This window comes from Phlebotomus papatasi, chromosome 2 (genome assembly GCF_024763615.1).
Source record: "Phlebotomus papatasi isolate M1 chromosome 2, Ppap_2.1, whole genome shotgun sequence".
Classification (NCBI taxonomy): Eukaryota; Metazoa; Arthropoda; class Insecta; order Diptera; family Psychodidae; genus Phlebotomus; species Phlebotomus papatasi.
Genome location: NC_077223.1, coordinates 30,594,994 through 30,667,082, shown reverse-complemented (window position 1 = coordinate 30,667,082; position 72,089 = coordinate 30,594,994). Strand labels below are relative to the sequence as shown.

The following is a 72,089-nucleotide window of genomic DNA, read 5'->3' as shown; positions in this document are numbered from 1 at the left end:
GTAAAACGAAAATGCGATAAACGGTGAGCAAAAAAATCTGTACAAGAAATTAATCGTACAGTTTTTTTTGCTCACCGTTTATCGCATTTTCGTTTTATTTCTTCAATTTTCTTGTGTAATTTTCACCTAGTGCCACCGAGTATGAGATAAGGTAATACGGTAATGGAAAATTTGCGTAAAAATTGCAATGAAAATGCGTAAATTAACAAAATATGGTAAAGCTACGGTGAGCATTTTACTGTCAATGTGATTGTGCCCTTAATCTTTACATTTTACTGCTCGAACTCAAAAAGAGAGCAGTTATATAATCGTATTTTTTTTCTTCAATTTGTCACTGTTCCGTAGCTTAAACGGTAGGAGAAATCGACTTACAGTCTTCGATGACTTCAATAAAAAAAAAGAAAATCTCTCGACGTTTTTTTACTCCTCCCCAGCTCCCTCTAACCTTTCCACAAACCATGTTTTTTGGCTTTTCTCAAAATTGGCCCAAACTATTTCAATGATTTTCGGATACGTTTTAGAGGTAGCCCAAGCGAACATTTCGCCCAAACATACCTATGACCGGAAAATTCGCCATTTTGAATTATTGAAAGTCAAAGGTCAACCACTTTGGAAGGCTGATTTTTCAACCTATTTGGTTAAATTTGAATTTATTGTAAATGTATTGTAATTTCTAACCGATCTGCATCGGTCTTCATCGGTAATGAACCGGTTAAGTACCGATTTTTGAATAATTTTACAATACCTATTATTAACATTCCGTAAAAACGATGTTTTTTTTCGGTTTTTCTCAAAATTGTCCCAAGCTTTTTCAATGATTTCCGGATATGTTTTAGAAGTAGTCCAGGCGAACATTTCGCCCAAACATACCTATGACCGGAAAATTCGCTATTTTGAATTATTGAAGGTCAAATGTCAACCACTTTGGAAGGGTAATTTTTCACCCCATTTAGTTAAATTTGAAGTTTTTGGAGAGGCATTAAAATTTCGAACCCCGCCGCATCGGTCTTCATCGGTTATGAGTCGATTAAGTACCGATTTTTTGATTTTCAAATGCTTTTGTGACTTATGAATCGATTTGATCTCTATTACATCAGTAATACCAAAAGATCATGCAAAAAAACTAATTCACGGTGAGCTCTATCTCGTGAGTTTGAGCATTCCGCAAAGCTGGGACGCTTTGCCATATCTTTTTCTGACAATAATCAGAAAAATCCAAATGTGAGTTATGCTGAGATCGTGAAATTGACCGAGAAGTGTTCCGCTCCACTGTCCGGAAGATTATACTTCGGTTCAAGGAAGTCAAAACTGTTGCTTAGAAGCCAGGAGGAAGTGACCAAAAGCCTGGAATTCAGCACAAGAAGAAGGAAAAGAAAGTGCTTGAGCTTTTCGAGAAGCAACTTAATCTTTTCGTGCGAAATGTTGGCAAAAACATGGGAATACATTGGAGCTGGGTCCATAAAATGAAGAGGAGGAATGGTTTGATAACCTACAAAGTTCAGGCTGCTCCTCATCGGACCGACAAACACTGTCAAAATGTGAAAATGAAAATAAAACAAGTCAGATTTTTAGCACCGAAAACTGAAAGAAAGGCCTTTATTTCCTTCCGGCAAAAAAAATTACAGAGAGTGATGTTATTCGTAAAAATAGGGGATAGTTTGAGGTGCAGGGGGATGTAGGTGTGATTGGCGATCAAATGCGCCGGGATTGATTTTTGTTTTAGTATGAATGAGAGATCTGAAGAGTTTAAACTTCAGTAACAGGTCGTTTCTCAACCCAAGCCTTGATGCTCTCAATGCCCAACACATTGTCCACGACAGCCTTGAGGTTGGGATATTTCTCAGTGAGGTCGGTCTTGGTCATGTAGTTGAGGTAGTCGAGGATGCCGGCAAAGTAGAGGTCAGCCCATGTGAGTTTACCCAATGCAAAGTGTCCCTTGTTCTCCCTGGCAATGGCATCCAACTTTTCCAGGTAGAAGGGAATGACTTCGTTGTTGAGTGTGACCAGCTTCTTCTCCTTCACATCATCATCAGGCTCATAAGATACAACAGCAATTTCTGTAAAAGGATATTAGATTTATTAGGGATTTTTCTTATTTGAATTTTTGAACTTCTAAGATAAACTTACTGAGGCGGAAGTCATTGATTGTATCCACCACAATGTCAATTTGCAGATCCTCCCACGCGTCAGCACCAACGAGCCCGACTTGCTTCGCCAGGTAGCGTGCCATCGAAATGCTCTGGTGAACTCGTCGTCCATCCACTTCTAGCACGGGCATCTGACCCATCGGCATGGCTGCAGAAAGATCGTGATTATTAGACAAATACTTCAACTTCTCTGTTGATAATCTTGAATTTTCAATTTATAGCTACAACAACCACACAACAGCCAACAATTTTCCGGTCAGGTGAGTAGAATATCTTTTTGTTCTTTTGGATATTTAATGACAGTGGTTTTTAAAGTATTTATTTTTGTTTTTTTTTTTTTAATTCTTGTAAAGGGTATTTAAACTTGGAAGAACAAGGGACAAAATGGTGTTGAACAGTGCCAGTGTACACTGAGAGAAATCTGAAAAAGTTAAAATAACATTCCGGAAATGTTTATTTTACCCTGCAGTATTGATCCGAAATCGGTGTAAATATTATGCTTTTTAGGTGTTTTATGGGTTAAAGTTACCCTTTTTCATTTTAATTTTACACTTAAAATGGTGTAAAATTAACATAAAAAATATTGATATATTTTTACACCTAAAAAGTGTTAAATTTACAAGGAAAAAAAGTTAATCGCACCCCCTTTTTTCTCAGTGTATTATTAAACTGTAAAATTGAAAGAAATATTTGACGAAAATTTCTTTTTCTGTGTAGATTCCATAAGACTAAAAATTTATGATCTAGACAAACTTATGGCTTAAGTCGAGAGACGACATAGTGAAAAATTAATGGCAATGAAATCGGGTAATGTCGTATATATGTCTAGCATATTGTGCATAGTTCAGACTGGAGATTAAGCCTAGTTCCCGAAATAACTGAGTTTCTAAAAAAACAAACAAACAATTTTAATGGCTTTTGTTATAAGAAGTTAAAACACGGTATTTTGATATTTGATCTTCTCCTCCTTTATTCCTTGCTTCGGGTATGGAAATAGACTGATGGGAAAACACCAGAAACATAGAATTTTTCCTATTCAGAAACATAAGAAAAATTTAGTCATTGTAAAGCTTGGGACCGTGCAAAGTATGGGCACTTTCTCCTATATGGTCATTTAGCCTTAACTCTTTCGTCTCCTTTGGGACTCTGGGTACCCATGGAAAAAATATTTTTTTTAGACTATTTAGAATCGATAAAATTCCGATTCTTGTGGATGATTACAAACTATAAGGATGTCCAAATCTAGGATATTTTTTGCAGGATCCCAATTAACTCCTGAGCTAAGATATTCTTGGTCAAAAATCGTGAATTTTCGATTTTCTGCTTCCTTGCACATATTGTGACTTTTTTCATATTTCTAGACCCGAATAAGGAAAAACCTCTCGGGGCCAATAAGTATGATAACTATCAATTACAGATTACATAAATTCGAAAAACAATTTTTTCATAAATTTTCAAAAAACTTGTTCAAAGTTGATGGGAATTCTCGTCCCCAAAAATCTAGAGGTCAAATGTCAGGTTATCCCGCCAATGCCCGTTATTTGCTTTTTGACACCAACCTTGTAAGAAAATTCAAGCGGGAGCGAAATTTTTGCCAATATGGCCGATAATTTTGACATTTGGCAGCGAAAAAGATTGCTTTCGGGGAAGTTTTTCCTATTCTTCCAGATTTTGGTGAATTCTGATTGTCCAGGAAGTGTTTGTTTTGGCTCTTGAGAAAGCTTAATGTGTCTGCAATAACATCCTGTTGAGAGAAATGTGTGTTAAAGTGTTATTCTGTGAAATATTTTGAGGAATCTGTTGGCAAGCAGGAGCTGGGTGTCCTTTTCAGCACTTCCTGGACATCCCACAAGATACTGGTCAATAATTCTTCTTGTTTTAGTGATCAACATTGTAAAGGAGTCATTTGACATGAAAAAATAATTCACAAAATTGATAATATTGGCTTTTGGAAAATTGAAGTTTGTCCGAGTTTCTATCTTTTGCGTTCTTTAGGGGACGAGAGTTCCCATGAGTTTTCCAATTTCCCAGAGGCGGAGAAAATTCTTTCTCTACAAAAGTATCATATTTGACCAGTAAGACTTACAATAAAGTGAGTTTTACTGAAATTCGTTCGCTGGATATGTTGTGGTCCGGAAAGAGTTAATATTCTATTCCAATTTAAAACTTTCCTAAAAAATTGTATTATGAGAAATTAGAGGAAACTAAGTCATTTGGCTAAACTTTAGATCTAAAGCCCGTATTAGTAATAGTTCCAAATGGTTTTGAATATCTAAATAACAAGCAATTGTAATGATTTTACAATGTCTGATATGCCATTTGCCCATAAAATACGATTTTCATTAATATTTTTTTTTTAAAAATCGTCTTTTGAGATATTAGAGCAGTTCAGAGCATTAAGCATAATAAATAAAATTTTTGGCCTTAAATTTTATATTGTGTTTTGAATTTATAGGGCACGTTTCTAATCCGATAAAATAGCCTTTTAGATTTTGAAATGATATCAGACCATTAATTGAATACTGGGGAACTTAATTCTACTTAAACCAATTTCGTTTTAGGGTTTACGGTTTATAGTTACGGGTTACTTTTTTTTATAAATTAACAAAAAATACATTATTTCCTTTTATCATCATTTTAATGTGCATACATTTACCATTGAAAACTTTAGAGATGTTCAAATTCCCTAATTTTCCTCTCAAATGTCGGAACTTCATAATATAAAAGAATAATATATTGTTGGAGGCACGTATTTGATCATTTGAGTAATTTTTTGAAATGTGTCAAGAAACTTTTGGACGATAAAATTTGAACATCTTTTGAAAGACAATTATCTATGATATGATATAAAATCAGTTTTTTTTTTAAATGCATAGATATATATGGATTACAGGCAAGTCTTTTGTGAAAAGAAAAATAACAAAATATTTTTTTTTTAAATAATTTTTCCCACCTGATTTCTCGAATATAAATTTGTCAAGAAACTTTTGACCGATACTGTATTTCGCCTCTGGTAAATGGATTTTAAATTATTAATCATAACACCTGTTAGAACGTCCCACAATTTTTTAAAATTGTTGCTAAAGACTGTGAAGAATTTTTAAGTAACAAATAATTTTTCTTAGATTTGTTTTTGAAGTATATTAAAATTCTTTTGTTTACGATTTAGGAAATACGTAAAGTATTTTGGTATATTGAACATGTATCTTGATAATTTCATTTCATCAATGCTCACTGTTCACTATCCCGATTAATATGCAGAAAGATTAATTAATTTTATGAAAAAACTGTTATTCAGATGAATTTGTTTTTATTCCAGAAAATAATGAAATTTCACGAAATTGGTGAAATAGTTCTTTAATTCTTTTCACAAATATTAATTGAAAAGCTTAAAACAGGGTAACTGTCAATGGTTGTCAATTTGCCATAATATATCACTATGTTTTTACCTTTAGCACTAAATTAAAAAAAAAGATTGATGCTGAATTATTTTACAAGTATAGGGTGTCAAAGAAATCACGCAAGATTTAAATTGAGCGGCGTTTCTGAAATAAAGGTTCCCAACGAATAATAAAAATACTACGTGACAGTTCATAGGGTTATTAAAAATCTATCACTAAATGACAGACCAACCCTTTTTTGTTGTTAAAAAAATATTTCAAAACTAATTAAATAATTTGGTTCGAGAATTGGTCAGAAAATTGACTTAACTTCGTCAACTATAAAGGGTCTAATTCAAAAATTCACAGAATTGAATTAATTGGGGGTGCTAGATACACTTGCCATCCAAGAACAAGACCTTAAAATGATTAATAATATCGTATCAGTATATTATCCAAAAATAAAGCTGATCAAGCGTTACTTTTACTGACGCTCGATATCGCGACATGATAACCGAGTTTATGAAGCATAAATCGAAGGATTTGTTCATTAATAATTAATTAATTATGAATTCATTAATATTGAAGACATGTGGTGGATTTAGCAGGATAGTGTGACATGCCATATAGCCTATGAAATAATTCAATTCCTGCATAACACATTTCCTGATTGTGATTTTCTCCATTGGTGATCCGAATTGGTCCATTGGGTCATGTAATTTTAGACCATTACATTTTTTATTCGGTTATTTGAAGTCACAAGCCTAAGTCAATAGGCTTACATCCACCTCTGTGCATTAAAAGAGGACTTTTAACCCTGAATTATCGAAATTTAGCCACATTTGTCCAAAAAGATCATGAAAACCTTAGACGAAAGGATTCATATGCCATCAGCGAAGCCATGCAGGTTAATTACTGGATGCGGTATTTAATACATAAACCCTATCTTATATACTTTATTTTTTAATTTAGAAAAAAAATGTAATTGAGAAAAAATGTGTTTTTTATTTCATTTAAATCTTGCGTAATTTATGGGACACCCTATGTTATAATAATTTTTGATATTTTCAAATAAAAACCTAAATTCAAAGTATAGTAATGCAGTAACCCAGCGAACACCAGTTAGCTGAAAAGAGCAGCGTTTTCAGCATAGTTTTGTTGAATCGATTAGAAAAATATGCTGACCGGTCAGCAGTACTCGAACAAAACGTGCTAACCAAATGTATGGAAATGGCACTGCCTCGCGAGTGTTATTTTAGCAGAATTCAGCTGAAAATACATATGTTTGCAGCTGAATTGGAATCGATTAGCATTATGGTGTTCGTTGGAAATTTAAAGAAAATAAGACGATTAAATAATACAGTTTTTGAACGAAAAATTAAAAGCATTTGGTATTTTAAGCTTTTAAAACCCTGATTGATTAATTTATTCTTTTGAGTACAACACCAAGTAAGTATTTTTTTCCATATTCTTGTTTTTTGCATGGTTTATTTTACCATGTATTCTTATCACGCGAATTTATGGTCAATTAAATTCTAAATACTTTTCAATTGGCTGTGTTTCAATTGGACTTCACTGTGTTAGACTTTTTTTTCCACATTCTTTTTGTAAGTACAATATGGTGAATAGCCAAACACTAGAATACTAATTAAATAGAAATGTTGTTTATTTAAACAGAAGAAAAATATCTTTTATCTCTTCAGTCGTGGACTGAAAGTAAATAAAAAGCTGCTTGTGATAACGCATAAAATGTTGATTTTTTGAGAATTTTTTTCAACACTTCTTCTGTATCACTTTTAACTGTTCGAACTCTTTTCATTATAATTTCACAATGATAGCCCTCATGTTGTTAATCATTGCGATAAACATGTTAAATATTGTATTTTGCTGAGCAATGCTCTTCAATTTCATTATCAATATCTTAGACTTTATTATGTAATGAGTAAGAGATTATTTTTCCACCAAGTGTAAATTGATGATTGGCAGTTGAGGAGGTTCTGGGAAATATTATAGAATTTTCAGATAATTGTAAATTGGATGGATGTGGGAGAAAGTTGAATGAGGATCGATGATGATTTCTTGGGCGGGAAAGTATAAGAAGATCATGTCTCAATTGCTGGTGATCGTGAGACGATCTTGATGCTACAGATGAAAAAGAAATTGTGGCATGCATTGAATGCATGAATGTGGGTCACACAATTGGAAGTATTATTAGAAATCACTCGAAAATCGCGACAATCAATTGATAGGCCCCCTCGAAAGTACCACAGGTTATTTCTGGGTGTTCGATTGGGGTGACTGTGTCATTGATGCTCAATCACCAAAAGTGGGCTCTCGATCATTGACAAAAAAAAATCTATTGTATGCTCTATGCATTGGATGAGAAGCAATAATACTTACAGGACTTGAGGGTGGGCCATTCTTCGCGTGATACACGCAAATCCTCAAATTCAATGCCACCATAGGCCAGGAGGAAACGCAGTGGCTCGGCCAGAGCCTTAACATTGAAGTAGATCACTTTGTAGTTGGGCATATTTGGGATCTTCCTCTCTCACTATCCTGTTCACTGAATCTGCAATGTACAAGAGAATATGAGAATGAGAAAATGGATAAGTCCGGATGAATGGATTAACAATAGCAAATGTTGACTAAATATGGTTGAAGATCGCGATCGTATGTGTTGGCGCAATTTTTAATGCAAAGTGATCGCGATTTTTTTCTATATGGCTTCTGTGGCGCCAAGAAAATTCCAATAATCACTGCTTTTTTTGCCCACATCAATAGAACGTCTCTATGTCTTTGCTTCAATGACTCTGAAGAAGTGGGCGTTGTTCGGAGTGATCTACATCCGTCAATTTTTCTCTCTTATTCAACTTTTTCTTAAAAAGAAAAAATAATTTCAACTGTTTGTCACAAACTACAGTCGTCCATTTCTATTAACTTTTTTTTTTATCACAGAATTACGCTTTATGAAATTTAGCACCACTTCACAAAAAAATCATTGATCACATGAAGATCACTCCAAGATCGTAGAAGGATCACTTTGAACAGTCACTTTGGAATTCTAGAAAATTCCCTGAAAGCTTTTCACGTGATTTTCCAAAAACAAAAAATTCCACAAATTTTCTAACCACCTTACCTGAAGATGGGCCGGATATCACGATATCGCGAGCTGACGAACCTCACAAGTGGACTAGGTGAGAAATCACCCGGCGCGTCTTTTTATATGCCGGCCGAGCACGAGGCGATGTCGAGCCGGTTTATCGATGTTTGTATAGGGGACAACAGGGCAATTGGTTACATGAATTTTTTAATAAAAATTTGCGACAGTTAAACTTGAGATCATAAATAGGCAAATAAAATTATAACCTTATATTTAATATTTGTTTCTTATAGAAATGGATTAAATAAGTATATTACACGGATTTCAGACTGAAAATTTATTGCTTAATTTATAAAAATCCCGATGTTCTCAATAAAAACAATTTTATCAGTTTTTTTTAGGATTAAAAAAAATCATGAAGAGTAATTAGATAAGTTGAGTTATTTGCTTAAACCTTAGGTCTAAATGTTATAGTAAATTAATAAATTATATGTTTTTAAACATTTCTAATAAACCAAAGTACGTTATTTCCATGTAGTAAAAACCGAATTTTGAATGACGTAATTCCTCTGTATATAAAAAAAACATTAGTGAGTTTTAAATGTTTTTTTTTAATACAGAATGTTGTTTATTTGATATATTTCGCATTTTTTCCAATAAAAATAAAATTTCTCATTTGCTTCAATGATCGCAATGAGCAAGTTTCAAGGAAAATAATTAATACCGGTCATAAGATGGTGGACCTACTTCTCACGGAGATTTAGGACTTAAAGATTTATCATTTACCTAAAGTGTTACCTATAAATAAAATGCAGAATTGTCAAAAAAATCATCTAATCGGGTTTCAGGTTAAGGCTTCAGTCAGACCTAGGTTTATCTATCTGGCTTAATCTTTATAATTTCTTATCAGACTAGGATTTTGGGAAGATTTTGAATTAAGATTAGATATTAAAGGTAAATTTTAGACTTAAAGATTTATCATTTACCTAAAATGTAGCCTCTACATAAAATGCATAATTGTCAAAGAAATCATCTAACCGGGTTTTAGGGTAAGGCTTCAGTCAGACCTAGGTTTATCTATCTGGCTAACCTTAATAATTTCTTATCAGACAAGATTTTTGGGAAGATTTTGAATTAAGATTAGATATTAAAGGCAAATGGCCTCTCAAATTTTCAAAAACCACCGAGATTGCTTGGTATTCAGTATTTAAATATATTCGGAAACTTGCCTAAGTATCCAGTCTGAAAGCCATAAAGGTTTAAGTATGTGGTTTAACTGCATCATCATGTTCGTCCTTCAAAGTAACTCTGTTGTTCAAAATCTATTTCTAACTCAGTCAGGACTTATCTGAGGACATTTTCAACCATAATTTTCCTATAGAATACCTTACGATGATGTGCTAGACTTATATCGACATATTGAACCATTTGAAAATCTTGAATTGCTGTTGTTTTCTTAATACTATTGGCCCGTGGAATAGTTGGCAGCCAAAATTCCGAGTCTTATGTTTACGTAAACATTATATTGTGTTATGGATGATTGATTTTCGTAATTTAAGCTATGATATTCACGATCATTCCATATGCTTTCGTAGCCTCAAAAATCTAATAGAACCTCTAACGAGAAAGTTCTATATTTGCTCCAATTTCTCATAGTTTCCTTTATCCAAACTTGGAAAATTGATCGTCAAGTCCCTAAATAATTATTGACATTACACTAAAATTTTAGTATTATTTTAAATAGTTAAAATAAATTTGAGTTTATTACTATAAATAAAAGTGGTCCTATATTTTATTGTCCGAACAGATTATCACTATTCACGTAATACATGTCAAAATAGAGATCTCTAATGGGCAAAACAACTCTTATTCGACGTATGGATATCATTTGAACATTTCTACATCAAAATCATTTCAACGCATTGGAATAAAAAATTACAAGAGTTAAAAAAAATAGGCTTAGCAAGGGCGGTCCTATTATTTTTGCCACCACTGTATATTATTTAAAAACTAGGGGAAGTTGCCCAGATTTTAAACTATATTGCGGAGTCATATTTATTGAGAAACATAAGTAAATTTTAGTCATTACGAAGTTTGGGATCGTGTGACGCATGGGCACTTCTCCCTTAACTATTATAAAACTATTATACTTCGATAAATATTTACAATATTTCCATTTTTTTAAAGAAACCCGTTTTCAAGTAATTTCATGAAATCAATTACAAAACTTCAACAAAAAATATTAATGATGTTATTAATTTCATAATATTTTTTAGGCCTTAAAACTATTTCATTAATAGTAAGAAGAATTTAACCGATTCCTTTAACGAAGATGGAAAAAGCCGTGAAAATTTAATCTGCCCCTTTAGGAAATTGCCCTATCTTCTCCTATCCGTACAACACCAGTGGAATTTCACTTTAACCACTCTCTCAGTCTTCCTCATTAACTTACCCGTAGATCGTGTATTGGCTGCACACTCCACCCTCCGGGAAGCACTTCTTTCTTCCCATGACACTTGACTGTGTTGGTCTCCCCTGTTTCAGTTGCCACCATATACTGGATATTTGCCTTCGACATGACGAAGCTCTTTCACTATATCAACGATCTCCAGGGTCGAATTAGTTCAACTAACACATCCCATATATTCTCATAAAAGTAAACAGTTTGCCGGTAATTTCCACCCAGAACTTTTGCTGATAAGACAGCCAAAAATAACACAAATTGAGTGAATATATTTTCGCGCTTGAAAGAGAAAAAAATCACTCCATTCGCCCACTGAAAAGTGCCAGAACATTTGCGATTTTCATATCAAATTCTTTACAATGACAGAGCACTTCGTGATTAGATGATAACAAAGTGAGGCGAAAGTTAAATTGAATAATGAAGCTTTACCCATTTCCCGCCCAGTTTTTTAATCTCTTCTACAAAAGAAGATGACCTTGGCATATAAATTGGAATACTCGAGAGATTTTAAGATATTCTTTTGTAGAAGATGCATTAACGATTTAAGAAAACTCGTTTAACAGTGTTTTACTATAACGAAAGATCGTTAAATGACGAAATATCAATTTAAAAGGCAATGACCAGGTTGAGAATGCCAAATCTTGGCACAGAAGGCGTCTAAGAGCTGATTTAGTCTGCATTGTGATTTGATTATAAAACATTACCTGTTTAGATTTGTCGTGTTAGAGAGAATACAAAGTTAGACAAATTAGAACTATACTTATAGTTAAATTTCACAAAGTGAACGGAAATATTAATCTAAGCCTTAGCCTTAGACTTTTTTAGGATGACAAAGAATCTGATTTAAATTATCATGAATAAAATCATTACAAAATTAGAAATAAAATTTTACTGAGTTTGTTTTTGAAAAATTACACTCAGAATAATCGTGGTTCTGACCTATATGCTTTTCTGTGTTTTATTTAACTATTATTTTATAAAAATTATATTTAGAAAATATTTAGACGGAAATTATAATATAACTATGAAAATGTAATCTTTAAAATGTATTCAAATAATTGCTTGAAGAATAAAATTAATAGGATACTTTAAAAACGAGTCGGCTTTTTCCTGAATTCACATTGATTTGAATCTACTAAAAGAATCAAAATATCATCTTCTTGTGTTATGCCCAGCACACAATAACTTTTGTTTGTAAACATGTTTTCAAAATTTCCTATGACATAGAGCGAGATGACTAGATCTAGATTTCACTCACTCTCATTGAAATGTTAAAAACATGTTTACTAAACAAAAATTATTGGGCGTTGTGCATTAAAGAGAAAATCAAAGGCTTGTTTATTTAAACGGATTTACTTTTGCTCCTTAATATTTTTTCAAAATTTTCATTTCATTTTGTTGACTATATCGAAGTATAACGCTTCAAAGACGAGGAGCTTCGTTGATCGAAATTTAATAAGAAAAGAGATGGCAAAGCATTCCAGCTTTGCGGAATGCTCGAACTCACAGGATAGGGCTCTCCGTGTATTATTTTTTTCGCATGGCCTTTAGTGTTCACTGGTCTACTAGCGATTAAACTGGATTGAATTGTTTCATAAATCACAAAAGCATTTGAAAATTAATATTGGTAAAGAAATGATCATTCTAGAATATTCTAGTATGAGTTACAAGCATACAAACAAACGGAAAAATGTAACTTGGAGAAAGATAAGTCATTTAGTGAAATTTGATTTTTTTTTATTTTTTGAATATTGGTTTCAAGTCCTTTCCAAAAAATCCTAATTTGTGCAAATCGGTTTGAAATAGGCTCTTTGGAGTGGTTAAACTTGGATTTTCAAAAATTCATGATGCCGATTTTTTTTAGGTCATAAGTATATGTTTGGACAAAATGTTCGCTTGGATCATCTTCAAAACATATCCAAAAATAAAAGAAATCGTATGTCCTGTTTTCTAACATGGTTTTGGAGAGGTTCGAGAATATCAAAATCATAATAATGATCCTTAGGTCGACTTATGGAGGGTCCTCCAAAGACCGAAAGTTCGTATCTCATGCCATTCAACCTCCAATTGGGTAACAAGTTTACGGACAAAAAAAAAGTATAAGAAAGATAGATCGTTTACTGACTAATGACTAGCCAAAATTATACAAATATTAAACAAGTACACTAAGAAAAAACCAAAAAAGTTAAAATAACTCTATGGTAGAGTTAAATAAACTCTACGAATATAAATGTAATTGTTACTCTTTTTCGTTGTAAAATTTAGTAAATAAGAGTTGAAACAACTCTTCGAGCGAGTTGAATTAAATTCGTCGGATATCGATGTAATTGTTACTCTTTTCCGATGTAAAAGTTCATCTCGAACTCGACTGAAGTATATGCTTAAGTGTTTTCGTTCTAAAAGAATATACTTCAGTCAAGAAGATTTTCGTGTGACAAAGTTCATATGGAACATCAACTAGAAATATGCCTAATAGCGTTTCATGAAGACATGTGCGTGCATTATACGTGATATTTCGTTCAGAATATAGGGAACTTGAGATCAAGAAAATATTAATAAAGAAAATAATAAAATAAAAAAAATCATAAAATTGCAAAATATATCTCATTTTGGGATTTGAAATAGTTACTTTAATTCCAAAAAAGATTTTTTTAACTCTTGGAACGAGTTATTTTAACTCTTAAAACGAGTTATTTTTAGTCTTAAAAAGAGTTATTTTAACTCTTTTGTCATATAAATTTTAGGAAAAAGAAAGTTAAAACAACTCTTCCCAATATTACACCTAAATAGAAGTGAAATCAACTCTAAAATATAGTTAATCGAAAATCACAACGAAAAAGAGTCAATTCAACATCGATTCGAGTAAGTTTTATACTCGATTATTTTTCTGAGTGTACCAAAATATTTATTAAATTTTTTTCTTGGCGTATAATATATAAAATGTATTAGAAATTATATTTACATAATCATGTAAAATTGAGTGAAATTTGGAAGAAAGGGCTACACTTTATTTGATTTCAATTGAAAATCGGGGCTCTATTTTGGTTTCACTATCTTTTTGATTCAGTTGAGATACTTAGGGCTCTTGTTATAACTTCACCTTCTTTACAAAAGGAGAAATAAACTGAACTGAAAACTATTAATAACAATTTTTGTTATATTTCTGTGCAATAAAGATACTATTGCAGACTATTTATTTATACTTTCAATATTTTCCAAATATTTGAAATAAAAAATAATACAAAAAAATATTTAAATTTAAATTAGAGAAGATACGTTGATGACTTTGAGCTTTGAAACTGTTTCAATGCGGTGTTCTCAAACTTGCGAGCTTAAAGCTTTTCAAAGTGTTCCTATATTCTAGCTAGATACTGAACCTTTCAGACAAAATAATTGAAAAGCTTTCTTTTATCAGAGCAACAAGTGTTATTAAGTGTATTGTGATTTTCATGGTGAGGAATGTATTGTGGAAAAAAGTGATTTTCTTAGATCATATGCGGCTATTTTGCGCTGAATGGAACTCCCACGCTATAATTAATTGTTGTGTACTGGAATATCTTCGAGATTTTTCATATTTTCATTAAATTTTCATATTTGGAAAAAAATCTTGAAGAAATTGTACCTCACCTGAAAGTGTTATCACACCTATACTAAAGTATCTTTATTTGTATCAGCATATGATAAGGCAAAAACCCCATCAATTTGGAAGCAAGTGTGAAAACTGTGTCAGTGTTTTTTGAAGATTTATACTGAGTGAACGTGTAACTATTTTGCTCATAATAATTCATTAAGAATTTTTGATCTTCTGTGCTTTGTGATTTTTTCTATAAATTGAGGCGCCAAAGAATGGAGAATGAGGCCCTCAATCGAATTTCTAGTGACAGTGGCACAAGTTCCTTTGAATGTGAAACAGAAAGAGCCCCTGAGAGGCCCCCACGGGGAATCCGGGGTTCCTCTACCAAATCCATCGTCTACATGCGTCGATTGCAGTTTGAACGTCTGTGTCAGGAGAACTGTGAGGAGCCAAGGTGCCCAAGGCAGTTCAAAGAAATGCACAGGATAACACCTGAGCCTCAGGAGGAGACAAATGAAGAGCCTGTCGAAGAGGAAGAAGTCCCTGAACCACAAATGAGTCATCCAGATGAAGAAATTGCGCATGAAGAGGAGGGAGAGGCTGATTGTGATAAGGAATGGAGTGTTGAGCAATCCTCTGATAACGTACCAACACAGCCATCAGTTGGTGATTCGAGGTACTGTGCTGTGCAAAAACAACTAAATTTAATGGTTTAGTTTAGTTAAAGCGAGTTGAGGGGCTCATTGAATCTAAAACAACCAAGATACCAAGATAAAAATAAAATTTCAAGATTTTCTTATGACAAATACCATTAAACCAAGTAATTTCAATAGTTTTAACGTTTGAGTATTAGGAAGAAAACTTTATAAGAACTAAAAAAGTATGAAATGCATATTTTAAATTTTCTTGATAGTTTATAATTACGAAAAAATTTGAATTTTTAGATTTCGATCTTGGTTCGAAAATTGAGGAACGAGAATTACTAAAAAAAAATAAAACATTTCGCAAATATTTTACAGTGAATTTTGCATACAATTAGAAAAAAAAGGAATATTAATCCAAAACCACTAAAAGAAAACAATGTGATTTTAATTATAGCGATATTTAGCAATTTTCTCATTAATATTTTACAGAATGTAATATATGCAGAATGATATATCCCGTAAAAAATATTTTACATAGTTGGTTTTGAATATAACAATGTAAAACTTGTATTATATAAAGTGCGTACCATTACCATAAGGTCACTTTACAGAACTCAAAATTTTTTCTGTATTCGTTTTATTTAATTTTTTTTTCTGCAAAATACTTTGAATTGAATTAATTGACAATAGATTATTGTAATTTTTTGACACTGCAACGGCTTTCCCATATTTCCATTGAAGAGATGCTGATTTTTATGGTTTTCCAGTGTATCAAAACCATAAGGTCACTTGTCAATAATCACATTTTCTATTTCTACTATATATATTTTTTTATTTAATTTTTTTCCACAAAATACTTTGATTGGATCGTATTTATAATAATTTTTTGACAGTGAAACATCTTTCTTAAATTTGAATTGAGAAAATATCAATTTTATACGTTTTTGATCGTAAAACTACATTAATGCCAATAAATTCTTTTGTAATGTTATTATTCGAAATGATTTTAATGCAAATCTTTAAAATTAGTGATTCCAACGTTTTTCTGAAGTATTTCAAGAATGAGATTAGGCATACTATCGATTAAATTTTCGATGAACTTATCTTCAGGCTTGTTCCAGGTATCCAAAATTACAGATTTTGACTTTGTAGTTTCAAGAGAACCTAAAAGGATATGGTTAGTTTGAACACAGATTATACTCGTTTCGTAAAGAGATGGCAAAGCGTCCCAGTTTTTCGGAATGCTCAAACTCACGAGATAGAGCTCTCCGTGAATTAGTCTTTCGTATCATCTTTTGGTGCTTATTGGTCTACTAGAGATCGAATTGATTCATATATCACAAAAAGTGAAAATCATAAAAATCGGTACATAACCGATTCATTAGCGATGAAGACCGATGCAGACGGGTTCGAAATTTCAATACTTTTCCAAAAAATCTGAATTTAACCAAATCGATTGAAAAATGGGCCCTATAAAGTGGTTGATCTTTGACCTCCAATAGGGTGGGGCAGTTTAACGACGGGGCAGTTTCAATTTTTGCATATTCTTCTTATCCCTTTGAAAGGAATGGGATGAAACCTTTATGTTATTGAAGAGACAACTGAGACCCATGTTCATAAAAATAATTAATTTCGTGTCGCTTCTCGTTTGAATTCTGTAATAGATTTTATAAAACTGCATCAAAATGAAACATTTTGTAATATTTTATTTTCAAGAATTTCTGAACTAATTGCACTTATCTATCGAAGTAACATAATTTTATTAAATTACTAGTGGTTTTATGTTTATTATAAGGCATTTAGCATTGAATGAAATCTAAGACGTTTCTGACAATTTTGATTTGTGTTCCGAAATTTCGTGAGGGGCAGTTTCATGCAAGCACACGAAGAAGTTTCCAGTGTCTAACAATTTACTTTTTTAATCAAAATTAACTTAAAATGGTAATTGAAAACATTTTGTAGCTGTTTTTGTCGATATAGTTCGAAATTATGGAAAATAGTATTTCCTAAAAGTTCATAAAAAAATTTAAAAAATAATCTATCAGTGTTTTTTAAGTGCTTGAAAATGATAAATTTAATTGTTATAATATCTTTTCAGAATGTTTTCAGCAAGATATTGTAATTTTTTTTAGTATTATAAAAATTCAAGATTTTAAAATAATATTGTAAAACTGTTATACTAAAATATACAAGTTCTAAGGCGATATAATGATCTAATAATGTACAGAATTGGCCTAGCACTACAAAAGACATTTCTTTCGTATAAAAATTTAAAGAAAATTGCTCATTCAATGAGAAATAGGCTTCAAAATCTTTGGCGATATTTTATTTTCTCTGTATCATTAATTAGTGTTCAAATTTTGTTATAAAGTTTTTGTTCGATTATATTTTTAGGTCTTAAAGTCTAAGAAGACTCCAAAATAGTAATTTTAATCAATTCTGGTATCGCAAGGTTCCTATAAACACGTTTTATCTTTCTCAAAAATTGGCTCATATTTATTTTGAAATTGCCCCGCAATGGGGGACTTTCACACATTCTGCCATTCAAGTAAAATCATCTTCTCCACAATAGACCAATGAAATTAAAGGATTATTGTTATTATTTTTATTAACCCTAAACCCAACTGTAATTCACAGAATATACAAAGTTTTACTTCTGTTTATCATCTTTTTGCAAAATAGTCCTAAAATCCATTTTGGAATTTAGGGGTGAAACTGCCCCACCCTCCCTTAATTAAAAATGGCGAGTTTTCCGGTGACAGGTATGTTTGGGCGAAATGTTTGCCTGGACTACCTATAAAACATATTCGAAAATTATTGAAAAAGCCTGGGCTAATTTTGAGAAAAACCGAAAAACACTAGTTTGGGGGGGATGAAGGGGGGCGATAGGGAAAAAGAAAAAACGCCTGGAGATAATGTTTTTTTATTGGGTGTCATTGAAGATCGGAAGTTGCTATCTCTTACCATTTAAGCTCCAGGACAGTAACAAATTAAAAAAAAAAGACGCTTGTATAACTGCTCTTCCTTGAAGTTCAAGTAGTAAAATATAAGCTGCCTCAAACTGCCTTATCTTCCCCTCTCTTGAGTGTTACACTAATTCACGAAGTTTTTATTAGAAGTATTGTCTTTAAATAAATATTTGAATAATTGTCACAATGTTTAAAAAGCATTTGGCAAATTATACTGAAAATAAATAATCATTGAAAAAAACTTGTGGAGTGATCGAACTCACAAAAAGTTCGTTATTTATGGAAATTTGTCTTCGAAATTGACTTTGTTAGTGCAAGCACGAGTAAATTTGATCAAATTTTGGGGTTAAACAGTCGCATCCCAAGGAGCATTTATCGCCATAAATGAGTAGAGATGTCTGATATCTATACGAAAACGATGGCGAAGACTTTACAAATTTCTCCTATATAACCGCATAAAACAGGCCCATATTCGGGTGAATGGGGAATTTTTATAGCCGAAACATAACAATTTTTTATTTTAGAGTTAATCAAGTCATCGTGTACGGTAAAATGTATTGTTTATAACTAAATAAAATATAATCACTCTGTCATACCAATATTATAACTATTGACTGAAGAACTGTCATTTCTTGTCCATTTTTCTTTAAGTCTTGCTCAAATATTTACCTGAAATGAATAAATATTTGTCCTCAACGATTCAGTCACATTTTTTGTGCCTCGTGCACTTTCATCGCGTATGAAAGTTTAATGCAATAATTGTTTTCCGTTAGAGGCTAAAATATTAGTGAACAAAATTTCATTCCCGACTTGAAATTCTTAAGGGAAAGCTGAGAAATTAAATAAAACAAAATTGAATAAATTTATTGCTTTTTACATTACATCATTTAAAAAACTTATGGTTCTTAAATTTTTACTGCGTGTACTGATAGAATACAGCCCTTTAAACAATAATTTGGACAAATATCATTGCACTGCAATGTTTTGTGTATCATTTATCCATTAATTTGAGTTTGGCGTCGCCAATTTTCTGTATTTTTCCACGCCATAATCTTCTTTTTGTTCTGATAAAATAAAATCAAGATATTGTAACCCGAATAAGTAAGAAAAGCAGAAAATAAAACACATTTATATATTTTAGTGATTATATTTATAAGAAGTCGTATATCATATTTACATTTTGTAGACTTCTTACGTCAATAATATCACTACACAGCAAGCATGACAAAACACTGAAAGATTATGCTTTTGATAAACTTTTTCTGCATTCTGGACACTCATTCTGCAATTTTATTTCATAACAAATGATCTGGAAGCTGTCCTAACGCTTGTACTTGCGGTACACTGCAATTAAAGGAAGAAAATATTAGCTCTCACAAACGAAGTGTTAATTCACTACTTTTTCATTATTTGCACTTACTTTGTAAAATTTAATGCCTTTTATCTGTATACTCGATTTTTCTGCACATGCTGGTGCATTTCGGAACTCTAATTAATGTGAGACATCACTTTTTTCACAAATTTTCACTCGCAGATGAACTTCTGCTTAGTAAACAAAGTAGAATTTGACAATCTGGCAGCGTCATACAAAAAGAAGACAAGTTGTATGTAACTTGTGTCTTTTATGGAACAAATGTAACTAAAATATATCAGAACATGATGTTCATACAATTTCACGACATTATGTGAACATATTGGTATGAAGATGTAAGATAAATATACTTTAGAAATATTTGACATAGTTTTATACATTTTCACTCAAAAATAGATTATATTATGACTTGTTTATAGATCAAAAATGTTTGGTCGTTATTTTTTAGGGAAAATAACAATATTTTAACTGGAATTTATCAAACAAAATGTATTATATGTATTAATAGAAAATAACTGATATTTTCTTTACAATTTTCAGTCAAGTTATTATACTGGCATTCAACGCACATAATTTTCGTATAATTTACATCCATTGCGTTAATACATTATATTTCTAAGAAATAGCTCGATTACGTTGATAATATGTTGGTTACATTTGAGACATACATTATTTGGATATCAAATGCCCCTTGGGATAGGACCAAGATTGGTTTGCTGATAAAAGTAACTTGCGGTCATAATTACAATCATTTCTTTTAATATAAAAAAGCCGATAATCTTCAAAAAGAAAAACTTATACGATCTCTAGGTCATAGAAGGAACTATTCTTCTTCTTCAACACACTTCACTCTATACATATAATTATTAAAATTAATAATTTAACTTACACCCTGTGCGGTTGGGGTACCAATCGAGCGCGTCCTAGGTGGTGAATGGGGAAATCTCTGTAAGTTTTTTCCTCGACCGGGATATTAATTTAAATTTGTTTAAAAATAGCTACAAACATGTATCGGCATTCTTGCGTCTACGAGAAGTTCTTGGTGAATACTAAACTGCGGACCACCCCGAAACACGTATCTCCTGCGTAAGGCGGCCTGTGACCTCAGGCTTGCACCCCTGTTTCACAGTATTTTGCTTGCAAAAAAGTGACATGAGATTTGGAAAACCTAACATTGACCGTAACGACATTTCAAAATGGCTACATGGAATTAAAAAAAAATCCATGCAAGCTATTGTACAGAGGGTGCGATCTCGGAGCAAACCCAAGACAAAGTGGCTGAAACAAATTCAGAATCTTGCCCTGGGTAGTCTTGGGATCGACTCTCGAACAACTTAATCTGAGTTATGTCAAATCTGCCAATCCGATAGGAATAATCGGTTATCAGTTTTCTTATATTCACTTACTTAGTACCACCGAGTATGAGATAAGGTAATAAGATAATAAGATTAATGCGTAAATTAACGAAATATGGAAGGCTACGGCGAGCATTTTATTGTCAATGTGATTCTGCTCTTAACAAGAATTCCACCAAAAGAAAGTTAATTAAAGTAATTTTTCTTCAAGCGTTAGAAATTGTTGTTCAACGACATGCTTTAAGTTTAAGCGGTTAAAAATGAATGAATGAATTTTAACATATCCATTTACCTTTTAAACCAATTAGGAAGCAATGTTATTATACTTCATATATGTAGTTAGTTATAGTAAACTAACTATTTCTGCAAAAGCTTGTACAAGGACTGGTATCTTTTTGTCAATCTTATTTAACACTCTGACATCCAAACCGTATTGTCCCGATATCGCTCCTGGTGGAAATACTGAAGAGTCCAGTACAAAGTCGTTCACATAGTATTCCACGCCCTGAAAAAATAAGATGACAATAAAGTGATAAATTAAATAAAGAGAGAGTAAATTTGACTGTTGCATGGAAGTTTGTTAATTTACCTTTTTGTAAGGACATTTCCCTATATTACTGGAATTTTTAAGTGAGCGCCAAACGAGATCAAGCAGTAGAGCTTGAGCATCTCCCTTAAAGAAGTCACAAGCATCTTGGATGATATCAATTAGAAATTTACGATACTCACCATTTGAAAATTTGTAATATAGAGTGATTCTCAAAACGGGATACATATCATAGTTTGAAATCATTCGTCCTCGAATGAAAGTCGTGGTGCGATTTCTTAAACTGACTGAACATTCGAGAAAGCCATAATCCTCAATTAATTTAATACACTCAATTCTCTTAACAAAAATATCGTAAAAGGACTGAAATTAGAATATTCTAAAAAAAAATGAAATCTTGACCCTAAAATGAACACAACTGAATTTTCTTACTCTTTGAAAAGTGAAGTGACAAAAGAACATGGTCAGAAGAACAACACTAGATATAGTACGTTTGAACAACATGGTTGAACTAAATTAATCCATGATGAAAATTCTCTTTTATAAACACTTAAGAGTATAAATGAATGTAGATTATTATATTTTAGCAAAAATTACATTTCGTTAAATGAGCACAATTTTGAAATCTCGATTTACAATGATGAGAGGATAAACATGTGGAATAATTTCATTTCTAAACTTACATGATTACTGTATAATCATTTTAGCTAAGCTTCTCTACAGTCTCAGATTTTGTGGTTCAAGGTGAAATCCGGCTTCGTCAGATCGGGTCGAAATTTTGTATTCACACGTTTTTGGCACTCATAGATCACGAATACCATATGTTTTGAAAATTGATTTTCGTGAACGTTCGTGCGTCCTGTCCGTCTTATATCCAGTTCTGGAGAGAGAACGAAAAGAAATATCGATAAGTGATTTTCAGTAAAGGTTAAATATCTATGAGCGGCTAGAAGTAGGTGATGTGAGATTCACCTTCTCTTCTGATCCTCCCTAGTTATTAGAATTTGAAAAATTTTGGTGTTTTTTAAAGCTTTCGTGGAATATTACAGCTTTCTGAACACCCCAACTTCATTCGATTTAATCGAATTTCTGATTAATCAAAAAATCGGTTTTCGAAAATTTTATGTAAAATATTTCGAAAACTAGATGATGCTTTTCTTTAAATTTTAGTATGTTGTGGCTGAGGTCAATACCTTTCCAACGGCGCGTCGCAGTAGTCTCTCAATGTTCCCTGACCTGAGCGATATTCAAAAATGTTTTGACTGGACTATATTTTCGGTGTTTATGAAGGAATTTCGACGAAATTTTAGTATATTGTGCCAGAGATCGAGACCTTTCTAGTGGTGGGGAAAATCATTATCCAATCCACCTAACTGTACCTCAACCTTTACTAAATCCACATTGATCAGACCCTTTCTTTAATTATATTAACCGATTTCGATAAGCATTCGTTTTCTTTTGTTGACCTTCTGTACTCAAACTATTTAAAATAGAAAATGACCAGTGATAAACTCAGTTAAGCTTAAGGCAGCTGAGATTCTTTTCATGTGACATCGTCGAAGTGCTTTTGCTTGCAACTCGAAGTACTTAAAAATTCGATTGGGAATTGAATATTGGGGATAGATATTCGCATCGACTGAATTTTATAAATTTCTACCATTGAGAATAGTTTGGTCAATGCAATTAAATTATTAACCCCCAAAATTCCATTCACATCTAAATTTTCAAGCATTTCGCGTTGCAAGTATTTCGAGGTTGCCTGTAAAGAATCTCAGTTACCATAAGCTTATTTGGGTTTATCACTGGTTTTAATCTGATTTTTTAGAATTCTCGATAAAGTACTCGGGCTGATCATAATTTCAGACACTGCTCTGCTTTTATTTTATCAGTATATTATCATCTAATGATTTATTAATGTATCGTAGGTACATTATTCACTCTCGTTTTTCATTTAACGTTATATTTTCCCCAAGTTCAAAGAAATCAAGTTCTCAAGAAATCAAATGGTAAGAGATTTCGCGGTTCAGTGACCTCCGATGTATCGATGTTAATTTGGACCCTTTTATATCCTCTCCTCCTTCACCACAAAATTCGTCTAATATTTTCGACCATTTTTAGGTATATTTTGTCTGTAGTCTATGCGAATATAGCTGATACAATAAAAGTGGCCATTTTGAATTTTTGATGATCAAAATTCAACCGTCGTCGGTCGTAGGCATTATTTTTCAACTTTTCAACCGATTTGCTTATATTTACTTTTTTTTGAAAGATCTTGAAATTTCTAAACCGGATACAGCGGTCTTAGTTGGTAGCCAATTAGTTGAATACCGATAATAATTGATTTATTTTGGTAGAATATTATTTTTATTTGACGTGTTTTTCTTTCGGCATAGGGAATGAACGGTATGAGATCTCAATGTGCAGTTTTCATTGACTCTTCAGATATGGTTAATAGGGTCGAATGAACACCTCTTCGACAGGGAACCCCTATTAACACTTTTGCCAAAATGTTGAAATTCATATAATGTAACTAATAATATGTAAATAATATGACGTTTTTTTTAATTAATTTACGTTTTTCGATAAGTATAAATGTTCAGTAATATACTCCAAATAGTACAGAGTAGGGTGTCAATAAGTGCTGAAACGAGTTCTTAAAGTGTCAATTGGTGTTCCCTCCACCCTATCTAGGGGCATTTTCACTTTTTCTTCTTTCACATGTTATTTTTTTTTAAAATATACTTCGTATCTAAATAGCCCGCTAGCGATTTCTTTAAGTTTCGGATATTATATAAACTCAGCTGAAGTTGTTTGGCCAAACAGTATGTCCTTAATGCATGCCTTTACTGATTTTTTTATGTTATGTTAAAATACTTTGAAAATATTTCACGTGTAACATGAATTACGGTTAATTTAAGGTAAGAGGTCACAGTATTCCAAAATTTGTACCTTTTTAGAAATTTACAACTTTATATGGTTTTCTTGTAGCTTATTTATCAGTTTAAATGGGTGGTGAACTATCCTCTGATATTTTTATGAATTCAAACTATTTTTTCTCAAAAATCTGCAATATACAATTTGATCAAATTTTAGAGTGTTCTAGCTTATATTATTTAGGTTTTCAAGAAGTTGCAGAGGGTTCCTGTTATTTCAATAGAACCGGAGACATGGGAGGTCAAAGTACATGGAAATTCAAAACTCTATATTTCCGGTTATATTAGATTGAATTTAATAAATATGCGCATATGAAAGCCCTCACAAAACGCTACAACTTTTTAGATTTAGAACATTTGAACTTCGTAGAACCAACGTTAGGGGCGACACAGTCGAAAGAATAATGTCCATAACATTGTATGTCAATTAACTCGATATTTATATAACCGATTTTGATGATATGACTTTGATGGTATACTTACCTTATCCCATTTATATGAGTTCATGTAAATAACAAATCCACAAGGTTCCTTTCTACTTGTTTTGGGGATACTGCAGGTGCTTCTGCACATTGAAATTTTTCCTCTAAAAGTGTTTATAAACCTTTTCTAATGATGGGGACTGGCCTATAAACCTTTTCCGTTCTTTTTGACATGATTCTTGACATGACCAAATCTTCAGTGAACAAGCATACCTGTAATGCCTATAAATTTCTATAAGTCTTGTCTTCTGAAGTCAAATATCTGATTAAAAAATCGCAGTGGTTGGTGCTACTCCGTGTTTGGTAGTGCCCCAGTTTCCCCCTACTTATTAATAATTTACAAGACATGCTGAAAATATAAGCAAAATAATTTTCTATTCAATTATCCTAAAAACTAGCATGGAAGGAAGTGGGGCACCTTTGAAATTGCGAGAGTTTTACCTATTTGTAAAAGAAATTAAGGCTTATCGTTGTAATTTAGTTTCACAATTTGTTTATGAACTTAAATTACATCACGGTAAGATCCAGTTTTATTTAGAAGTTGGAGAAAAAAGCCTAATTTTAAAAGCGGATACAGCCAGAATCTCGAACGACAAAATCCCGAAAACCAAAATCCCAAATGATCAAAATCCTGAAAGGGATGAAATTATATGGAGGATAATGCGCAGAATAATTTACCAAGGCATAGAAAATTTCTCTTTGCCTCCAGCAAATGCGGGTACAATCGTGGGAGTAGCTATGATATTTTTAAGAATTCGGGATTTTGACTTTCCGGATTTTGGCCAATTCGGGATTTTGTCTTTCTGGACTTTGGCGTTCGGGATTTTGGCTTTCGCGATTTTGGCTTTCGGGATTTTGACCGGGACCCTTTAAAGGTACTCCAATTTAAAGGCGCCCCACTTCCTCCTAAAAGAAGTCGAAAAAAGTGGCGGCATTTTTTAAATGCTCTATGAAAGTCACTTTCTGATTAAAAAAAAAGATTTCTATACTAATTGAGTGATTTTTTCAAATCACGTTTTAAGAAGGAGTTGTCACCCTATCGAACTCCTTTGCCTGTCTTTCCACGCTCTTACCCTTTTTAGCAATATATGTTATTTCATATGAAATTTTGAGATATAAAATAATTTTGTGGGAATTGTGTTACTTTCAAATTGCCTATACTCAAGGGAAAAATTTGGATTTATAGTTAAATTGAATGTTATTCATAAAAGTTTGTTCAAATGAGCATTAACTGTGTGTTAATCTACCGCCTTTCTCATAAGTTAATTTTCTCAAAGTATTTATACATGTTTCTAGATAATTTTGAGTTTTCTTTCAACAGACATTTCTTTTTTTTCCGAAGAATAAAATGGATTTAATAGAAATGAGGGTGTTATCAATTTGTATAAAAAACCATCGGAATTGCTTCTGCTCAAATTTTAGGGACAAGAACAACTTCGAGTCTTATGGTCTCTACACATTGGGAGCAATTTTTGTCAAAAATTGCTTTTTTGAAGGAAATTCCCTACAGCGTTGTAGGGGGAAACGTCAAATTTCTGTCAAAAATGCAATTTTTGACGAAAAGTACTCCTAAAGGCGTCTACACATTGGGAGCATTTTCCGTCAAAAATTGCGTTTTTGACAGAAATTTGACGTTTCCCTCTACAACGCTGCAGGGAATTTCCTTCAAAAAAGCAATTTTTGACAAAAATTGCTCCCAATGTGTAGAGGCCTTAATGTGTAGACGCCTTTAATGAGAAAAATTTCTTTGAATATTAAAAGCAGAATATTGTCAAAAAAAATGTATAAGTCATATTTTATCATATCCATTCACCTTTTTATTCTATGAGTAAACTATGTCAATACACTCATTTCATATAGTTATAGTAAACTAACTATTTCTCCATAACCTTGTATAAGAAGTGGCGTCTTTTTATCAAGTTTATTTGATGCTCTTAGATCTGCACGATAAAAACCGGATATCGCTCCTGGTGGGAAAACTGAAGAATCAAATACAAAGTCGTTTACATAATATTCCACGCCCTGAAAAAATGAGTTGACTATAAAGAGATAAATTAAATAATGATATCTAATGTGATTGTTGGTTATTTGTTGATTTACCTTTTTGAGAGGACATTGTCGTATATTGGTATAGTTTTTAAAATAGTGCCAGACGAGATTAAGCAGTGGAGCTGATCTCCTTCCCATAAGGAGGCTACAAACATCCTCCGTGACGTCAATCAGGAATTTACGATACTCACCATTTGAAAATTTGTAATAGAGACTCATTTTGAAAACGGGATATATATCGTAATTTGAAATCATTCGTCCTCGAATGAAAGTCGTGGTGCGATTTCTCAAACTGACTGAACATTCGATAAAGCCATAATCTTCAATTAATTTAATACACTCAATTCTCTTCACATACATATCGTAAAAAGACTGAAATTGAAAATATATGAAAGAGGAATGTTTGATGTTGAAATCAAATCTCTTAGTTTATTTCCTTACTGTCCTTACTCTTTGAAAAGTAAAGTGACAAAAGAAAATGGTTAGTAGAACCACATTAGATATGGTGTGTTTCAAAAACATGGTTAAACTATTTGAATCCATGATGAAAATTTCTCTTTTATAAATGGTTGAAATTATAGATTATTGTATTTTAGCAAAAATTACATTTTGTTAAATAAGCACAATTTTGATATCTTGATTTACAACTCATATGATTACTGAATAATATGTTATTTTAACTTGTTTTTAACCAGATTTTATTGAAAAGTGTTCTGGATGATTATAGTTCATACAGTGCTATTAACATATCAGCATATACTATCATCTAATGTTATTTTAATGAATATTATTCTCTTTTGGCATTGTTACATTGTTTGTTATAAAAAAAATATTACCGCTTTACAACAGTATCGAAGACGATGCTCTCTATCATGCAGGCTATATGATTTTTAAACTATTTTTTAAAGAGGTTGCAAAGAATCTTAGCTGAAACAATCAGATACCAGGAGAAACATAGGAAATTTAACCAACGGAATGGTGACCAAATAAATTAGGAAGTTCGACAATTCCCTAAAAATTTCACAAAATATCAATTAAATTAATCATTATTTAAAACAATGAAAATATTAATAATTATTAAATTAAAACTAGTTTCTCGAAATCCGAAGTTTTCAATTGATTTGTTGATCTTATGCTTGTTCTTGAGTTTGAGGTTAAACAGGAATTACCGACTTCTGCTATTCGGTGACCTCCCAGGTAACGATATTATCCCAATTTTACTGTTCGAACTCAAAGAGAGAGCAGTTATATAATCGACTTTTTTCAATTGGAAAGGTTTCGGTCAGTTATACTTAATGGAAATTTAATAACACGGATTATGACCTGGATCTGAATTTATTCCTTCTATAGCTTCACACTACGTTTCGGGGATGTTTGTCCCCTTCTTCAGGTATGGAGATACTTGGGATAAATTGGGTCAAGGGGATTTTTTGCTACCACTTCACATAACCCAGAGCAAGTGAACACCATGATAGTCAAATGCAGACTGCAGAATGCAGTCACTTGTTCACTTGCTCTGGTGTTCACTTGCTCTGGGTTATGTGAAGTGGTAGCAAAAAATCCCCTTGACCCAATTTATCCCAAGTATCTCCATACCTGAAGAAGGGGACAAACATCCCCGAAACGTAGTGTGAAGCTATAGAAGGAATAAATTCAGATCCAGGTAATAATCCGTGTTATTAGACTTTTTTCAACTTATCACTATTCTGGAGCTTAAACGGTAAGAGATATCAACTTCCGGTCTTTGATGACCCCTCCTCAAATGACATTATCTCGCACCAAACCTCTTTAGTTTCCCCTCCCTCCCCTTTTGTACGTTCCCTATCCACCAAAAATAGGTCAAAAATGAGGTTTTTCCAATTTTGCAAAAAATTGTCCCAAGCTTTTTCAATGATTTTTGGATATGTTTTGTAACTGGCCCTGGCGGACATTTCGCCCAAACATAACTATGGCCGGAAAATTCGCCATTTTGAATTATTGAAGGTCAAAGGTCAACCACTTTGGAAGGCTCATTTTTCAACTGATTTGGTTAAATTTGGATTTTTTGGAAAGGTACTGCAATTTCGAAACCGGCTGCATCGGTCTTCATCGGTAATGAACCGGTTAAGTACCGATTTTTGAATAATTGTACATCCCTTATAATTGATATTCCCGAAAAGTAAAGTTTTTTCGATTTTTCTCAAAATTGACCCAAGCTTTTTCAATGATTTTTGGATATGTTTTAGAGCTGGTCCTGGTGAACATTTTGCCCAAACATACCTATGACCGGAAAATTCGCCATTTTAAATTATTGAAGGTCAAAGGTCAACCACTTTGGAAGGCTCATTTTTCTTTTTGCTTAAAATTTGATTTTTTGGAAGAGTATTGCAAATTAGAATCCTGCTGCATCGGTCTTCATCGGTAATGAATCGGTTAAGAACCGATTTTTTGATTTTCAAATGCTCTTGTGATTTATGAATCAATTTGATTTCTAGTAGATCAGTGATTCCAAAAGATTATGCAAAAAGCTAATTCACCGTGAGCTCTGTCTCGTGAGTTCGAGCATTCCGCAAAGCTGGGACGCTTTGCCATCCCTTTTTTTAGCATAATATGGTAAGTGTTCCAAATTCCGGCCAGCTTGTAAATTTTTGTTCCTCAAATTTCCATGAATTTTTAGTTGTTGCATACTCTCGAGATTATACAATAGGTACAAAAAATAACAAAAAATATCGCTTCGACGGGCAAGATGATCTGAAACAGGCATTGGAAGAATTCCGGAAGGGCAAAGAACTATGAGAATGAAAGTGGCCGGAATAGGCCACCAATGCTATGTCTACATTTTTATTCATTTTAAAATGTATTCAGAACGATTTTAGAGAAAATAAAGACGATTAACTGTCTAACAAGGTCCCAAATGATACTCTAATACTTACCCTAATACTATAAAAGTGTCTGCATAAGGTAAAGTGCCCTTGAGTCGACCGGTTCCTCGACTCGACCGGTGGTCACTATTTTAATGTTTTAATGGTGAATTTCTATAAAGTTGTCACTATGGAACATAATTGACTTATTAATGTTAGATCATACGCCAAATATTAGTGCAAATATAAATAAATTGAATAAATAACTCTACCGGTCGAACTGAGGAACCGGTCGACTCAAGGGCACTTTACCTTACTATACGACTTCTTTTATTTGATCGTGTTATTTTTTTAAAAGAACGATTTGACAAAATTCGACAATTTTCTGATATAATTCTAATTCGTCAACCTTAAAGACAAATGACCGCAAATATATCGACTCCAGGGGCTCTAGAGTAACTGGTAACGTCAAGTTCTTTAATTCAATTGTATTTAATTTTTCACTGTATAGCCCAAATCCATAATATTTTGGTAAAAATATAAAATTTACATTAATTCACTTATAAAACTGTTTTAGGCTTTTACTTATTGTGTAATTCTTTGCATTTTAAATTAGTATATTTTCAATTTTAAGCGGAATAACTAATCTGAGACCTTAAGGTCACTGAAAATGTTAATTGAAATCACTATTTATTTTTTTTAAATATGTTTTTCAGTGATTTTGAAGAGGAAGAAGAAGTTCAAGAGACTCCCCAATTGCCTGTGATTGAGGTGAAGAACACAGAAATTTACGAGGATGTTCCTCAGTACCACGATGATGATTTTAGTGATAGTACCTTCGATACCACAACTGATGAAGAGGATGAAGATGACTACCACCTCCAAGTTCCACAGCAATCATCACGTCCAGCATCGCAGGATTCAATATCAACGTAAGTAATAAAGTTGAGCGAAACTATTTCACTTGCGGGGAATTTACAAAAAAAAAAATCCCCTCAAAACAGTATCTTATCAATATGGAGTTGCTGACAAAGAAACATTTTCTCTATTACGTGATTATTTATTGACAAGGCTGTTTTGGTTGGTTTTAGTGCGTTTTATTTGTGTGCTAACGTGCTGAATTTGGGGTGTTTGTAGGCGAATATTTAATTGTCGATTGAGACATTTTATCTGTAGAGTGTGATAAGAATTTCAGGAATTTCAAAATAGAAATTCTTTTATGTTTGCGTTTGTTTTCTTGTAGGCGTGTTGTTCTCCTTGTGGATGAATTGGTTAAAACAGAAGAAACTTATGTCAATGTTCTGCAGAAGGGCATTGAGGGCTATGCGAAAATCTTCAAAGGGGAACTCCCGCCAACTCTTAGAGGTCGAGAAAATGCCATTTTTGGCAATCTTAAGCGGGTTTATGAATTCCATGCAGAAATCCTGCTACCAGATCTCAAAGAGTGTTTAGGAGACATTGAAAAGATTTCCAATGTTTTCCTCAAACTCATCAAGGAGGAATACTTCTACTGCCATGTTCTCTATGCCATGAATTGTACCAAGTCCAAGAAGATCTGCGAGGATCATGAACAATTCTTTTCAAGAATAATGGAGGATATTGGTGATCGTTTGGGTATTTTGAGTTTGCTCCTGCAGCCAATTCAACGCGTACCACGGTATAAACTTCTTCTTGAGAATGTGCTCGAAGAGTTGGGAAAGCAAATTGAGGCATCTCCAGAAGTTAAGTCTCAACTGGCGGCAACTTCTAGAGCATGGAAGGCTGTAGAGAAATTAGCTGCCTGTGTCAATGCTTCAGTGAATGTTAATAACATTACTGAGTGCTATGAGGTAAAAATTAGATATTTCTGTTGATCCTAGACTTTTCTTAAAATATTCTTCTATTGCAGATTAATCTGTTCCATCAAGGAAAATTCAGAGATTTTGAAGCTTTTGAATTTTATGACAATGATACAGGAAGGAGATTTAAAGGGCATGTGTTCCTCTTTGAGAAATGCATTGTCTACACTGAACATAAAGCTTCTCAGGAAAATTGTTACCTCTACCGTGGACATTACGCATTTGCCAAGTTGGGTATTCTGGAGGATGTCAATCGGGGGAAATTGTCTCTGTTTCGGGATCGTTTGGGGCAGCAACAGTTGGACATCCACGGACCATCTCCAGCTATCAGCAAGTGGAAAGATCATATCACCAGCGTTCTTATGGAATTCGCCAATGAAGGTAAATGTGAAGATACAGTACAGAAAATGGTCGAAAATAATTTGATCTCGAAAAACCGTTATGAAGGATTTTTCAAGGTCAAATATCAAAAAGGCTCTATAGGGTTTATATCTGAATTTATCTGGACAAGTTTGGATTCGTTCGAAAGGTCTTGAAATCCTTCAAAAGTTACGAATCGATTGCAACCGGTTTTGTACAGATAATGAATCGGTTAAGAGTACAGCTGGCCAAAATATGCAAAAAAAAAATCTTCGAAATATGCGACATAAAAATGCACGAAAAATCATAAAATATGCAGGAAAAATATGCATTTATTTAATTCATTTTTTAACTCAAATAAGAGTATTTTGTAGCACTTTGACATAAAAACCTTCAACTATTGGAAATTTACTTTTGATTAGGATCTGTCCCCAGTAATCATTTCAAGTATTGTATTACTGAAAAAGAATTTTCGAGTTGCTTAATAGCAGTAAGTATTTTTTTAAACTGCACTATTTTATTGCTTAAAGCAATATTTTTGAAAAATATACAAATTGACAGCTGTGATAAATCGAACACGCAGTATGGTATTTTGGATTTATTTAAAATTAATTTGGTATCCTTTTATTTTGAACCAATAATAGCGGATTGCATACGATTTAAAAAGAAATTAAACAATGTCTGTTAATTTTAAAATAGTTGAATTCAACATTTAATAAAAACCAATCTTATTTCAGAAAGTATTTGAAATTTAAAAACTTTTTTTTTTTTTATTTTTCACTTCCTTTGTAAAATGTGACAATTGATATTTTACGCTTTATGATATTTTTATGATTTAAATCTTTCACTGATATAAGAAAGCATTATTTAAAGCTATCTATAAGTGCAGCCTGTGTTCTAATACATTCGGGATTGATTTTTAGAAATTGTACGATTGTTTATAAAAATTTTTACAGAATCAAATCAAGAATCTTCTGGATTGAGTTTAGAAACTTAAGACTTAATTTTAGAGGCTTTGCGGGATTAATTATATCAACTTGTTCGGTTAGTTTTAGACACTGAACACCTAAGCCTAAATTTTTACAGATTTAAGCATAAAAAAAGGTTAATATTATAGATCAAACTCTAAGTGCCTCAGCATGAACGACCTAAGTTGTGTGTAAAAAATAACACACGCAGCTCAATAACGAAATGGTTTAAATTGCTCTTAAAATTACGCACAGCTCAATCTTAAAACGGTTAAGAAAGCGTTTAAGAACACGCACAGCTAAATCGTAAAACTGTTAGGATTGCGCTTAAAAACACGCACAGGTCAACAATAAAACGCTGAATATTGCGCTTAAAAATATACACAGCTTAATCGTAAAACGTTTAAGAATGCGCTTAAGAGCACGCATAGCTCCATCGTAAAATGGATGAGATTACGCTTAAAAATACACACAGCACAATCATAAAAGGGTAAAGATTTCAACTGTTGTATGATTGAGCAGTGTATGTTTTTAAGCGCATTCTTAATCGTTTTATGATTAAGCTGTGCGTGTTTTTAGCGCAATCCCAACAGTTTTACGATTTAGCTGTGCGTGTTCTTAAGCGCAATTACAAGCGTTTTATGATTGAGCTATGCGTGTTCTCGAGCCGTTTTTAATCGTTTTAAGATTGAGCTGTGCGAATTTTTAAGCGCAATATAAACGGTTTTATGACTGAACTGATCTAAGGATCTTTTATTCTTTTAGAATATGATTTACAGAACATTTAATTATTAAACATTATTTCTTCCTTATACAATAACCTCAATTCATTGCTTCTAATAATTTTTCAACGCCAAATGTAAAAAAATAACTCAAATTATTTTACAGATAATATTTATGTTTAAAAAATGGAAAATAAAAAGCCTTTTGTAAATTTAGTGAAGAGTTCTATCTAGTAGATTAAAATATTTAGAAACACTGGTACGCTTCTCCATCTACTTTAGTAGCTTTTTAAAATATTTGAGGGTTAAATGGACCTGCCCTCTCTGTTGAGTTGGAGCAGTAAAAATTGAAATAGTGAAGAAGTTTACTTTTCAGATGTTAAATTTCAAAATCTTTTATGCATTTTATCAGATGAACAAAGTAAATTCGAAGAAATATTTTAAAGAAATAAAAACGATTTTCGACCAAGAGTGTTCGAATTTGTCAATGTAGGTGAAGTGAGCATCAAGTAGTGTAAAAAGATATTTTTCTATAACTGGATTACAAATTTTCAATGTTTTTTTACTGCGATAGGAATTATATAAATTTTCAAACTCTTCAAATTTTTAAACAAAAGTCGAAAATACGCAAAAATATGCAAAAATTCAAATATGCAAATAAACATGAAATATGTCAAAATATGCATTTTCAAATAGGGCTTATTAGAATTGCAAGAGCCTAATTCGTGAAGATAAAGGGCATAAAGGGTCAAATATGGCCAGCTCTAGTTATGAGTCTATAATTCTTTGTTGTGAGTTGGGAACAAGGAGGAGCCATTGCCCCTCTTTTATACGATTAAGGACATTGTCATCTAAAGAAGCGCCTTTAGTCTCTTAAAAGGTGTTTTGTTGAATATTATGTGAGATTAAAATAACCGAGATCTTGGAAAGCGGGCAGAGAAGCACAACTGGTGGTGGTGGCCCGACAAGATTACTCTTGTTAAGGGTGTGTTGATGAACTCGTAGCTCAGGATCGACTGATTGTTTGTGAGAGCGCACCATCGGAAGGCACATTGGCTCTTTGCCTAAAGTCTTATGCTCATCGGAAGGCATGTTCACTAATAGGCTTTCTTAAAGATGCACACCTTTCACCTCCCACTCAGAGGGCTAACCCTAAGGGACAGGGCACATTACGTACCCAATCAGTCTTTGGGAATTCAAAATAACGGCAGGGTCTTTAGCCGCGGAACCGATTAGTCTTACAATTATGATTTTTCCAAAAGTCCCAAAATCATTCAATTTGGTTTAAAAATGGATATAATGGTCATTTAAAAAAAAACCTTGCTCAGAGATATTAAAAACTTCAAATGAATGTTTGGGAGGACTTTGGCGAAGCTTTTGATCAAATTTTCTTTAAAAAATGTCGTCTTAAGAGAGCGTTTATTGAATCTCCCAAACTTAGAGTTTTTTTAGAGTCATGCCTAATAACGTTTTTTCAAGGACAAAGATTTAAAAAGCTTCTAGGGTAAGTGTGCCAAATTTCGGCATAGTTGCATGCAAGCGCCAAAGTCTCAAGTTTGAAATGTAATATCTTTAAAAGAAATTGATTTTTTTCATTCCTTCTGCTTAAGGAGTGTTGCTTAGAACCTTATAGAAAGTTTATCGCCTTTATTTAATTTAAAATCATTCTTAATACATTTTAAAATGAATAAAAATGTAGACATAGTTTTGGTGCCCTATTTCGGCCACCTTCATTCTCATAGTTCCTTGCCCTTTGGGAATTCTTCCAATGTCTTTTTCACGTCATCTCGTTTGTCGAAGCTACATTTTTTGTTATTCTTTTGCATTGTATAATCTCTAGAGTATGTAAAAACTAAAAATTCATTGAAAATTCGAGGAACAAAAAAGGTGGCCGGAATTGCAAGCTGGCCGGAATTTGGCACACTTACCCTAAATAGTGTATTTCTCATCCGAATGCTATTATATTTGGGTTCGTTGGAGAGGCCTTGGAATTCCTGATATAAACCGATTCCAATTGGTTTTGAACCGGGAATAAACCGATGGTAAACCGATAACTAAGATGCTATAATTTTCTTTTTTGGCCCCTCTTGCTACTAAGCTAATTTTTGGAGATCTTTTGAGTGACTTATAAATCGAATAAAATCGGTCATGAAGCTAAAAACCTAAAATTAGCACAGTCCTAACATCTAAGTTGAAAATTTGACCACAAGCACATTTAGCTTTATCTTTTCTTTCACAGAAAAACTGAAGAACAGTCGAGCGAAGGTGAACCGACAGAGCTACAAATCAGTAGTTCCGGAATTTAGAAGCAGTACACGTGGAAGTATTATGAGTAATTTGAGCATTGCTAGCTCCTCCAGTGGCTACAGAAGTAGTCAGTATAGTAATAATAGTAAGTTATCTCCCACAGAAGAGAAAGATATTCTCTAAGATCTTCCTGCGAGACATAAAAAAAAATAGTTTTTCTCATGAATACTTTCACTTTCTCCCTGAAATCTGTCCAGGTGATCTTGATATGGACAATCGAAGAACTACATGGTACGTCTATTTAAAGTAATGCCCCACGTTAATTTGCGCATTTAAAACTTATCAAAATGGTACAATGACACAGTAGAATTTTATATCAATTTAATTTATTGAGTTAATAAAGCAATTGAACATACTTTTGGGAACACATTTCTAACACAACATTCCTGATTTTTTCTTCATTTCTCTTGGGATACGCACGGATTTTATGGGATCATTTTGTGCTTTGTCATATGGTTCATGTAACTATCCTGAAAAATATCCACTTCCTCTGAATTTTCTTATCTTTCTCGTATTCTTCCTGTCTCTCTGTGTGTGGGCCTTTTAGGTATGAGAACAAGAACTTGCAGAGACTACTCAATTCAGAGAAGCACTACGTCTCCATGCTGTACACATACAAGAACAAACTTGTGGATCATTTGCCTCCTGATGTGAAACAGAACATTGATGGGTACATCCAATCTCTCGAAGCAATCTGTAGGATGCACAGAGATAGATTCTTGCCGAAATTGCGACAATGTGACATGAGTGTGGAAGAAATTTGCAATCTCTTCAATGACTTTATATCCGTGAGTTTAAGAGAATATTTATTCAAAGAAATATTCTAAAGAGTAATTTGATTTTAGGATGGATCTTTTGGAATCTACATGACATACGCCACCGAATTGATGAGCGTTCAGCAAATCCTCCTCGAATACAATGTAAAACTTTTCCCACGAAAGGTAATTTTCAAACTTTTTCACAGACTCAATGTATTTCTTTAACCATTGTCCTCGCAGAGACAAACCCAGCTCATGAGTGAGGACATTGAGACAGGAATTAAGATGTTCCTGCAACTGCCCATCAAGCGACTCTCTGCCTATGAGTCAGCCATCCATTTTATTCTGGAGGTAAGTCCTTTATCTTTATTTCCGGAAATTGTGCCAAATTTCGGACAGCTTACAATATCGGACACTTTCCCAATTTCTAAAAGTTGTAGGGTGAAAGGAACAATTATTGACACTTTAAGAAGTCGTGTCAGGACTTATTAACACCCCACTGTGTACTATTTGGAATATGAAATTTGAACATCTATCCTTATCAGAAAACGTAGACTAAGGAAAAAGTGTCATATTATTTACAATTTATTAGATACCTTAAATAAATTTCAATATTTTGGCAAATGTGTCAATAGTGGTTCCCTGTCGAAGAGGTGTTCCTTCGACCCTACAATGCTATAAAAAACAAAATAGTGTCGCCTCAATGAATGAGATTCTGTAGAAACACTCTTAGAAATGTTCCAGATAGATGGACAAGGGACTTTGAGATCCTTGATGTCCGATATTACACACAAACAATTATCAACATTTTTATTATATTTTAAATGAATAAAAATTAAAAGAAATTACATTTTTGGGGTTTCGAATAACACTTAAGACCACAATTAATTGATTGTTAATATTCTTATAAGCACTTGCGGATCTATGAGAGGTAGGACGTCTTTGTAACCTAAATAACCTAGCATTGGAACGCTCTCTACATCAGTTTGCAGAATCTATGTTTTTTCCATTTTGTTTTTTACACTTTTGTTTTTCCCAGTTTGTCTTTGGAATCTTTGTCTTCAGTAATTTTTGTTTTTTGGAAACTTTGTCTTTGGAAATCTTGACTTTCATATATTTTAAACAAATATATTTTACTAAATGAAATAATGATAATACAATGGTGTTAGTTTCGTCCTTTGGGGCAAAGGGAAATTTTCTGTGTTTTGGGAAATTTCTAGTTTCATCCTTTGGGACAAAGGGCAATTTTCTGTGTTTTGGGGAATTTTTAGTTTCGTCATTTTGGGCAAAAGGAAATTTTCTGAGTTTTGGGAAAATTTTGGTTTCGTTCTTTGAGGCAAATGGAAATTTTCTGTGTTTTGAGAAGTTATCAGTATCGTCTGTCGGGGCAAAGGGAAATTTTCTGTGTTTTGGGAAATTTTTAGTTTCGTCATTTTGGGCAAAGGGAAATTTTCTGTGTTTTGGGTGGTTTTTAGTTTCGTTCTTTGGAACAAATGGAAATTTTCTGAGAATTTTTTCGTCGTGAAGAATTAAAGATAAAAAGTCAAGAGAGATATTTTTCCGTTCACTATCTACTACAATTCATTAGACCGAAAATTCCTCCAGAGCTCTCTACATCATGACTTTGCACTTCTGCGCCCTAATACGGTTATCGAGAGAATGATCGGTCTCCTTCACAAAGACTACCCCTAGATCAATTCAAATGGGAGCTCCTGTAAGGGATTATTTAACCGTGACAGACAGTGGTTCCACAATTTCAAACCTAGAACTTTAAGGCTAATACGCAAAGTGTCCGAAATTAGACACCATTCCCCTCACTCTTAAGAAATTATTTCTTCCATTCTTCGCCTTGTAGAAATTTCCAAGAACGAAAGCAGTGAACTATATTTTTTAAAGTTATTTAACAATTTAAAATGAAAAATTTGTTTCTTTTAAGTTTTTTTTTATATAAAATTATTTCATAGTTAAATGAAAGATAATTATTCTTCTAGGAAAATAGATCTAAATAAATTCTCCTGATATACCTGATACTCTTGGTTGATTATTTTTTAATCAATTTGCTTATTTTGCTTTGATAAATTATTTTTATAGTGCCCAAATTTATCTTCAAAATGTCCAAAATTACAAGAGGTCCGAAATTAGGCGCACTTCTCCTATAGAAAAATATCTTGAGTTCTTTATTTATTTTTTATAGTGTTTCTTTAATGAGGGCGTCAATACAATGAGCTCTATCTTCAAAGTGGCAGCTGTTCTTGAGGCAGAACTAAATAATTTGACCAAATCCGTTGGAAATAACTTTAAAGTCTTCACTTGCTGTGATTTCCGGGTAAGTGTCAAATTTAATTTTTTTAGTTGTTTTTCTCTAGATTTCCTTAGTAAAAAATTTAAAATTAATTTTGTTATATTTTTATTAATAAATATTCAATAGCTTAGGAAGCCGTTGAAAAATTATTCAATACTTTAAATTAAAATGAATTTACACAGCTAAAAAAAGTAACATGGAATGCTGAAGAAAACTAACTCAAAGAACATTTTTCTATCAAATTGAAAATTTAACGCAAAAGAGATAGCAAAGTGTCCCAGGCTTTGCGATGTCCTCGAACTCGTAAGTTAAATGCTATTACCTCAAAAGTATTTTCGCATCATTTGCCGTTTACCGGTTCTCAACTATTCTCAACCTATTTGAACTGATTCATCATTCAGTTACTCAATCAAAAAATCACTCAAAACATTGTCCAAAATATCTTAGGAATAATTAGGAGAATTTCAGATAAAAAGTGCGAAAAACAGTATTTTCAAAATAAATCTATTACCGTTACTTTCTCGATCCATCACCGATTATGACCGATGCAGTCGGGTTCAGAATTAAAAGATCTTTCAAAAATGTCCAAATTTAAACAAATCCGTTGAAAATTAGGCCGTCCAGGTTGGTTGACCTTTAACCTTGAATAATTCAAGATGGCGAATTAACCGGTGAAAAGTATCTAAGGACGAAATGTTCAGCTCGACTAACTACAAAACATATCCGAAAATCATTGAAATCGTTTGGGCCAATTTTTTGAAATGTCAAAAAAACATATTTTTAGAGGGGTTAGAAGGGGTGGGGGTACTTTAGGTAAGTTAGTTCACTAGAGCATGCTGACTTGTGGGGGGTCACCGAAGACCGGAAGTCAATATCTCTTACCGTTTAGAAGCCAGGATGGTGAGATTTTGAAAAAAAGTGGATTGTGAAAGCTGCTCTCTCTTGGAGTTCGAGCAGTTAAAATTAATTATATGTTATGAACCGGTTCATAACCGATTGAAATTGGTTCAGGCTTGTCAGGAATTCCATGACCTTTCCAACGATCTCATGAGACCATTCGGTTGAGAAACACTCTCTCCAGCCAGAGCCTTTTTAACCTTTGACCTTGGAAAACCATTATTAGGATTGATTCAAGGATATTTTCGTATAAGAACAAAATGTCTGCGTGGATAATCACTAAAATATAACGGTTTTTCAAGGACAAAGGTTAAAAAGGCTCTATAGAGCGTATTTCTCAGCCGAATGGTATCATATTTCGGCTCTTTGGAAAGGTCTTGGAATATCCGATAAAATTGAACCGGTTCCAATCGGTTCTGAACCGGTAATGAACTTGTTCATAACCGATAACTAATTTTTATCCAAAATTCTATTATATTACATCTGAGATATTTTGGGTAATATTTTGGTTTTGAATAATTTATAAATCGGTTATGAACTCGTAATGAACAGCGTATGAGTCCATAAGTAATTTTTGTACAAAAATCAATTTTGTTAGTCTTAAAACTATATTGTGGGGACTTTGAGTGAATTACGAATTGGTTCAAGTCGGTTGAGAACCGGTAAACGGTAGATGATGCAAAAGTGATTTTGAGGTATAACATCAACGAGTCACGAGTTCGAGCAATTTACAAAGTCTGTGTAGCTAATACAATTAGTTTTATTTTGGGAAAAATTTTTTAGTGAGATGATGAAGGGCTTTATCTTTCTAAAAACTGGCCTTTCTTCAATAATTCTGGTTATTTTTTATTGTCAAGAACTAAAGAGGAAAACCTAAATGAAATTACTTTATTTATTGTACGGTTCAGATGCACCGACGAAGAGCGGGATTTGTTCGATATGCTGATGATGTTGCTGCTAGTACTTTTGGCACATGGAACTATTGTGTTTTACTGATGGAGAGGCAAGTTGTTTGCTGCAAAGTAAAAAAGGATCAGGTATAGGGCTGTAAATTGAATTCCCGAAAGCTTTTTCTTATTAATTGATTGTATTTTAAGGATTCTTCCTACTTCTCTTCGGTGCTATTTAACACATCCTACGAGAACCTTCTGCTTCGTGAGAGCAAGATGAATGCCAATCGACTAAAATTCTGCCTCAAGACTGGGGACCAGGCTGTCTATCCCTTACTCTTTCGGACTCTGGACAAGAAGCAGCTCTTCATGAGGAAATTCACAGAATTCTACCGACACAGTGTCACGTCAAGAAGATAATTGTTATTTAATGAAAGAGGTCTACTATTTACACATCTGTAACAGTGACTTTTTATTTATTTCCGAGGCAAAGAAGCCAAGGAAAAGAAACCCGTTTTGTCCATTGTCGACTTCTGGGCGTCTTCCTTCCCCAAGCATATTCCTTTATTGCTCTGGAAATCGTTCATTGATCCACCCAGCATTTCTTTGGCACCTACGGTAAACGATTTGAAACCCGACTTATGTATCTTCTCTACTGTACACTCGTACAGTCGCACTATCGTAGCCGCAGATTATATCTATCAAACAAAAAAATACTTAAGTCGATCGATAACCCCTGACCCGAGCTATAAGGGGTCAAAGTTCGAATATTGACCGGCCTCTATATCCGGTTCTAAATAACATTTTGATCTAAATTTTGGCTTTTTGGTTTCGTCTTGATGAGCACCATAGGTAGCGCTGCGATCCCGTCAAAATTCATCAAAATTCAAACAAATTTTTCTCAAAAACGGCATTGGGCAAGTTAATCAAATTTTAGAATGCTGTAGTCTAGTCTATGAAGTTTCCAAAAAGTGGCGTGGGTTCGCTGGGGTTGTAATAGAACCGGAGATGTGAGGTGTCAAAGTTCACGAAATTCAAAAAGTCATATCTGCGGCTCTATGTGACCGATTTTAATGAGTGAGGGCTCAAAGGAAAGATCTCACAAAATGTAACAACTTTCTAGAACATTTAAAAAACGTAAGACCAACACCAGGGGCGCCACAGTTGAAAAACAAATTTCAATATCACATAACCTCAATTATCTCGACACGTGCTTAACCGATTTTGATGATTACTTCAACATAATTGTAGAGAACATTTGTGTCTACATTTCGTCCATACATCAATTTTTGATCAGACAATGCAGTCTGTCCTATTTTGTTGTTTAAGTGTGAAAAAAATGATTTATCCCATAATAACACTTTGAATCCACTCAGATGCCAATTTGACTGCTTCTACTCGACCAAGACACTTAAAATAGGGTTTTAAATGGAAAGTCTCATAAAATACAATAATTCTTTGATATAGTTGAAGTTCATCAAATGAACACTTGGGGCGCTCTGGTCGAAAAAACGAGTTCAGAAACAAACAACCTCGATTATCTCGGCTTCTGATTAATCGATGAGATCAAGTTCTACGGCAAAATTATAGAGAACATTCTGGTCTACATTTCACTCATATATCACTTTTCCGTCAGTCCATCCAAATCCTTGATATTTTGGTTTTAATACAAAATTTGTATAATTTCACGAATTTGATTTAATATAACTGAATGGCGTCTCCCAACTTCAGCTCTAAATCGAATTTGCATGCATTCCGAGTTAGCTCACATTAAGAATCTCACCTACATAAACCGGTTAGGATTATGTGTTCCTTTATTATTTATTTATTATCGTATGTTGTTCGAAATTGAGTGGTGAATTGAACTCTTTATTGAAAAAAAAAATGTAAAATATTAATTGAAAATCTGAGAATTTAGTTTTTAACCCATTCCTTACCATGGTATTATACATCATACGCAAATTGAGTGATTTTAGATGATTTATTCCTGGGCAACTGATTCTCAAATTTCTGTCGGATATGACTTTTTGGTTACTTTAGTCCTTCAGTTACTTGGAAAAAATAGCCCGACAGAGATGGAAATACATTTTGTTGTTCTTTTCTCGCTTCGCGAAAAGTCATAAAAAATTTTTGCTCAAAATGGCGGACGAAAAATACGACATCTCGTCGAATTTGTTAAAATTGGCCTTTTTCCTCTTCCGTGATTTGTATTCTGATTGACAATTTGTTTTCTTGGATAGTTACTCTATCTAAATCAACAGAGCTTGTAATGATTTAAAGTACAGAATTTAAATTCAGTGACCGTTAATACGTGTCTCTGACAGCGGCTCCCCGCGCTTCCATAATAGATAAAAATTTCTTCTTTTCAAAAAAATCATCTATTAAACTGTATGAAACTAATTCCAAAGTATGATAATTCTATCTCAAGTATTTCTAGTACATTGACTGAATGTAAATATCTTGGGAAATTTGGTTTTTGATTTTCCTGATAAATATATTCATCAAACAAGTGCGCATTTACTAATTGAATATTTCAATGGTTCCATTTCTCCATTCTATAGGCTATTTCAGAATGACAACTTTTCAGAAGAGCCATGATCCAGAAGAGAATGATCATCAAATTTTCACCAGCTGTAGAGCTCAATCACAATCTTAGGAGTAACTATACATAATCTTTCGGAGTAAAAATACCTAAAACGACTTAAGGTAAAGTACCCTTACTCGACCGGGTTCCTCTATTCGACCGGTGGGTCAATTTTTGAATATTTGATGGTGAATTTCATCAATTTCTATGAATTCGTCACTGATTCGTATTATTTAAAGAATAATTGACCTATTAATGTTAGATCATACACAAAATATTATAGCAAATATAATTAAATTGAATAAATAAATCTACCGGTCGAATAGAGGAACCGGTCGAATAAAGGGTACTTTACCTTAGTATAGTATGGAATGGAGTCGTCGGTCTTCTCTATGAAAAGTGGCATGAGTGGATTCAATAATTCTACATATTAAATGATAAAAATTAAAATACTGAATTTTTATACTGAATAATTGGTATTTCACGCAAAATAGTGAACTCTCACCACTACTGACTAGCGATAATCAGTACCCATTAGGAGCCTTTTTGTAGAAAGCTCTTAACCTGTGAATAGTTACGCACATTTGTTTTTTTATCAGCTTTTTTTTTTATCAGCAAAATCAAACGAATTTCGCAATTGTCCCCAAAGTTACATACGTTAATGACTTTGAGCTTTGAAACTGTTTCATTCAATAGCAGTGTTTGCTACCTTGCGAGCTTAAAGCTTTATTATAAAGTGTTCCTATATTCTAGCCAGACACTGAACCATTCAGACAAAATAATAAAAGCTTTGTGTTATCAGAGCAACAAGTGTTACTAGTGTATTGTTTTTTTCAAGGAATGTATTGTGAGAAAGGGATTTTCGTAGATCGTATACGGCTATTTACCCTGAATGGAATTCTCATGCTATAATTAATTGCTGTGTGGTGGATATCTTCGAGGCTTTTCATATTTTCAATAAATTTTAGTATTAGAAATAGAAAATCTTGAAGTCATCTGAAAATGTTATCACACCTATACTAAAGTATCTTATTTTTTAGGACAAAAATGTATTTCCGGTAAGCGCCTGTGTTAAGGGGTAGGAAATGGTCACAAAGCGTCCGAGGTCTGTAAATAAATTTGTCTGTAAATGTTTTTCAGAAAGTGGAATTTCTGTCTTCTTTATTTTGCTGTTCTCTTTATTTTATTTTGCCAACGTTTCAGTCCTTTGGTTGGGACCTTCCTCATGGAATCAAAAAATTTGGAACAAGATTTGTTGAGTTTTGAAATTCACTATTTTGGTATTAAACTATATATTGACTAAGTCAATCTACTACAGGCGATGGGTGAAATTGGAAATAAATTAATACCGATGTAATGAATTTCAAAACTCAACAATTGTTGCCCTGAATTTTCTGATGCCCTGGAAAAGGTACAAACCAAAGACTGAAACGTTGTCAAAATAAAACAAAGAGAAGACCGAAATAAAGAGGACCGATTTTTCACTTTATGACAGCATCTACATCCACAATGTGGTCGATACAAATTATCATTTGACTGTAAAACATCATAAAGCTGTCTCGAAGTTGAAAATTGATTAAGAAGAGAGAATAAAAAAGAAAACATTACAAAGGAAAATTCTGCTTAAATTTCTCTATTACTGCTCGAACTCAAAGAGAGAGCAGTTATATAATCGACTTTTTTTTCAACTTCTCACTGTTCTGGAGCTTAAACGGTAAGAGATATCGACTTCCGGTCTTCGATGACCCCTCTTCAAATGACATTATCTCGTACCCAACCTCTTTATTATTTCCTTCTCCCCTTTCATACGTTCCCTATTCCCCAAAAATAGGTCAAAAATGAGGTTTTTTCTTGCAAAAAATTGGCCAAAGCTTTTTCAATGATTTTTGGATATGTTTTAGAGCTGATCCAGGCGAACATTTCGGCCAAACATGCCTATGACTGGAAAATTCGCCATTTTGAATTATTGAAGGTCAAAGGTCAACCACTTTGGAAGGCTCATTTTTCAACCAATTTGGTTAAATTTGGATTTTTTGGAAAGGTACTGCAATTTCGAACCCGGCTGCATCGGTCATCATCGGTAATGAACCGGTTAAGTACCGATTTTTGAATCAAACAAAAGTCAAATGCTTTGGAAGGCTCATTTTTCTTTTTGGTTAAATTTGGATTTTTTAGAAAATTATTGCTAATTGAACCCCACTGCGTCGGTCTTCATCGGTAATGAATCGGTTAAGTACCGATTTTTTGATTTTGGAATGCTTTTGTGATTTATGAATCAATTTGATCTCTAGTAGATCAGTTATACCAAAAGATTATGCAAAAAGCTAATTCACGATGAGCTCTGTCTCGTGAGTTCGAGCATTCCGCAAAGCTGGGACGCTTTGCCATCTCTTTTGTTGTATAAAATGCAGATGAATCGTCAAAGAGCGAGATTTGTTCGATACGCTGATGATGTTGCTTTTGGTACTTTTGGCACATGGAACCATTGCGTTCTTCTGATGGAGAGGCAAGTTGTTTGCTGCAAAGTAAAAAAGGATCAGGTATAGGGCTTTAAATTGAATTCCCGAAAGCTTTTTCTTATTAATTGATTCTATTTCAAGGATTTTTCCTACTTATCTTCGGTGCTTTTCAAAATTTCTTACGAGAACCTGCTGTTACGTGAGAGCAAGATGAGAGCCAATCGACTAAAATTCTGCCTCAGTACTGGGGATCAGGCTGTCTATCCCTTGCTCTTTCGGACTCTGGACAAGAAGCAGATTTTCATGAGGAAATTCGCTGAATTATGCCGACACAGTGTCACGTCGATGAAATAATTGTTATTCAATGAAAGAGGTCTACTATTTATACATCTCTCACAGTGATTTTTACTCATTCCTGAGGTAAAGAAGGCGAGCAGGAGGAGTATTTCGAGAAGGAAAAAAGCGATAAAAAAAAGGGAAAGCTCTGTAAGGGAAAAACCCATCTATTTGAATTAGTCATAGATGTCTGTCTTCAATCAATCGTTGTGAATTTTTCGGGGGAGTCTGTCTGCAGAATTAGCCTGAGTTCATGTCTCTCAATCAATCGTCTGTGTGTCATCCTGAGGAGGAAAGTGAGCGTGGAATAGAGGTAAGATTTCCGTGGCAAGAAAAAAAAGGGATCAATTGAATAAATGACACGTCAGAAGGTGTATTCAATTGGATTCCCTCTCACTTTCATTAATACTGATTTAAGTGAGAGCAAATCGATTCTTAGGGGATTTTCCCGATTTTTTTTTCGCTTCTACACTCCCTTTCACTTTTGATGCACTTCTTGAGATAGTTTTTCTTTTGGTGCAAAAGAAAAGAAAAACATCTCGAGCAATTTGTTTTTCTCTGAGCGATGTCCCTTTGTCAATTTTTGCCATCCAATTCCCACATAGACACTTTTCCCGGGATGTCTTGCAACAGGAAAACTTCATTTCGCCATCTACTCCTCCCTCCTACGCCAATTTGCTGCCTGTAATGTCCTTTTATCCATCTTGATAGTGATGATGATATTTGCTTTTTTCTTCCTCATGTTTTCCTTTCAAACGGGAAAAAGAGTGTATAGCACTTTTTTCTCTTTTAGCTATGATTCTTTTCATTGTCGCAGCTACTGTTATGCTTCTGCTGAGTTAATCATCTATGACCAAGCTAATTTTTGCAAAGTAAAATTCGTTTCAAATATTAACGGTTCTGAAAATGATCTTAAGGAAATATTAGTAATTATTATGCTGTACCCTTGGAAGACATACTACGGAAGGGGAAAGTAGAGAACTTCTCCTAACGGCGTTATCACACTTGCACATTAAAATTTTAATGTGATTCACATTAATTGTCGCTTGTGAGCATCCAAATATGTTATTTGTGTCTTTAAGTCACTTAATATTTGGGGTTTTTCTATTTAATGATAAAGAAGTGGACTTGGCCTGCTAAAATAAGTTTAAATTTACTTAAAGCATAAATATTTTTCACATTAAAAAATTAAAGAGAAAATCGCACTAATTTTTTGCATTAATGGTATAAATCAATTTATATCAAATTTTGCGGGCCAAGTCTACCTTTTTATCAACAAATAGATCAAATTTTGAATATAAAATGATTCAAACACACAAATTATACATTTGGACTCTCACCAGCGACAATTAATGTGAATCATATTAAAATTTTAATGTGCAAGTGTGATAACTGATAACACAGTAAGCGTTCAAATAGACTTAGATGCTGATCCTCGAAAATATGTAGTCTGCCAAACTTGATAGTAGAGTATTAGGTTTGGGATTAATCTTTACTGGCTAAATATTCTGGAGGAGCAGCCTGAGTCTGGTTAGTCGACTATAAAATCAGAATGAGATCGAGTTTTTTCACCTTCACACGTTTCCTTCTTCATTGATCTTCATTGAGTCGAGAGGGGATCTGGTAGAGTAGTAGGTAAAAGCATAGAGTAGGTGTGCGAAATTCCGGCCAGCTTGCAATTTCGGCCACATTTTTTGTTCCTCGATTTCCAAGAATTTTTAGTATTTGCATACTCTAGAGATTTTACAATGCAAAAAAAAACAAAAAATGTCGTTTCGACGAACATAATCTGAAAAAGACATTGGAAGAATTCCGGGAGGGCAAGGAACTATGAGAATGAAGGTAGCCGGAATAGGCTACCAATGTTATGTCTACATTTTTATTCATTTTAAATGTATTAATGTTGATTTTATAAAAAAAAAGATGACAAAGTGTCTAATAGGTTCCAAGCAACACTCCTTATAAAAAAGTAAGAAAAATATTCAATATTTGTTAAAAAATATTACATTTCAAACTTGATACTTTAGCGCTTGCATGCAACTATGCCGAAATTTGGCACACTTACTCTAGGCTTGTTCACAGAAAGATGCCTGAATCGACTCTGCGTGAGTCCAAGTCGCGCCTGATGCATAGAACTCAATGTCTGATAGAGAACATTTTCACGTGTGATAAAACGTAATAATGTGCACTGATTGTTACACAAAAAGACAGTGAGCATTGAAGAAACATCTACTTTCCGGGACGCTCTACAATTTTAGTAATACGAGAACGTTGTTACATAATTGCAAGGCTTGTAAGATATTTTTATACGTATCGAGATATTTTATTCGTATTAGAATGATGGGGATCTCAATGGCGCAATAGGCAAGACCTTTGGCTCTTGGCTGAATGAGATCTTTGACTCGACTCACAGTTGTGAGTTCGATAAATCGTCGGTTGCCTCAGCAACTGTGCTAACTGCATCTGCTTTGTGTTTGCATTCATTGCAAAGGCCGCGCAGCGATGCGTTGCTTACAACGAATGCTAACACAAAGCAAATGCAGTTAGTACAGTTGCTGAGGCAACCGACGAAATGTAACGACTCCTCCGCCATATTGGGCGATTTTTGACTTATTTATGAATACTCTAAAAAATGTCTTGTTAAACGAACAAATGGATTTTGTTGAAATTTTGTCAAAAGGTTGCTATTTACCAATTTGACAAAACTTTTTCTTGCATTTTATATGGAAAAACACCCTTTTGACAAACTTTTATCAAGATTCAGTTGACCGCCGATTTGACAAAACTTTACCATATTCTGTGTGAAAGAACATCCTTTTCACAAACTTGTCTTAGTTATTTGACAAAACATTTTTTTTTCAGAGTAGGTTTAAACAGTTAAATCATATATGATCCGAACGCACTTTTGAGATCTAGCATCTAAATGGCATTGTATAAATCAGAGGTGTGCAAGAAACCGTTGAAACCGAATTAACGTCAAATGAAACATGTACGTCAGTGGTCAAAACGCTACTATAACAAACTTATTTTGACGTTAATTCGGCTTCAACGGTTTCTTGCACACCTCTCGTATAAATAAGCAGTAAAAAGTTAAAATTGACCAGTAACAAAAATAAATTACATAGTGATCTTATCGTCCAAATTTTGGCAAAGGAAAATAAAGGGCTTTTCATTCTGTCTGCAACAATTTGCAGCAATGTAAAATATATAAATTAAACCCGTTTTTGTAAAGATTTAAGTTTTTTACTGACCTAGATATTTTACAGCTCATTTTTAATTTTTCACTGCTCATTTAGAATTTTTTACTGCTGTTTTGTTTTTTTTCCGCATTTAAATCACGAGTTGGAGAATTTTGCATAGCATAGGACGTTATGTCACCCCTCTTTCATTCAATTGTGCTTTTCGTAGTATTCCTCTAAGACTATATTTCGTGTTTATCAATAATTTTGTGTATTTGAAGTTGAAATAGGAGAAAGCACTCTACCTTCGGATTTCGGATCACTCAAGCTTCGCACAATTCATTATTTTCGATATGTTTTTAATAAATTTGACCCATTATAATATTATATTTTAATAGCTAGTCCGATGCTTCAAATTTCCTGAGAAGACTCATGGGTCAATCCACTAGGAATATAGAGAAAAGATTGAGTTGATCGAAGCATAACTCGTCCGAAAGTAGCACGCTTACCCCTATTTTCTTTTAATTTGTTAATTTTACACATAATTAGTCATGAAGTACACGTGTTTAAAAAAATGGTTTTTGATAGTTTATTTGTATATAATAATTTAATTGAAAAAAATTGACCTTTTTGTATTGATATTTTCGAATGTTGTAGGTCTGCTTAAGACCTGTTTAATGAAATGTTTTTCATAAAGCTTTTCAAGAAAATAAAACTAGCAAATTAAACCATGAATAATTGTTTAATTAAATCAATTTAATCTGAAAGTAAGGATTCTTAAAGATCTTTTATTTATGCAATTTCTTTTCTTTTTTCATGGGTTGTATTACTGGTTGAAAAGATTTTTTTAGAATGCTCTTTCACACTTATCATTGTCTTTAAGTTTTTTTGGAATTAAACTGAATTATTTTTTCATTGCTTTATATTAACGAATCCTCATACGGCCATCCGCATTTTAGGTCCATCTAATCAATGTCTAGGGTGGCTATCGAGTATTTTTTTAGTTCAGTAATCGATTCTTATCAACATTTGTATTATTATGGATATTCTGAGAAAGCAATCATTCACAGGACATGCCACTTTTAAATGCTTTCAACTGAATTTTAGTTACAAAAAACAAGTTGAATTTCCAGTGAAAGAATCACACCTCCCACAAGCTAAAACAAGCTCATTGCTAACTCTCTCCTTCTATATAAAAATATGTTGGGAAAACGGAAAATATTAAATTTACTTTGAGTATGTATCAGAAATTAAGACACTGTACATAGTTACCTTCTTAGATGTTTTCTTTTTGCTAAAACAAATATTTTTAAATCTACTTTATTGCCCAAATACACAACTCAAGAGTATCCGGAAGATGAGTGGAAGCCCATTGAAGCTCATTGATGACACTTGAGAGATGAGGGAAGATTTCACTAGTGAATCGTGCATCTATTGTACGCCCAAGTTCACTCATATAATAGTAGAATTCGTCGTAATTTGCCAAAATGTTGAAAGTTTGCAATTCATGTAATACAATCATCTGCAGCTGTTGCGTTTCTTCCTGGACATCCTCTAGTTCTGCATAAATTCTTCCATGGATATCGTTGAGTTGATTTGTGGCATTTTCCGTGCAAGCCCGGAAGGCCTCACCAAAATCCTCAGTTATTCTTAGAGAATGATCCATTTCACGTCCGTTCCAGCTCTCAATTTCTCGTGTAACAATTTCCATCAGGTCTTGTGCAGTGAGCTCGGTAAAGAAGCCAATGGAGCTCCTTATTGCTGATCTTTGTGTTTTAATTGGGATTAGATGAGAATATAATAAGATAGCATTAATAGTAAAGTTAAGGACTCTTCGAAAATTAAATTAAAATTAAATTCTTGGTATTTCTTTTTGGTAACAAAAAATTTTAATCTTGAACAATATGGGAAGGTAGAGTAAGTGTGCCAAATTCCGGCCAGCTTGCAATTTCGGCCAACTTTTTTGTTCCTCGAATTTTCATGAATTTTTAGTTTTTACATACTCTAGAGATTAGAAAATGCAAAAGAATAACAAAAAATGTAGCTTCGACAAACAAGATGACATGAAAAAGGCATTGAAAGAATTCCTGAAGGGCAAGGAACTATAGGAATGAAGGTGGCCGAAATAGGGCACCAAAACTATGTCAAGAATTTTATTCATTTTAAAATGTATTAAGAATGATTTTAGAGTAAATAAAGACGATAAACTGTCTACAAGGTTCTAAAAGCAACACTCCTTAAGTAGAAGGAATGAAATAATTCATTTTCTATTAGAAATATTACATTTCAAACTTGAAACTTTGGCGCTTGCATGCAACTATGCCGAAATTTGGCACACTTACCCTATATCTAAATTTTTCAAATATTCTTAAAGACAATTGTTCGACCTACCATAGACAGGAAAATAAATAAATCTTTAGATAATATTGATTCGCGATAAGAGGGGTGTGAGGCACCGAAAAGGGTCAGTAGATTCTAAAAAACCAATTACAGGGAGTACCGCTTTGAAAGAAATTTTCAGGGCCGATAAAGAGTCCGCAAACTCACTCCAGTGACACAGAAAAATTGCATACCCACAGGAGAGGTCTTTCCAATAAGTTACGAGAACGCCGTGATGTATGAAATATAATTTCGGCTCCAATGTTTCAGCCTATTTTCAGCGCCAACGGTTTATAAGAAATGTATTTCAAATTTATCTCGTGAAAAATTCTTGCATACATTTAGGGGCATTTCAAAAATTATTTTATAAATGAGCTCTCAATAGTAGGCAATTCATATCACATTCTTTATTCAATTCGTGTTCACTTAAGCCGGATCTCCTTGTAAATTGTCCGTTAATTGGAGTTTCGAGACCTTCGGGAACTGAGCTAAACCCTTAAATAAATTAAAATTTTTATAAATATATATGGTAAGTGTGCTAAATTCCGGCATAGTTGCATATAAGCACCGAAGTCCTAAGTTTGAAATGCAATATTTTTAATTCATATTGATATTTTTTGTTACTTCCTTTTCGGGAGGGTTGTGTGGAACCTTGAAGACTAGTTTATCATCTTTGTTTTCTTTAAATAACTTCCTAAAATATTGAAAAATTAATAAAAATGTGGACATTGCTTTGGGTAGTATTCCGGTCACTTTGTGTGAAATACCGGCCACCTTTTTTCTGACCACCTTTTGTGACGCAACGGATAGAAAATTTCAAAAGGTCATACAGAACGAGTTTAATATTTAGTTTAATACGTTTAATACGTTTATATGACCCACAAGCCCTGAGATCTTCCGTGTAATTTGTCCTGAAGACCTGAAGAGTAGCATCTCAAATTTACGCAAAGATTCCCGTAGCAATTTGCCCTTCCTGAACTCTTCCGATGCTTTTTCCACATCATATTTTTCATAGAAGCGATGGTTTTTTTCTCTGGACATTGTAGAGCTCAGAAATTGAAAAAAAAATGAATAAGAAATTTAGAAAAACAAAAGATGTTGCCGGAATAGGCAACATTGCCTCACCGGAGAGACGCTCACAAAGTATATACTTTTTACGCTAAATACAGGATCCAGTTGGGAAATTTTACCCGAAATTTAAAGATTGATTCACTACTAACATAAACAGAAACAATCTTTAATGAAAACTAATCAATTTTCATGAAAAACACCGAATGAAAACCTTCTGCACTTCACCACAAATCTCAAGACTGCTAAAAACATAATCGATCTGTCACATTTTTTGTCTTTGTGTTAATACATCCTAAAATGAATAAATATTTAAAAGCAAAATGAATTCATTGACTAACTATTCGAAGATTACATACATAATTTTAATTAATTTATTTGCATGGCCGAACTTACACTCAAAGTGGGCGAAATTAGAAGCTGGCCGAAATTTGGCACTCTTCCCCTATGCCATCTGCAATATTTCTATTATTTACTAGAGCCCTTATTGAAGTAATTCAAAATGTCACAAATTACCCCATGTGTCTCTTTATATTTGATCCAGTATTTTTTTTTTATAAGTTTGAGGCAGGACACGAGTGTTCCTTCCGGAAGCGTCAGTGGAGGACACTCCCTTCTTTATCTGGAAGGGACAATCGTGTCCTGCTATCACATTATCTTCACGTCAGATAAATTACTTCTTTAAGTTCAGTCCATCCGATTTTTTTTAATAAATTTTACATAAAAAAATCACCTTTTTATTAAATGGTTCGAAAAACATATTTTCGTCTTTTGTCTTCAAGAAGCTCGTGAAAAAAATAGTATTCGCTTTGTCACATATTATCCTGTTTCTAAGAAAATATAGATTTGGATAAAATTTCTGTAAATTTAGGACATAACACTCTGACACCACGTGAGATTTTGCGATAAATTCAAAGTCAATCGAGTAATGGGAAATGTTTGAAGTCTTCATAAACGCTGCGATAAAATGAATACTCACAATGCTGAAGAGTGTTGAAGGAAGATTCTATGGAGTTCTGTATGAACTTGGGATAAAGGATTCGTTTGCTGTCCTTGGGAAATCCCACAAAAAACTCCACAGAGCAAAATAAAATTTACTGAAAAATTCATTTTGGGCGATCACCTTGGGGTTCTTTTGGGAACTACTTGCAAGAAATGTGAAATATCGCTTTAAAAGCATCAATAAATGTTTCAATGTTTGAAGATTATCATTTAATTGGAAATGTTGGACCATGTGTGATAACATCTACAGCAAGAAATGTTTGATAAGAGGGTGTTTGAATACTGCTAGGAGTATCAGCAGAACATGGCAAATTTCCTCGGAATGGCGTTGATGCAGTCCTGGAGGAGTCTTGGGATATTTTCAACTGACCAGTCAAGAGCCTCAAGGGATTCAATCAACGGAGGGTATGTAACATTGTAAAATCTCTCTCGAAGTTGTCTTGCCATCTCTACAGAATTGGCATAAAATGCATCATATTCCTTGAGGACATTTACTGTCTGCAATTCTCTCATTAGAGCCAATTGGATGTCATGGGTCTCCACTTGGGCTTGTTCCACATTGGCTAGGATGAGGAATTGAACATCTAGAATATGAGTTGATGCCCCGAAAACGCAAATACTGACAGCTTCACCGATTTCTGCGGTATTTCTAGGACGGAAAATGCTATCTCGGCAGGTTTTCCCATTTCTCTGCCATCCTTCGATTTCCCTCGTGAGAATTTCCATCATTTCAGCAGCCACAATATCACTGTAGGTACCTACAAATATCCGGATTCCATCGCTAAATTGGAAAATAAACATTTTAGAATAACTTCTATTGCACGAGGGTCTTATAAGCACTCACAAATAATTCTTTTGATCCAGAAAAACGGCGTGAACATAATGATGGCTGTCTAAGAGAGGATTTCCTTCAGATAGAAGAAAAAACGCGAAAATCACGGAAAAAAATCCCAAAACCAGAAAAATTTTCATTTTAAGGACTTCAACTAACTCCACCTTTTGCCAAGGGATCCCGCGTACTGACGCATTTGATGTACTTTACAAATTTTTGCCTTTCTGCAGATCGTTCATTGTGATTTGACTCTCTTTATCTTCACCAATTAGCAAATGGAAAGAAATGATATTGTTTTTAATGCTTTCAAAAAGCAAATGTGTTCTTCTGCATATTAAAAAAAATGCCTTGTTAAAAAATAGACTGAAAGGAAAATAAAGGAAAGTAGGGAAGTTTCGTGCACTCCTACTTTGCGGTAGTAGACAAGAGAGGAAGAGAGTTTTAGTTTTTTGGAGAGAAGGATGAGGTGGGCAGAAAAACGAAAATGTTGTCTTATGGGGGGTCGTCGATGACCCAAAGTCGATATCTCTTATCGTTTGGTCTCTTGCCGTGCAACAAGCTTTCGAGCGAATACAAAAATGTTTGAAGAATATTTTTGACAGATACATCGATACATAAGATCACTGCATAAGAAAAATACAGTTCTTTTGTAATTGTAAACAAGAAACTTGACAGTGAAAACATGAATGTCATGTAAGAGATCGAGCGAGTGCGGGAGAATTGGTATTGGAGAACCACAAAGGGAGGGAATGGGCACAATGCCCGAGGGACTATGGATTCTGAGGAGCTTCCGTTTACAGAAGAATGAGATCGAAGAAAACTGGACGATCTCACTTAGAACAAAACAACTGAAGAGAGCAGCAAATAAGGAAAATTAAATGAAATTTAATTTTATTAAAAAATCATCCAAAAAATTCTCATTTTCAAGAAGAAAGTAAGTTTTAGTGGCTATGTGTAGATGTTAAGAGGGCGAAAGACGATTCCAAATCATTTAAAAGATTTTAATTGTGTAAGTAGAAGAGGCTGTGAAAATTGTCCAAAAGAAAAATAATAATAAATAATAATAATGCTGGCACAACATTCCATGAAGGAACTAGGCCTTCCCACAAGGGGATTTCTAGACATGCAATATTATTAGGTGAGATTCTTAACAATCTCACCTACTATAATCCTAACAAAATTTTATGTCCTCCGATCGCGCTCAAACTTGGCCAAAATGTGTTTCGCCACTTCCTGATCACGAATATATGGGGGGCTAAGTTACGTTCCCGGCCGGCCGGCCGTCCGGCCGCTCTTTGGAGCTTAATAGCTCCTAAACTAAAAAAGATATCGACTTGCGGTTTTCGGCAAAGGTTATATATCGCATGAAAATTGCAACTTGGTGCATTGACCCCCCACCCCCCACCCCTCCTTCCGCCATTTTGAAGACCCCCCTTTTTTTGTTTTCTCAATAGCTCCGCCCCTATGGCATCGATCGGGCTCAAATTTTAGTATGTTATAGCTGGGCCTTAGAGCTTTCCATCAATACCAAACTTAAGGTCCCCCGACCCCCCTGACCCGAGCTATAAGGGTCCAAAAAAAATTCCTTAAAATGGCCATAACTCCGGTTCTAATTATCAGAATTTAAAAAATGAGGGCTTTTTGGAAAGCTCTCGTGAAATGCCACTTCTCCTTCTAACATCGCAAGTTCATAAAACCACCGCTAGGGGCGCTATTATTAAAAAGAAAATTTTCAAATCTTAAAAGTTAAATAACTCAAAAATTCCTTATGCAATCGGGCTGAAATTTTAGTATGTTGTAGCCGTTGATTATACCTATCAAACAAAAAAAACCTTAAGTCGATCCATAACCCCTGACCCGAGCTATAAGGGGTCAAAGTTCGAACATTGACCGGCCTCTATCTTCGGTTCTAATTAACATATCGACATAAATTTTACCTTTTTGGTTTCGTCTCAATGAGCACTTTCAGATGTAAGTTCAAAAAGTCACCACAGGTGGCGCTGTGATAGCGTCAAAATTCATCGAAATTCAAAGAAATTTTTATCAAAAACGGCATTGTGCAAGTTAATCAAATTTTAGTATGTTGTAGTCCAGTCTAAGACGTTTCCAAAATGGTGCGTATGTGCGCTGTGGTTTCAATAGAACCGAAGATATGAGGGGTCAAAGTTCACGAAATTCAAAAGATCATATCTCCGGTTCTATGTGACCGATTTTGATGAATGAGGGCTTAACCGAAAGATCTCACCAAATGCTACAACTTTCTAGAATATTTGAACTTCGTGGGACCAACACCAGGGGCGCCACAGTCGAAAAACCAATTTCAATATCACATAACCTCAATTATCTCGATACGTGCTTAACCGATTTTGATGATTACTTCGACATAATTGTAGAGCACATTTGTCTCTACATTTCGTCCATACATCATTTTCCGCTCAGACTACGCTATCACTCCGATTTTGCCGTTTAAGTGTGAAAAAATTGATTTTTCCCATAATAACGCTTTGAAATCACTCAGATGCCAATTTGACTGCCTCTACTCCACCAAGACACTTAAAATATGGTTTTAAATGGAAAGTCCCACAAAATACAACAATTCTTTGATATAGTTGAAGTTCAACAAATGACTACTTGGGGAACTCTGGATGAAAAAACGAGTTAAGAAACAAAAAACCTCGATTATCTTGGCTTCTGAGTAATCGATGAGATCATGTTCTATGGGAAAATTATAGAGAACATTCTGGTCTACATTTCACCCATATATCACTTTTCTGTCAGTTCATCCAAATCCTTGATATTTTGGTTTAAATACAAAATTTGTATAATTTCACGAATTTGATTCAAGATAACTGAATGGCGTCTCCCAACTTCAGCTCTAAATCGAATTTGCATGCACTCCGAGTTAGCTCACGTTAAGAATCTCACCTACATAAGCCGGTTAGGATTATCTGTCCCTTTTTGAACGGCATTGTAACAAGAATTTTTGTGTTGTTCTATAAGCTCTTAAGCCTCTTTGTAAGGATGTAACTTGTAGCGGTGACTGTGGTCGAATAAAGGATCTTAAGGTCTTTGAGAATATATAGTTCTATATCGATGTACTAAGAGAATCAAACTTTCAATAAGACAACATGAGAGCCCGAAATGCTACTCTTGAATTATTATTGTAGGGTCGAAGGAACACCTCTTCGACAGAGGGAACCCTTCTGACACTTTTGTCAAAATCTTGAAATTTATTTAAAGTATCTAATAAAATGTAAATAATACGACGTTTCTTATTTGGTCTACGTTTTCTGATAAGGATAGATGTTCAAAGTAACTAACACGACTTCTTAAGGTGTCAATAGGTGTTCCTTTCACTCTGTTTGCTTTAATTTCTATGCAAAATGCTATGAGACTTCTTTACAATTCATTTCTTTGCTGCTTTTAGAATTTTAGTGTTCTTTTACGACATTTTCAGAATAGCTCCGAAAAGCTGGTGAGTAGGAAAATGCTGGTGAAGCACCAAAAAATGTTTTATTGCACGCTAATTAAGTGGCATTCGATGGTGCAATTGAGAGGGTGAATGCTTCATTTGGTCAATTGATGAACGTGATTGGGGCAAGAATGGTGCTGTTCCTGGGATGACATATCAACCTTCTCCCCGACAAACTTATCATGACACTTTCCCCTCATGAGACGGTTGGTGTGATTTAATTGGGAGCAAAAGAGCCAAGCCATGGTAGATAGCACATTATTCGACATTTTATGCCACTCTTTCACCCCACAATTTTACCACACAATTTACACCAATTGCAATTCTTGCACCACTTACACAATCCTTGGACGGTTGGCCGTAAAATCACCCTCTGCACAAATATTGCACTCAGCTTAATTGGGAGTCATTGCAAGTCAATTCGATATGACCACGAGTTTGTCGTTGGATGCATTCAGTAGATGCCCAGATGGAAAGTGCGGAAAAGGAGAGAATTTTCCTTATGGAGTTTTGTTGGGCAAATTAATTAAATGCAGAGAGCGTTAAATTGAAATGAAGCAAGTGGATTGTAATATCGTGGACATGGGAATGATTTATTTTAATCCGTGCGCAACTCTCTGCCTTCTAGCAATTTCCCACAACCACTTTGTAATCCAATGATGCACATTTCGTTGGGCAGGATATTCTGTGGATATGTGTTCCATATTGCTAAGCCCACACATCCTTCCGTTAACCCTGTGAAATTTTACCACTTAATTGGGTATTTGATTATTGTGATAATTCTTGCAGAGTATAAAATTATATTCGAGTTTATGCTATATTTACCCAAAATCCGATTTTTCTGGAGGACAATTTTCTTGAAAGTGTCTCTCGTGGAAATATCCCAATTTCATCTGTTTAATTGAAATTTCTTCGTGTTCAGTGCCATGGACTGGTGGAAACGGGTGAAATGAGAAAAGTTGAGGCAATTTCTTCTAAGTTGGAAGAAGGTGAAAATGACCAATAAAGATCCTGGAATTGGAAAAGTCTGTGATTCTCTTCTGATCCCAAAAGTGTCCAATCGACTCATTTGCGAAAACTTTTCACTATATAGCTTTCTTTTTTTCCTTGGGAAAATGATGCGAAAATGTCTGATAGTCTAATTGTGTATGCAGGAAGCACTTGCAAGAAATAATGTGTTAATTTAGATGCCACCAAAAGTCCAATCACCTTATGACCTGAAACGACAACGCATTTAATCCTATCATCAGGATTTCCGTAACAATTTCCCATCCCTATGAAATTCTTATTGTGGCGAACAGAGTCTGAGAATATAACCCTCCAATTCCCTGTCTTCAGGCAAAGAAGGAAGGATATTTGCATCGTCTTTGATTTTTGAGATATAAGGGTTTCCACAGAAGGAATTCTCCGGAGTAATAAGTGCAAAAAGAGATTCGTATGCATTCACAATTGATTTGAGAGATCCTTCTGAGGAGGAATGATGAAGGATTCACATGACTTTTTTTTTAATAACACAAATGTACCAACAAAGAGATAGAAATGAAATCGACAGAATTTCTTAAGGGTATTTCATTTTCAGCTGATGCAGTATATTGTTTTCTCTGAAAGTTCTGCGAAAATTGATAATGTCGTATATTTCAAGAAGATTTTAAATAATAATAATAATATATTTATTGATGTACTGAGCCACTAGGGCCATTTTGTACATTTTTATGTTTACATAAATTGATCTGATCAAATTTCAATTAAAGATAATGGGTATTTCGCGAAATTAAACTTAAATTTCATTGTACAGATTAATTTTTTTCAGAAATTCAATAATTTTGAGTTCAGAAGCATAGTCTTCTTTTAAAATATTTCTTAAATTTTGATTTTGGAAAATACTTGACCTTACATCATCATATAAGTTACATTCTATCAATATGTGTTCAATGGAAAGTGAAACTCCACAAAATTCACAAATAGGAAAATTATCTTTTGTCATTAAAAATTTATGAGTAAGTCGACTATGTCCTATTCTAATTCTGTTTAAAATAACTTCATTTTGCCTACTATGAGAGTTCGAATAGATAAAACCAAAAGGATCAATTTTACTCTTTTTTAATTTATTACTAGATGATATATTTGCCCACAATAGATTTCTTTTTTCCAAGATTTTTGATTTAATGTGATTTTTTTGATCGTGAAACGTAATTGATAAGTCATCAACTAATTCTCGTGTAGCACCTTCGGCAGCAGCTCTATCGGCACGACAGTTTCCGTAGATCCCAGAGTGGCCTGGTACCCACATTAACTTTAAGTGCGGATAATTTTCCATTATAGAGTTTCTAATATCAGATACAATAGGATTTTTATTATTTAAATTTAAAATTGCTGAAAGGGTTGATTTACTATCAGTACATATCAATCTCTTCTCATTAACTGAAAAAGGAAAATGACAAACAGTTTGGATTGCTTTAGCTTCAGCGCTAAATACTGAACATTGATCGGATAACTTTAAAGAAGACACCGAACTATCAGGATGGAAAATCCCTAACCCTACACCATGTTGGGATTTAGAACCATCCGTAAAGTATATTGACCAAGATGAATAACGTGTATTACAAATTTCTGAAAAAATATTTTTAAAAACTACAGGAGAAGTATTTTCTTTAATATGGGCAGAGAGAGTTAAATCAATACTATCAAAATTAAAGGTCCATAATGGATGATTTGGAATATAGTTTTGAATAATCGGAGAATCTACTACGTTGAGGTCATTAGCTTGTAGTGTAGCTCTTGAAGTATAGGGCAAAGATCTTTTCGAAGAATTATTAGAATTAAAATTAAACTGATGAATAGGAATATTTGGCACAGATTTAGCTCTATAAAAATAATTAATGGATGTGTATGATATTCTTTGTTCTATAGAAGGAAATCCAGATGCAGCATAAATACTTTCCACAGGTGAGGATCTAAAGGCGCCAAGTGCTGCTCGAAGAGCGGAATTGTAGAGAGGTTCTATAATTTTAAATCTGCTAGGGATAGCAGAACCATAAGCAACACATCCATAGTCAATTCTACTCAAAATAAGAGCAGATACAATTTTTAAAATTTGAAGCTGTCTTGCACCCCAGTTAGTGTTACTTACAATTTGAATCACCTTTAAGGACTTAGATAATTTTATCCGTAAATCAGTTAAGTGAGGAGTCCATGTTAATTTCTTATCAAAAATAATGCCCAATATCTTCGTCTCGGATACAAGCCTAATTGGAATGTTATATAAGAAAAATGTAGGTGGGCTGCAATTACGTTTAGAGCAAAAGTGTATAAATTCTGTTTTCTCTACTGAAAATTCCATGCCATGGGAATTACCCCAACACTGTATTTTAGAAATTGCATTTTGAATATTACTTTGTAAGATCTCATCATTTTTATCTGAAGACAAAATAATTAAATCATCTGCATATAAAAGAAATTCAATACCAGGACACTCATTAAGAACATCAGTTAAGCTATTGATAGCAATTAGAAAAAGAGGGACGCTTAAGACAGATCCTTGTGGAACGCCATTTACTTGAGGATAAACAGCAGAAGAATTCTGCCCGATCAGAACTTGAAAGCATCGTTTTTCAAGAAATTTTTTTATAAATTCGAGAATATTCCCATTTAAACCCCATTGTATTAATTGATGAATAATAATAATTTTCCACGTTTTCTCGTAAGCCTTTTTAATATCAAAGGAAACACAATGAGTATGTTGATTTTTAAGTCTATTTTCTGTTATATAAGATTGAATAAAGGCAATATTATCGTTAGTAGATCTACTATTTCTGAAACCTGACTGTCTTGGTGAAATAAAATTATTAGTCTCAAGCCACCAATTGAGACGTTTAGCAATAATTTTTTCTAAAACTTTACTATGACAATTTGTTAAAGAAATCGGACGATAACTACTTGGAGAAGACGGGTCTTTGGATGGTTTTAAAATTGGAACAACATTTGCAGATCTCCAACAATCAGGGTAGATCCTTTCAGATAGAATACGGTTAAATAAATCCAAGAGAGATTTCTTAGTTTCAAACGAATAATTTATAATCATATTATAAGTTATGCCGTCTGGTCCAGGGGATTTACCTTTCAAACTATTTAGAACAGAAGACATCTCAAGAAAAGAAATTGGAAAATTCATTTCTTCAGGGCAAGACGAAAGTGGTATTGGAGGATTAGAATTTTCTAAATCTAATTTTACTTGAAGAAGATTTGAGTTATCAAATGAATCATTGGAATTTTGACTAAATTCGTTGGCAAGAATGTCACTGATTGAAGAAGGGTCAGTAATAAAGGTATCATTAATTTTAAGCTGTTTAATGTCTGGGGATTTAAATTTTCCCTCTATTTTCCGAATTTTATCAAAAACATCCTTCGAGGTGGTAGTATTGGAAATGTTTGAAACATAGTCTTCCCACGATTGTTTTTTGTATTTCAAAGCAAGAGATTTAAAATGTTTTCGCTTGACATTAAAATCATTAAAATTTTCATCCGTCATTAGTCTTTTATATTTTTTTAAAGCCGTCTTAGATGCTTTTAAAGCTATCTCAAGCTCATTGTTCCACCAAGGTACAATGCGTTTTTTTGGTTTCGCTTTTGTTTTAGGAATATTAGAATTAGCAGATTCAATAACTGTAGAAGTAAAAGTATTTACTGCGGAATTGACGTCTAAATTTTGTAAAGAAGGCATATTACTTTCAATTTGATTTGAAAAATTAGTCCAATTCGCCAAATATTCCTTCCATCTAGGTCGTCTATTTAAGTCAGGATTATTATCTATACATTCAATATAAATAGGAAAATGGTCACTGCTGAGACTATCATCGCTTACTCTCCAAGTAAGGAGAGTAAATAGTCTGGGACTACATATAGAAAGGTCTATTGTAGAAAAAGACTTGTATCCAGGATGTAGATGTGTAGGGGATCCTGTATTTAAGCAAACTAAATTATTGTTTAATAAAAATGTTTCAACTTTGCGACCTCTTGAATCAATATGATTGGAACCCCAAATAGGGTTGTGGGAGTTAAAATCACCCAGTATTAAAAAGGGCTCAGGAAGTTGGGAAATTAATTCATCCAAATCAGAAATTTCAAAGTTTTGAGAAGGACTGATATAAATCGAACAAATGCAAAGACCGGATAAAATAGAAGTTTTGATAGCTACTGCTTCCAGTGATGTTCTTAACTGAATTTCTGAAAAGTAAAAACCATTTCTGATACAGATAGCTGCTCCACCCCAAGAGTTATGAAATTGGGGAAAGCTACTAACAATATTATATTGTCTTAAAGAAAGAGGTTTGGATAATTGATGATGTGTCTCTTGTAGGCAAATTATATCAGCATTAGTGTCTTTAGATAATCTTTCTAAGTCATGGAAATTGTTGAAATACCCATTAATATTATATTGAATAATCATTTTTAAAATTAGATTTGAAAACAAAATTAATTTAAACTCAAGAAGAATACAAGATAAGACTTAATGCAAGTTACAAGTCCGTAAGTGAACTCATGTCGAAATCGTCTTGCCCGTCTAGTGTAGCACTAGATTGGACAATCAGCTGACCGGTCTCACGTAGAGATCCAAAGGCGTTTTTACCGGCGCCTCCATAAGAGACACCAAGGGAGGAAGCCTCAGGAGAGACTTCCTTGGAGGTTGCCTGGGGAGAAGTATCATCCTGTGGGACAGGAGAAACCTCACCTGACAGGAACATTTCTGATGAAGGAGACAATGAAGACTCACGATCACTGAGGGCAGCTCCCCTCTTACCATTGTTGACGTTGAAGTGAAGATTTTCCTCACTGTCATTGACGATGAGACGATCTTGAACGTTTGAGGCATGTCGTGGGTTTTGGGCAAGAGTCTCGCTGTAGGAAGCAGTTGTACGATGGGAAGAATTGTACATCTTCTTGGCCATAAAGTATGAAACCTTATGGCTCACTTTCAACTTCATGATATCAAATTCCCGTTTGAAAGTAGGACAAGAACGAGCCCAAACTGGGTGATCATCACCACAACTGGCACATTTGGCAGGAGCTTTGCAATCTCCATCATGGCTGGAATTAGCACAGCGGGGGCAAATTTGGCGCTTAGACTTACATTTTGATTGAATATGCCCATAAATTTGACATCCATTGCATCTGATAGGATTGGGGATGAATTCCCTCACCTTCAAGGGATAGTAGTAGGAATCAATCTTCTCCGGAACCTTCGGGGAGTTGAAAGTTAGCACAAAAGTGCCGGTATCTTTCTTCTGCTTCTTCCCATTCACTGTCACAGTCTTCTGGATTCTCTTCAGGTCACAAACATTGAACTCACGCAGCTCAGAAAGCAATTCCTTGTCTTCCATGTGAGTGTAATCATGGCAGGCGATGACACCTTTTGATTATTCAGGGTACTATGCCAAGTGACTAGAACATCTTTTCCACCCAATTTTGTCAATTTCAGAAGCCTTTCTCCTTGAATAGCGCTGAAAATCTCAACAAGTAGCGTTCCGTTGGCCAAAGGTTGCATCTTTTTGACGTTTCCTCCACAAGCTGCTTTCATTTCTCTCTTCACTTTGAACACTGATATCGATTTAATCGAAACATTCTCTTCTACTGCTTTCACTACCAAGAATTTGGGCTCATTGCCCTCATCAGCTGATCCATAAGACACACAATTGTTTATTTTCCTTTTTTTACTTGTCGAAAGAGCGGGAAAATCACTTTCGTTAAGATTTGACAGCACTTCAAACCGATTGTTCGAAAGTCCACCTCTGTCGCTCATGGCGACACCGCCGCTCTGAGCGGCCATCTTAACAAACACTCACTTCTAGAAAATTGTTTTTTTTTTTTTTTTTAAAGACGAATTTCACAAAAAATAACAATCCTGCACAGAAACCCACAAGCTTAAAAGTGACTATAGTCTTTAAACAGCAGACAGAACAGGTATTTGTCTTTAGAGATGCACTCTTTTAATGAAAAAATCACAGTAATACGCAGACCAAAAATCTTATATCCCACCGCATGGAGTCGCTCCTCTCTTTTTTTTTGAAGATTTTAAATACTTGATTTAAAATTATAATACCAATAATACTTTAAAAGTTTTTGTTAGATATTGGTTAAGTTTTAAAATTAAGATACCAAAGAGGTCGATAACAATGACAAAAAATTACACTCATTTTTTTTTAATTTAAAAAAAAAATATTTTTTAAATCAGGGACGTCAGGGATGAATCTGAATTGTTTTTAACAAAAGTGTTTAATCGGTACACAATCTTTCCGATTTTATTTTCGAAGAAAGAGGTTGGTTTTTCTTGAAGAAACTTTCAAAAGTGAGTTTTAATAGCTTCTGCGGAGTTCAAATTTTTGGTACACAAACTATTTTTTTAGGATTGGAATAAATGCCAAATTGGAAATCTTAATACAGGATCGAATGAACACATTTTCGACAGGGAGCCCCTATTGACACTTTTGTCAAAATATTGAAATTTATTTAAAGAATCTAATAAAATGTAAATAATATAACGTTTTTTATTTGGTCTACGTTTTCTGATAAGGATAAGTGTTCAAATTTCGTATTCCAAATGTTACAGAGTAGGGTGTCAATAGGTGCTGACACGAGTTCTTAAAGTGTCAATAGCTGTTCTTTTCACCCTACGAAGAATATGCTTAGGACTGTGAAATTTTCCATTTAAACTACATTAGTTTTGGTAGACTTTGTTGAGCGCAATCCAGACTAGCGTTGCTTAGTACCAAATTATGTCTTTTCGATTAACTAAAAACCGTTTTCCTTGAATGGTCGTATCGAGAGTTCGATGATTTCACACTATAATGTTCTGCGTTGTGGTTGTGTCGCATCAGAATAGCTAAAACAAAATGATTTTCTTATAGAATGTTATGGAACTTACAGTAACATCCTCGTAAGATGTAGACCAGCCGATAAAGTTACCACCGTTATCATCTTTATTGTCCGTTACCATTCGATCTGACAAAGGGCTCTTCATTATGACAAATGACAAAATTCTTTCCGTTGCATTTAAATTAAAAGGTGATCAAAAGAGCTTTTAAATCTTTAAAAATTTTAATAGTGAAAAAGATGAGCTTTCATTACTATTTGGGATATCCTCATGCTGACATTTGGAATAGATAATATTTTACTGCTCGAACTCCACGGAGAGAGCAGTATATAATCCCTTGATTTTTTCAACCTCCCCCCCCCGAAATTTCCACCATCCATCCCCCGGAGACCACTTTTGTCAACAAATCTTCGCGTTTCAGAGATTTATGAGAAATGTCGTCATGCTGTTTGTCCGTCCGGCTGTCGGCAGCTCTATAGGCCAAACGGTTAGAGATGGCGACTTGGTATCTTCGGGGGACCCACCTATAAGTCGACCCAAGGATCATTATCATGCCTCTCATTTTCCCCTCCAAAAAAAATTTTTTTTGGCATCTCTCGAAAACGCGTCGTGCGATTTTTTTTCATTTTTGGATGTGTTTTAGAGATTACCCAGGCGGACATTTCGCCCTTATACGACAATATCGTTGAATCATTTCTAATAACGATTTTTCAGGGTCAAAAGTTAAAAAGACACTAGAGAGCACATTTATCAAGCGAATGGGGTCATGTTTGGGCTAGTTGGAAAGGTCTTGGAATTTACAGTAAAACTGAACCGATTCCAACCGGTTCTGAACCGGTTCATAACCGATAACTATTTTTTATCCGAAAATCAATTCTACTTACTTTTAAAACTGTTTTGGAGGATCTTTTGAATGATTTATGAATCGGTTTAAATCGGTTGAGAACCGGTGAATGATGATGCGAAAGTAATTTTAAGGTATAGCATCTAACTCACGAGTTTCGCAAAGCCTGGGATGCTTTGCCACCCCTTTTAATTTAAAACTAAATATTTAAATGGTAATTTTAATCGTTCTTTATGTGAGAATTATAGCGTTAGTTTCTTAAATTGCACGTTGTACCACAACGTACTTATTTGAATAGTTAAAATGTGTTTAAAACAGTGTCGGCCAAAATCTCGAAGAGACAAATTCGTGAATAAGTTGAAATCTTGAATGGGCTTGAAAAGCCAAAATTCAAAAAAGCCAAAATCCCGTCAAAATTTGAACTTCGACCCATTCAAGATTTTAGCTTATCCAGATTTTGACCCATTCGAGATTTGTACCATTCGAAATTTCGACTCATTCGGATTTTTGGTTTTCGGGATTCTGACCGGCATCTGCTTGAAATTCTAAATTATTTAAGAAAAAATAAGCAATTTAGTGATTTTAGATTTTATGATAAAATCATATTTTAGTTACAAGAATCAGAATTTTTTTAAAGGTCATATTGGATTCTAAAGCTTGAAAAAAGTTTTATCTAGTAGCTTAATTCACATCTAAACTTTTGATAGTCCAATTCACAGTTTTTAGTGGTTTGAATAACTTTTACTTTACAGGTTATTAGATTTTTCTTGTACCTCGCTGATGACTCCATTTCTGACACCAGTTTTGCATTTTTTCTTGAAGCAATTTTTGCAGATATCTCTCGTATTCTCCTAAGCCATAAGGTTTTGCCGTCTTCGCATTTTTTCTCATCCTGTGGTGAACTTTCCTTTGAGATCTTATATCCCAAAAGAGAACTGGGAGCAATTGGCAAAAGAAGAGGATATATATTCGATTGTGGCACACGCCAAAAGACTTCCAAGAGTGGTGGAATGAAATTATTTTTTTTCTTCTTTTGCCTGGGAAATATTTAAATTTCAACCCTTGGTGCGATGAAAGTGCGAGATGATATGCAAATTTTTCCTCCCAACCATTTGATGTGCAATGAGAGGAAATTTTCACCCAAATCTCTTGCCACTAAATCTTCAGGCTTCTGTACAGTGCCTTTCTCACCAATCCATCCGGTTCTGGGCATAGAGATAGGAATCAATTTAATGCATATAGAGAGGTCTTGGGACTTGATATCATCTGCCGCCCTTTTTTCTCGCTTTTCCCACTGGAATTATCCACTAAAGTCAGAGGCCCATTCAACTGATTTTCTTCTTCTGATGGCAAAATTTTTCCCATCAATTTTCCAAAGCGAGGAAATTTTGGGAATTGAAGTCTTTCGATGTGGGGGTCTGATTGCCTTGGAGTTTCTGCCACCCTCGCGCATTGTTGACAAGAAATGTGTGCGTGGTGTTAATTCTTCACGCCCCCAACACTTCGATAGCATTCGTGAAAAATTTCACTAGCATTCTTCTGGCTCTTCTAATCAAGGGGTATTTATCTTTACAAACAGAGATATATTTTTGCTATGTAAAATGGTAATTATTTTAATTTAATTGAAATGTACTTAGGGAAGACTAGTGCCAGAATTAGATAGCAAATAAAATTTTTCTTTGCCCATAATTTTGTGAAAAAAAAAATGTTTGAATTGGACTTATAAAAATATTTCAATGAATAGAGAAGGACTTAATTACTAGGGCGTTTCAACTAGGAAAAAATTTTTTTGGCACTATTCTCAGGGTGCTCTACATGATGAGACAAGAAAGTTTTTCTTCTACGACCATATGATCAGACGCTGTTTAGAGGTGGCTGAACGACCCTCTCTGTAGAACAAATTTCTGATTTTACCGGATTTTACACTACAGAGAGGGTCGTTCAGCCACCTATAAATGGCGTCTGATCATATGGTCGTAGAAGAAAAACTTTCTAATCTCATCAAATACAGCACCGTGAGAATAGTGCCAAAAAATTTTTTCCTAGTTGAAACGCCCTATTAATTACTCTGAATGAAAAGTTACTTCAGTATTTTTTCTATAAGAAAAACTGTAACATCTCACTGTCTATTTCTACCTCTGACTAGAATTTAACCTCGGTTTCCCCTGCACAATACCTCGCCATTACCTAGGGCCAGCATTTCCCAGTATAGCAGCACCCAAAGGCTTTGGTAACATCGTCCAATATGTTCTTACATCTCATCCGGAGACACCCGCTCCATATCTACGCCTCCTAACCTTGCTCAAAGTTTCCTGCATATTCTTCCTCTGACATCCGGTGAATTTGTCTGAGCAAACTTAGTCTTCTCGCCCAGATAGAGGCAGTCGCCCACTTCACACAGCTTCTCCAGTACAGGGTTCATCCTTATTCGGAATTCTTCTCATAAAAAGGTCTAAAGATCAGTAGTAAGAGGCGTCTTAAATAGATCAACAGATCCTCTTCTTCTGTGCTGATCGACTCTGCTATTTCTAGGTCATACATAGTGACTAGCCTCTGCATGTACTTCGCCTCAATTCTTCCGGTGCTCTTCCGAAAATTGTTACTCTTTTAAATTAAAAGAATCAAGTTTTTCTAAGAAAAAAGCTTTGGAAGAAACATGATTCTTTTAATTTAACCCTTTAAGGACGATTGGAACACCGGTGTCCCATAAAGAAAATATTTCTTCCAGACTACCTAAAGCTATTTTTTTTCGTATGTTTATACGTAATTACAAAGCAGAAGGTTGAGGGAATCTAGGATATTTTTTGAAAGTCTCCAGCTATTTTCGATACAGTAATTTTTTAAGCTCAAAAATGACGAATTTTTGAATTCTCATATAGAAAATTTATTTTATTTATTTTTTATACTTCCAATTTTGTTAAGTATAACCGTTTTGGAATAAGAAACTACAATACTCAAACATTATATTTTAAATTAAAGTGAAAATTATCTGTCACTGGTACCGTTAGAAAAATTATTTAAATTTTTGAGCTATTTTTGTCTCTATCGTTCATAGAGACAAAAAATACACCAGATCAGACTCTGTTGGCTTTTCGAAGTTTAGATGTAAAACGCTTCACAAGTTTTGTTTGTCGGTTTCATTTTTATTGCTAATTTTCGGTCAGAGAAAACTGTCTCGTCGTTAAAGCGTTAAAGGAAAGGAATAATTTCCTGACGAACACGGGAAGAATTGAAGGTAGTACAAAGTTTCCGTCAGACTCTGCATGGATTTGTAGATATTAATCTTGGCTGATTGCGGACATTTCTGGATCGAAATATCTGCGAGAGTGCAAGTAGTACCTACTTCCTATTCTGAATCTTTTGCTAATCATTAAACGTTCCAGCGTCCTTTATGGGAACTCAACCAATGTACTGGAAGTCATTGACACCCTCGAAATTTCTTTCGTTTATGATGATATTCTAACGGATCCTGAATGTTGCGTCGTTGGTGACCATATGTTTCGTCTTTTATTTATCTTGAGTCCCACCTTCTTAACTGCTCCGGTTACTTCGAAGAATGTCTCATCCACCGCGAGCATGTAACAGCGCATGATATTCATGCTGTTCACGTGGGTCAATATCTATAATGACTTGTAATTGATGCATTACCTCTCTTTACATCCGAATCTTATTATCGCCAGGTCAAGGTTGAAGAATGTTGGGGGCAGTGTGTATACTTGTCTTTAGTTTCGATTCACTTTGAAGGATCTCCTGATTGATCTTCTACCGCCCTTGCATAGAACATTGAGTTCGATTGTTACCTTTATTAAATTTATTAATTCTGGAGGATAAGTAAACTTCCGCATGGCATTTCCTAGGGTTTCTCTGTCGATTCTGTCATAGGCCAGCCTTAAGTTCTTGAACAGCTGATGTACTGAGATAGTGCACTCCCACTATTTTTTTTACAGTATTGACCAAATGCTCAAAGAGTGAAGGCGTCGATCTCAAGGCATCTACGTAAGCGATTGAAAACAGATGATGATAATGATTCAAATTCTGAAATGGTCTAATTTAAAATACTTAATTTAAAAGGTCAAGGATAGAGCCAGTGCAATAGATAAAGCAATGTAGATAAAATCTTTTAGTATTCAGAACCTGTCTTGCAATCAGAATTCAGGTTTCCTTAAAATTTTCTGTAAGTTTCGGAAGTTTCAGCGATTATTTCAGTATTCCAATATTTAGCAATTAAAATTAAAGATACTCGCTTTAAATGTTTCAATTTATACTTATTTGATTATGACTTTTCTGACATTTTAACCTTCTGCAGTGGGCAGAACTCGAACTTATAACTCGAAGTCGAGCTAGGAGTCTCACTTCTCAAGAGCCGTAAATTTTTATTAATTTACAACTCGAGATCCTCTTTGAACAAAACATCTTCTGAAATATTTGTCAAATAGATGTGAATGAAAATTTTCACACCTTTTAATGTATTTGTTTACAAAAGTTTGATAAAAAAAATTGTTAAATTGGTGAAAATCAAACAAATAATCTATGTTTTTAATATGAGATTATTGTCATATCAGTATCAGATCTTGCATTGAAGGCATTGAAAATTGAAATCAGTTTTTTTTAAAATTCTTTTTACAAACTTCAACGAACTCTTCTTTTTAGAGTAACCTAGATTTTGTAATTCCTGTCTAACAAATTTAAAATCTGAATATTATAATGTAATATGTGGTTAGCAGATTCACAGTTTTTATGGCATGTTGCGCTACACATTATTATTACGATTTTAGTTTTAAGACTTGCAAGATAACCACCCCTTGGTTCTAATTTTATTCAGCACGTGTTTTTCCTCCGCAAATATGTAATTTAGTGGCATTATGGTAAATTTATTATTTCCTTCAGCGCTTATAACATCATGCAAATTGCACATTGACACACTCACTCTCACTCTTTCAAGGTTTTGGGCCTGAAAAATTTCCATCAGCTACACTCGATAGACTTTTCTTCATCCTCGCACTGTTTTTCCCGCCCAAAACCATATGTGTGATGTCACATGGAGTGACAAAACGTGTTAGGAATATTTAGTGGATGATGGAATAAATAAAAATTTGCCATATATCCTGCGAAGTGAAATATAAAGTGAAAAGAGAAGAACCTCTCGGGCCAAATTGACACTTTTGA

The 72,089-nt window shown here is 33.9% G+C and overlaps 3 protein-coding genes across 4 annotated transcripts in view; 1 reads left to right on the top strand and 2 right to left on the bottom strand.

The window, feature by feature from the left end:
* The window catches only part of LOC129803432 (uncharacterized), a 25,557-nt gene extending 14,274 nt beyond the window's left edge, over window positions 1–11,283 (bottom strand). The window contains exon 1 of the mRNA XM_055849994.1: window positions 11,083–11,283. Coding sequence (XP_055705969.1) covers window positions 11,083–11,208 — 126 coding nt within the window. The 5' untranslated portion in view covers window positions 11,209–11,283. The remainder of the gene's footprint in view (window positions 1–11,082) is intronic.
* Window positions 1,566–8,784, bottom strand: LOC129803434 (glutathione S-transferase). Its single transcript, XM_055849999.1, has 4 exons — window positions 8,667–8,784; window positions 7,928–8,099; window positions 2,128–2,295; window positions 1,566–2,057 (listed from the first exon to the last, which is right to left on the bottom strand). The coding sequence occupies exons 2-4, from the start codon at window positions 8,058–8,060 to the stop codon at window positions 1,747–1,749; spliced, it is 612 nt and encodes a 203-aa protein (XP_055705974.1). The 5' UTR covers window positions 8,061–8,099; window positions 8,667–8,784; the 3' UTR covers window positions 1,566–1,746.
* A 3,218-nt stretch (window positions 11,284–14,501) lies between the features above and the next one.
* On the top strand, window positions 14,502–41,363 carry LOC129803431 (triple functional domain protein). Of its 2 annotated transcripts, none has more exons than XM_055849991.1 (12): window positions 14,502–15,344; window positions 30,576–30,791; window positions 31,103–31,688; window positions 31,748–32,078; window positions 35,987–36,139; window positions 36,252–36,285; window positions 36,602–36,842; window positions 36,900–36,974; window positions 37,053–37,163; window positions 39,007–39,138; window positions 40,920–41,048; window positions 41,109–41,363. In XM_055849991.1, the coding sequence occupies exons 1-12, from the start codon at window positions 14,941–14,943 to the stop codon at window positions 41,319–41,321; spliced, it is 2,625 nt and encodes an 874-aa protein (XP_055705966.1). In that variant the 5' UTR covers window positions 14,502–14,940; the 3' UTR covers window positions 41,322–41,363. The 2 variants fall into 2 exon arrangements, with proteins under 2 accessions (XP_055705966.1, XP_055705965.1); XM_055849990.1 differs by having other exon boundaries at window positions 36,900–36,995.
* Window positions 41,364–72,089: the final 30,726 nt, after the last annotated feature.

What these genes read in the sequence shown, in the direction of transcription:
- LOC129803434 (XM_055849999.1), bottom strand. Translation starts at nt 8,060, where the DNA reads ATGCCCAACTACAAAGTGATCTACTTCAATGTTAAGGCTCTGGCCGAG. An exon ending in ATGGCCCACCCTCAAGTCCT is followed by an intron (nt 2,296 to 7,927) that starts GTAAGTATTATT and finishes ATCTTTCTGCAG; the next exon opens with CCATGCCGATGGGTCAGATG. An exon ending in AATCAATGACTTCCGCCTCA is followed by an intron (nt 2,058 to 2,127) that starts GTAAGTTTATCT and finishes ATCCTTTTACAG; the next exon opens with AAATTGCTGTTGTATCTTAT.
- LOC129803431 (XM_055849990.1), top strand. Translation starts at nt 14,941, where the DNA reads ATGGAGAATGAGGCCCTCAATCGAATTTCTAGTGACAGTGGCACAAGT. An exon ending in CCATCAGTTGGTGATTCGAG is followed by an intron (nt 15,345 to 30,575) that starts GTACTGTGCTGT and finishes TATGTTTTTCAG; the next exon opens with TGATTTTGAAGAGGAAGAAG. An exon ending in TATGGAATTCGCCAATGAAG is followed by an intron (nt 32,079 to 35,986) that starts GTAAATGTGAAG and finishes TTTCTTTCACAG; the next exon opens with AAAAACTGAAGAACAGTCGA.